The following is a 71835-nucleotide window of genomic DNA, read 5'->3' as shown; positions in this document are numbered from 1 at the left end:
ACAATATTCCAAATTTGGTCTCACCAAGGTCCTGTACAGTTGCAGCATAACCCCACGGCTCTTAAACTCCAACCCCCTGTTAATAAAAGCTAACACACTATCGGCCTTCACAGCTCTATCCACTTGAGTGGCAACCTTTAGAGATCTGTGGATATAGACCCCAAGATCTCTCTGTTCCTCCAGTCTTCAGAACCCTACCTTTGACCCTGTAATCCACATTTAAATTAGTCCTACCAAAATGAATCACCTCACATTTATCAGGGTTAAACTCCATTTGCCATTTTTCAGCCCAGCTTTGCATCCTATCTATGTCTCTTTGCAGCCTCCAACAGCCCTCCACCTCATCCACTACTCCACCAATCTTAGGGTTGTTGTAGGTAAAAAAACCTCTGACACTATTCGTGGTTCAAAATGCAGTGTTTACTTTTACAATTGTGGGAGAAGTGAGGTTCCTCACAGTGGACCCCCAGCCTTCTCTTCGAACACAAGTAAGAACAGAGTTTATATATGTCCTGGGCCCCGCCCTCATTACATTGTAATTCTCTAAGATGTCTGTCACTGTTCATGGTGAGGTTCTTGTTGTATTAGCAGTATCTTCCTCTGCGTAGTTTGTTGGATCTCCAAGGCCATGATTGTTCGTCATTTATATCCTTGAAACAACGTCACAGGTTTTGCACAAACAAGTTAACTAATCTACATACAGGTTTGAATAATACTTTAGATCAGGATAAGATGAATAACATATGATGAATATATATATATATGAATCTATGGTGATTCAAAGACAGAAGGCATACATGTCAACTCCATGATGTTAAACAAAGGTACATGAAAATGGAGGTTGTCTAGCTTAACTTGAGCTGGGTTAATCGCATTTCTTGATAACAAATGGAGACAGAGGAATAGCTGTTCCTTTTATCTGGTACAGACATGAAAAACACCGAACTCTGACAAAAACATGGACTCTGCCGTGTTCTAAACAAAATCAGAGTTCGGGTCTTACTGCTTAAGTGTGACAAGGGTCATTAACCCATTCCCGACTGCAGGGTCATCAGCAAATTTACTGATCCACCCTTCAGCCCCCTCCTCTAAGTCTTTAATAAAAATCACAAAGAGCAGAGGACCAAGCACTGATCCCTGTGGCACTCCGCTAGCAACCTGCCTCCAGTCCGAAAATTTTCCATCCACCACCACCCTCTGTTTTCGGTCAGATGGCCAGTTACCTATCCAATTGGCCGACTTTCCCTCTATCCCACACCTCACTTTCATCATAAGCCGACCATGGGGGACCTTATCAAACGCCTTACTAAAATCCATGTATTTGTTCTACTGATCAAGCTGGCTGAGTCCTATTGGACATATCTGCTGGACTGTCTGTGACATGTTGAGGGAGAAAGCGACCTGGCCACATTCTCCGCAATCTCCCTGCCACAGATACATCTGCCCATTACAGCTTTGGTTCAAGTGTCCATCCACAGTCCCTTCACACGGCCCATTGCTGTGTGACATTAGCACTGTGCTCAATGTGAGATTTACAAATCTAGCAATTCTTCTGGTGTGAGCACTGTCTGCATGCCTCACAGTGGAAGCAGCCTGCAGGACAACACTCAGCAATCTCCCAACCAGTGGATCAGGTCAACACCCTGTATCCTGACTATGGAATCAGACAGATATACAGCACAGAAACAGGCCCTTCAGCCCAACTTGCAAATGGGACTAGTTTGGTTTAGGAAATCTGGTTGTCCATGGACCAGTGTTTGTCCCATATCCCTCTAAACCTTTCCCATCCACGTACCTGTCACATGTCTTTGAAATGTTGTAATTGTACCCATCTCCCCTGGCAGCTCATTCCATACACACCACCCTCTGTGGGGAAAGGTTGCTCCGACCCTGGGGAAAATACCTTGTCTGCACACCTTGCCTATGCCCTTTGTGATTTTATAAACCTTTATGGTCACCCCTCAGCCCCCTAGGCACCCCATGTCTGTTTCACAAGGCTCCCACAGCCCTACCATGAAGTCAGCAAGGAGAGACAGCAACACTGGTGCCTTTCAAGGCTGTGTCGTCAGCCCCTTACTGCACTCAGGCAAAATGGTGGCCCAGTGGTAGCAATGTGCCTCATGGTGCCAGGGATCTAGATTCCATTCCAGCCTCAGGTGACAGTCTGACGTTTCCACAGCCCAAAGATGTGTGCTTAGGGTTGACTGGCCGTGCTAAATTGCCTCTTAGCCCCCTGACCCTAACAGGGTAAATATGCAAGGTTCTAGGGTCAGGGCCTGGATGGGATTGTTGTCACTACAAGCCTGATGGGCTGAATGGACTCCTTCTACATTGTAGGGATTCTATACTCCTTATACACCTACAGCTGTGACAAAATCTCTCTCTTCCACCCCCCAGCTGACTCCATTTTGAGATTTGCTAATGACGCTGCTGTAGGGGGTTAGAGCTCAACCCTGAGTGTAGGAAAGAGAATTGGTGACAGCAATCTCTCCATGTCAGTAAAACTGAGGAGAGAGTCATCGACTTCAGGAAGTGTAGTGGAGGACATTCCCCTGTCTACATCAACAGGAATCAAGTGTGAATGCTCGAGAGCTTCAAGTTTCTAGGTGTTCAGATCCAGTCTCCTCCCCCCACTTTGAGACAGAGAATTCCATTCTCTAAGAAGGAATTTCTACACTGTTTTACATGACCAGCCCTTTATCTTGAAGCTATGTCGCCTTGTTCGAGAGTCTTCCACTAGTGAAAACATCTCACTATCTACCCTGTCAAGCCCCCTCAGCATCTTGTATGTTTGAATAAGCTCACCCCTCACTCCTCCAAACTCCCAAGGAATACAGAACCAGACTATTTCATCTCTTTTAATAACACAACCCTCTGATCCCAAGAATTTAGCCTGGTGAATCTCCTTTGGACTGCCTCCAAATTTGTTCTCTCCTTTTTAGGAAAGGTGATCAGAATTGTATGCAGTATTCCAGGTGAGGCCTCACTAACACTGCACAATTGTAACAAAACCTCCTTATTTTTAAACTCCAACCCCTTTGCAATAATGGCCACAATGCCATTTGCCTTAACTACTTGTTGGACCTGCCTGCTAGATTTTCGATTCATGCACTACAACACCCAGATCCCTCTGTACTTCACTCGCCTGCAGTCTCTCTCCAATCTGCCTTTTCATTCCTCCTACTGAAGTGCATGACCTCACACTTTCCCACATTAAACGCCCTTTGCCAGGTTTTTGCCCAGTCACCCAATTGATCTCTATCCTGCTGCAGAATCACCATCTCCTCATCACAACCTGCCCTTCCACCTATCTTATCAGCAAATTTGGTCACCTCGCATTCTGTTCCTTCCTCCAGGTCATTAATGCAAATAGTGAACAATTGTGGGCCAAGAACTGATCCCTGTGGTACTCCACTGGTTATATCTTTCCTCTCTGACAAGGACCCATTTATTCCAACTCTGTTTTCTATGTGACAGCCAATCCATGCTAACACACTCTCTTCAATTCCATGGGCTTTTACTTTGTGCACCAGCATCTTGTGTGGCACCTTGCTGAATGCCTTTTGGAAATCTAAATACACTACATCTGCAGCTTCCCCTCGATCTATTCTCCCTGTTACATCCTCAATGAATTTCAGCAAATTTGTCAAGCATGATATACCTTTCATAAAACCATGTTGACTAAGTTTGATTCTATTCCGGTTTCCTAAATGATTCGCTCTTTCCTCTTTGATTATTGACTCCAGCGTCTTGCCAATAATGGATGTTAAACTAACTGGCCAAGAGCGCTCTGCCTTTCTCACATTTTGAACAAGGGAGTCACGTTGGTGATGTCCAATCTTCTGGTATCTTCCCAGAATTTAGTGAGTGATGCAAATTTTTAACCAATGGGTCCACTATCCCGGCAGCCACTTCCATTAAAATCCTAGTGTGCAGTTCACTGGGTCCTGGCAACTTGTCTGCCTTTAGCCCCTTGGGTTTCTCTAATACTCTATCCCTTGCGATTGGGATTTTTGTAAGGATCTTGGGGATATTTACAATGCCTTCCATGGTGAAGACTAATGCACAAAATTTATTTAGCATATCAGCCATTTCATTGTTTGCTGTTATCAATTCACCCGCCTCGTTCAGTCGAGGTCCCACATTTCCCTGAGCTGACCACTTCCTATTTCTAATTCAACAGAAACCCTGACTGTTTCTCATGCTGCAAGCAGCTTTCCTCCTTTTTCCTTTCTTCTAATGAGTTTGTTTTGGTCTTAGTTTCAAGTGTTCATCATGTTTAAATGTTGAGGTTTCCACTTCCACCACCCTTTCAGGCAGTGATTGCACATTTCCACCACCCTGTGGGTGAAAACGGTTTTGTCTAAATTCCCTGACCTTCAATGGAAAGGGCTTGTGGAAAAGCAAATTTGCCACAAAGCTTTAGAACAACCTTTATTTTATGATGTAATCCTGAGCTCTGCCTGTTGCTTTCATCGATCTCTATTAATTTGTTACTTTACTTGCTACTCACAGTAGAGGGAGCACTGTTCCAGAACTTTCCAGCAGAGCATGTGGCAAACGAGGCTTCCTTTGATGTTGGTTTCACTGTAATCTTTGTTTTAACTGGTGCTTTGGATGGTGGTGGTTGCTACTTTTCAGCACCGCTCCATGGCCAGCTTTGCTGTGCTGAAGGTTTGATCATCTTCAACCTTTTTGGGTGGCTGCAGTGTGGGTCGATGATTTTTGTCACTCCTCTAGATTTCTGCAGTTGTTCAGCTGTTTAAACCACCTCATCAGCTTCTTTGTGGTGTTTTCAAAATACAGGCTTTTAAACCAAAGGTATGAAACAAGCAGAGTGTTTATTAGGAAGGTATTTAGAAATAGACTACTCGATTAGACTGACTTAGTCTGTCCAAACTGCCAATGATGTCATCAATGCATCAGATGAGTAAACACTGACCCTGTTCCAACAAGATGAACACACAACATTGGCAGTGGCTGACTTGTCATTGAGGGAATGGCCCGGTACAGTGAGGCTGGGACACCAGAGTTGTCATCTCTGGCTGTCTGGGTGTGGGAATGTCTGGGTGAGGTGCAGGCTGGGATACTGGAGGAGTTAGTCAGTTGTACAGCACAGAAAAGACCCTTCATCCCATTGAGTCTGCACCAGAGATAACCACTAAACCCTCACTCATCCCAGCTCCTTGAATGTTATATTTCAAGTGTTCATCTTTTTTAAAGGTTGTAAGGTTTCCCTACCACCCTCGGCAGTGCATTCCAGATTACTACCACCCTGAGAAAAAATATTTCTCTGATTCCCTCTGAATCTTCTGCCCTTTAGCCTAAAACTATGGCCCTTCGTGATTGACCCCCTCGACCAAGGGGAACACTTCCTACTCCCTGTCCATTCCCCTCATCTTATACACCCTAATCATCCTTCCCCCACCCCCTCCCAGCCTTCTGCTCCAGAGAAACCAATCCCAGCCTATCCAGTCTCTCCTTGTAGCTCAAGTGCTCCATCCCAGGCAACATCCTAGTGAACGTCCTCTGGTGCAACCGCATCCTTCCTATAGTGAGGTGACCAGAACTGCACACAGTCCTCCAGCTGTGGCTTAACCAACATTCTGTACAGCTCTAACATAACCTCCTTGCTCTTGTACTCTTTACAACAACTGATAAAAGCAAGTGTCCCATGTCTTAATTATCGTCTTCACCTGCTCTGCCACCTTCAGGTATCTGAATAAGTATCCCAAGATCCATCTGTTCCTCTGAACTTCTTAGTGTCCTGCCATTCATTAAATACTCCCTTGTCTTGTTCCTACTTCCAAAGTGCATCACCTTGCATTCATCAAAGTTAAATAGCATTTGCCGCTGCTTTGCCCATCCAACCAATCCATCTATATCTTCCTGTAACCTACAACCACCTTCACTATTAACCACCCGACCAATCTTGGTGTCATTTGCAAACTTGCTTATCATTCCCCACATTATCATCTATATCATTTATGTATATCAGAAACAATAATGGGCCCAGCACTGAATGATCCTTGCAGTGTGCCACTGGATTCCGGCTTCCAGTTGCTCAAACAGCCTGGTTTGGAGGGTAGGTCTTATGAGGAAAGGTTGAGGGAGCTCGGGCTTTTCTCTTTAGAGCGGAGGAGGATGAGAGACTTGATGGAGGTTTATAAGATGATGAGGGGGATAGAGAGAGTGGACGTTCAGAGACTATTTCCTCGGGTGGATGTCGCTGTTACTAGGGGGCATAACTATAAGGTTCATGGTGGGAGATATAGGATGGATGTCTGAGGTAGGTTCTTTACTCCGAGTAGTTGGGGGTGGAATGGACTGCCTGCTGTGATAGTGGAGTCAGACACTTTAGGAACTTTCAAGCAGTTATTGGATCGGCACATAGAGCACACCAGAATGATAGGGAGTGGGATAGCTTGATCTTGGTTTCGGACAAAGCTCGGCACAACATCGAGGGCTGAAGGGCCTGTACTGTGCTGTACTGTTCTATGTCCTGTTTTTTTTCTATGACCATCTGTGTCCTATTGCTAAGCCAGTTTTGGATCCATCTCGCCAACTTGCCCTGAATTCCATGTGTTTCAATTTTCCATGTCAGACCTTGTCAAAGGCTTTGCTTAAATCATCGAGTCATTGAGACTTACAGCATGGAAACAGGCCCTTCAGCCCAACTCGTCCATGCTGCCCCTTTTTAAACCCCAAACTAGTCCTAATTGCCTGCATTTGGCCCATATCCTCCATACCCATCTGAAGGAGGAAATTTTCCAGAAAACCATATTTGTATCATCAAACATATTTTTATTGGACTAATTGGCACCACTCATAACGGGCCAACAATGCAGAGGGGCACCCCCGGATGGATATTCGATCGGGTCCCCCCCCTGCACAGCTGAGAGACTCACGAATTTCAGAAACTACGGAAGATCCCTAATCTGCCTAGCAACAGCACGTAGCTGCATTTTTAAACTGGCCAAGGCAGACATAAAAATCTGATAAACTAAGAGATAAGGATAAAAGGTTAAGAATGAAATACCCCAGACACCCAACAGGACAGGATGACATTAACACTCAATCTCACAAGCAGGAAACACAGACACGGAACAATAGGATCAATTTAAATAAGAGGACACATAGAGATGGTAATGGAAAACGCATTTAGACACCGGGGCAGGACCAAGTAATCCCATTAACACGAACACACACCATACAAATGCTAATCCATGAAACTTCCTAGGGACTTTTGAAACTGACAGACCACTTTATACATTGTGTAAAAAAAGGCATAATCAAATGTTCCCGCGCGAATTTTGGATCCCTATAAAGATCCAGAGCTGATGTGATTTAATGGAGATCAACGTGGCCAAGCCACTGTTTCTGAGCTGGCTACGGGGGTCTCCCTGGGATCCCAGTAATTGTACAATAAAGACACGCTTTGAACCTTGATTTGCGACTCAACTTCTATTCTGCACTGGTAAGGGATATTTCCCTACAACAAAATGGCGTAGTCACGGCAGGATTTGATATCTGACTTCTGACTGATGGCCACAGTTTGAAAGTCGGGATCAAATTTAAACGAATCTGATACAAATCCAGAGCAGTCAAAGGCGAATGCGGGTCTCCGTTCAAAGTGAGGTACCTTTAAGGGTTAGGGTTTGCCTGTTTTAAGTATTGTTGTCTTGTAGAACTATATAATCTTGCCTAAGTTTTTAAATTGAAACAGAAGTCCGCACTAAAGAGGTACAGGTCAGAACGACCGCGTGGAAGAAGGTAAGTAACTTTTAACTTTAATAGGAGTAAAGGACCAGAGGTAAAGATAACAGGTTTTGGGCTATTTGATAACAGGAATTAAGACTAATATAAAGATAAGTACCGCATGCAGAACTAATTGGTGTAACTAACCCAGGATTGTAAATGAAACCGCTGTCTGTGCCAAGGCAATAGGACAAGGGAGTGCTTGACTCAAGGTGCCCTACCCTAAACTGGACGTTAAGAGGAGAAATCTCCCACGCTAAGGTTGGGTTTTGAAGCGGGCGCTAAGAGGCACAGGCACTCAGGGTGCAAGGCACGGACAGTGTAAATCGGGTAACAACACTGACTCTGAAGGGACGAACAACCTCAGAGTCGATACAGTTACTAACTATAACAGGGGCTTTGATAACAGAATACATGTGTGTAAGTGTTGAGGAAAAGGGGACCCGATCCATCCTGACCAAGAGACACGACGACGGAGGATCCATTAGGGACCCGGGCGGAGTTTGATAACCTTGTTCGTCTGTAGGGAACACCACAGCCCATAGCAGGATACCCGGTTTTGGGGGGTAACGGATCAACCCTGCTAGTGGGGGTGGTGGCCGAGCGGGAGGCGTTGTACTTAGAGGGGCTGGGAACAGGGGCGGACAAACCCACTAAACAACCAGCACACATCCCAATAAGACAACACAAAATAGTCCAAGCGTGAGGTGTCAGGAATAGTTGGGGGAGCCCAGGGGAAAGAGACCCACTGGAACCTCACTACGAGGCCCTACAGCAATACAGACGGTGCTGGGGCAGTATCAGTGACAGGAGATAAGGGAGAGAGTTGAGGCACTTTTACTGTAGCAGCCAGCATACGGGGGTTGCAGGACTGCTAGACAGAAAAATGGCAGACCACGTTGTTAAGGGAGAAACTGCAGTAGCTCTCATTTTGAAGTATCTGTTAGCCAGAGAAGCGATTGTTGCAAAGATGAAACGGAACGGGTGGAACGCATCACAAACTTTAGAAGATCAAAGAAAGTGGGTAGACGGAGTTAAACGGGACAAAACAAAAGTAATGGGAGTAATATTAGTGACCCAGTTAGCTGGACTAATTGAGGAAGTAAATGCCTCAATGGAGGAGAGACACAAAGAGACAGAACAAATTAAAGTATTACAGGAGAGAGTGAGGGAATTAGAACACAGAAGACACACTGCGGAGATAACGCAGAGATCAGAGGAAACGGACCCTCGGCGCCCATACGAGTCAGTGCAGAAACATACAGCCACTCCAGCATCAGAAGAAAACGTAGAAAATTATAATCTAGCGCCAGTCACGAGAGGAGGGACGTTAGCACAACCAAAGGCCACCTATAAGCCTTTTACGCCAGGGGAAAGGCAGCAGATGGATAGGAGAGATCTTAGTTTTTGTATTTCAGTGTGTTTGTGAGATCTGGTAGCTTGTCGAATGTAGGTGGTTGTTGTTGTAATTAGATTGAGAGCAGGGAGCTCTTTGTTCCTGTGGAATGTTTGCTACAGGCAGTGGGTGCAGTACATTGCACCTTGGTTTAGCCTCAGGGGGCTGGGAGAGTGTTAAAACTGTTAAAGATTAAAGTGATAGGATTTCTTGAATTTACTTCTGTTTTGAGTTAATTACAGTTTGGAAGAAAGAAGAATAAAAGCGATTGTCTTAATCAATGTTCTGTATTCTCTTTGAATGTTTTACACTCATCCCAGTCTGAAATGATAAGTTTGAATGAAAAAGGATGTACTGTGGAATGACTTTTGGAAGCTTCCATGTGTGTGTGTTTAAACAAAGTGGTTGCGTGGATGCTTTGTTGTTGTTTTTAATGTTAAGAAAGGATTTAAACCTTGGAAGGAAGCATGTGCTCTTTCCTTTGTCTTGAAGTAGAAATTATAGGAGTTAGTTGAGGAGTTAAGAGAAGAAAATAAGTTATTTTGTGGAAAGGTAGAAAAGCAGGAACAAAAGACTGAGGTCTATGAATTAGTTTAAAGTATATCAAGTCAGTGAAATACAGTATTAATCGCAGAATATCGCGATTTGCGAACGTCAGATAGTTTAGTATTCTGAACTAGTTAAAATTATGTACTGCCGTCGGAATTTCATGAGCCATCAAGGTTCAAGGTTTGCCAAATATAAAAGCACTGCAAAGCTTAAAACCTAGCCAGTTAAGAAACCAAAATGTTCCTAATCAAATAACTGGTATGTATTGTACCTGCTTTGATTTTGATTCGGCGCCTGTTACTTTTCCTAGAGTGCGGGGGTTTCGATCTGGAGCTCAGTTTAAAAAAAAGAAACGGCTTAAATTAAAAGGGTTTGGATATCACGGGTACGATGTGTAAAGTGGTATGATACAACTGCCGCTTGATTATTTTTATTATACAGTATAGCACTGCCATATAGACACAAGAATAACATCAAATCCTGAAAAGCCTTAACCAACTTTGTATGATATATTCATATACTCTATTGGGCATTGATAAAGACATAATTATTTTGTGAAGTACTGTGGTGTAGCGCTTGCACGCAAACAGATGATCAAATTGGAGATAGTGTAAGAGTACTCATATAAAGATCGGAACTGTATGGCATGTGATTTTAATGGGGAAAGCGATGTCTTTTGATAAGACTACATACAAATGAATGGATGTATCCGACAATACATCCGAGACCTTAGCACCCAATTGAAGGGGATGCGCCGGTCCGTAATTTCTAATCAGGCACAGGTCGACGCAGAGGGGGACTCAGAAATATTACCAGAAGTCCCAAAAGCCGGGAGCCGGGTATTAACAAAAGTGCTTCCTGCAAAACCAGGATTTGCCCCAAGATGGCACGGACCTTACGAGGTCATTATTAGCGGAGATACCTGTGCCTGTATAGATATAAGGGGACAGGGGGTCTGGAAACACGGGACCCAATTAAAACTATATGAGGACAAATGAACTAAAAAAAATACCGTTTTGCTCATTCAACTTCCACAGGAACCAGGACCAGATCTACTATCAAGACGTCGGAACCAACTACCTTTAATTTGATTGCCTGTTTATTTTCTGTATATACTGTAATTGTAAAATACTGTTGAAAAAAAAGAGCGATATGGGAACAGGGACATATCTGATAATAACCCTGACCATTGTAAATACACTCCAACATATGGGGGTTAGGGGAGCAGAACCACCAATCATGGAAGGAAACCTATTCCTGAAAACACACATCCAGATCTATGGGAATAGGACCGCTTGTTACCCCTCAGCGCGATCAGTAAACTCCCTATTCATCGCAACACCAGGGTGGCTCCCACAAGAGTTATTCACTATTGACACATCGGGGGCACCCTGCAAAGAACATATTGGGTACTTTAAGCAAGGGATACAAGGAAGGTGTGTAGAGCTCACTGAGCCGGGAATTCTAAGGGGGACGGGACCCCAACCGGAGGAGACACATGGGAACTACCCACAATGTTTTAAGGGAGAGGGATGGGGGTGCGTGCATGCCTTTGTCCCTAAAAATGATTCGTGCGCTGAGGCACATTGTGCTCTCCAGGAGTGCCGGGTCTGGGAAGGACACTTCACTTGTGACTGCAAGCAACAAAAATGCATTGCAGTCACCGCGGGTAGGCAGCTTATGTGTGGCAAGTGCAACAGCACCCACGTAGGCTCAGCCTCAGGGACATATCCATTTGATTCTCACCAAGAGGTACAATCAAGTGGACAGTCCAGGGGGAGGGAAGGTTCCACAAGATGGGGCCATGCGGTCAAACGACCCCGGGGTAATGCATGTTATCGGGTTAAAGACGGGTACGTGTTTTTATTTAAAAATGTATATATGACGGCCACAGACAGGCCTCCAAGGTTCTTTTCCGTAGGGACAATCAGACCTCTCACGGTTCCATGCCCAAGCGAAGGGCATGTCCAGAAACGCATAGTGACCAGGGCCATCAGCGCAGAATTTTGCTCCGACTGGCAGGCCCCTGTCACACTAGGGTCTTCTTTAGGATATGGATTTCTGGGGACACTATCCCTGGGAGGCGCCGCAGGGGTGATCAGTGCCAGTAATAGGAACTTCTTCATATGTGGACTGACCATTTTAGGAAACAACACCCTACAAGCATTAGGCGCAATTGACCAAGAACTCGCAGAACTCAGACTATACACACAACAAACGAGATATGCGGTGGACTATCAGCTAGCCAGACAAGGGGGGGTATGCACCATCATCAAGGAAAAATGCATCACATACGTACACGACGAGACACTAAACATAACAGCAGCCATGTCCGGGATACAAAAGCAATTGGATAACTTTAAACAGGGGTTAACAGGGACTGATGGGTGGTTAGGATGGCTGTTTAACACAGTTTGGGGAGCATATATTATGAAGGGATTAATCCTAGTAGTAGCCATCCTGTTCACACTCTGCCTTGGCCTAACCTGTATTAAAGTGATATGTGCAAATATTACATCAAGAATGCTACCCACTGCCAGTATCCAGATGCAAGAACTTAACAACGACACAGAAGAGGAGGAACAACGGCAAGGACAACAGCTGTACAAATCACTGTTCCTCTGAAGGTCGTCCATGGGGGGTCAGCCATGAATGGCACCCCCTGGACGAGAGGAGGGACTGAAGGAGGAAATTTTCCAGAAAACCATATTTGTATCATCAAACATATTTTTATTGGACTAATTGGCACCACTCATAACGGGCCAACAATGCAGAGGGGCACCCCCGGATGGATATTCGATCGGGTCCCCCCCCTGCACAGCTGAGAGACTCACGAATTTCAGAAACTACGGAAGATCCCTAATCTGCCTAGCAACAGCACGTAGCTGCATTTTTAAACTGGCCAAGGCAGACATAAAAATCTGATAAACTAAGAGATAAGGATAAAAGGTTAAGAATGAAATACCCCAGACACCCAACAGGACAGGATGACATTAACACTCAATCTCACAAGCAGGAAACACAGACACGGAACAATGGGATCAATTTAAATAAGAGGACACATAGAGATGGTAATGGAAAACGCATTTAGACACCGGGGCAGGACCAAGTAATCCCATTAACACGAACACACACCATACAAATGCTAATCCATGAAACTTCCTAGGGACTTTTGAAACTGACAGACCACTTTATACATTGTGTAAAAAAAGGCATAATCAAATGTTCCCGCGCGAATTTTGGATCCCTATAAAGATCCAGAGCTGATGTGATTTAATGGAGATCAACGTGGCCAAGCCACTGTTTCTGAGCTGGCTACGGGGGTCTCCCTGGGATCCCAGTAATTGTACAATAAAGACACGCTTTGAACCTTGATTTGCGACTCAACTTCTATTCTGCACTGGTAAGGGATATTTCCCTACAACACCATCTTACCCATGTAACTGTCCAAATGCTACAAAATTGCACCCACCTCTAATGCTACCTGTGGCAGTTTGTTCCAGACACTCGCCACTGTTTGCGGGGAAAAAATTGCCCCTCTGGGCTCTTCTGTATTTCTCCCCTTCAACAGGACGTCCCAACTGGGCCTGATGAAATGTATCCTAGGATTCTGTGGGAGGCAAGGGATGAGATTGCAGAGCCTTTTGCGTTGATCTTTGGGTCCTCGCTGTCCACGGGGATGGTGCCAGACGACTGGAGAATGGCGAATGTTGTTCCTCTGTTTAAGAAAGGGAATAGAAATGACCCTGGTAATTATAGGCCGGTTAGTCTTACTTCGGTGGTTGGTAAATTGATGGAAAGGGTCCTTAGGGATGGGATTTACGACCATTTAGAAAGATGCGGATTAATCCGAGATAGTCAGCACGGATTCGTGAAGGGCAAGTCGTGCCTCACAAATTTGATAGAATTTTTTGAGGAGCTAACTAAGTGTGTTGATGAAGGTAGGGCAGTTGATGTCATATACATGGATTTTAGTAAGGCGTTTGATAAGGTCCCCCATGGTCGGCTTATGATGAAAGTGAGGAAGTGTGGGATAGAGGGAAAGTTGGCCGATTGGATAGGTAACTGGCTGTCTGACTGAAGACAGAGGGTGGTGGTCGATGGAAAATTTTCGGATTGGAGACAGGTTGCTAGCGGTGTGCCACAGGGATCAGTGCTTGGTCCTCTGCTCTTTGTGATTTTTATTAATGACTTGGAGGAGGGGGCTGAAGGGTGGATCAGTAAATTTGCTGATGACACCAAGATTGGTGGCAGAGTGGATGAGGTGGAGGGCTGTTGTAGGCTGCAAAGAGACATAGATAGGATGCAAAACTGGGCTGAAAAATGGCAAATGGAGTTTAACCCTGATAAATGTGAGGTGATTCATTTTGGTAGGACTAATTTAAATGTGGATTACAGGGTCAAAGGTAGGGTTCTGAAGACTGTGGAGGAACAGAGAGATCTTGGGGTCCATATCCACAGATCTCTAAAGGTTGCCAGTCAAGTGGATAGAGCTGTGAAGAAGGCCTATAGTGTGTTAGCTTTTATTAACAGGGGGTTGGAGTTTAAGAGCCGTGGGGTTATGCTGCAACTGTACAGGACCTTGGTGAGACCACATTTGGAATATTGTGTGCAGTTCTGGTCACCTCACTATAAGAAGGATGTGGAAGCGCTGGAAAGAGTGCAGAGGAGATTTACCAGGATGCTGCCTGGTTTGGAGGGTAGGTCATATGAGGAAAGGTTGAGGGAGCTAGGGCTGTTCTCTCTGGAGCGGAGGAGGCTGAGGGGAGACTTAATAGAGGTGTATAAAATGATGAAGGGGATAGATAGAGTGAACGTTCAAAGACTATTTCCTCGGGTGGATGGAGCTATTACAAGGGGGCATAACTATAGGGTTCGTGGTGGGAGATACAGGACGGATATCAGAGGTAGGTTCTTTACGCAGAGAGTGGTTGGGGTGTGGAATGGACTGCCTGCAGTGATAGTGGAGTCAGACACTTTTTAGAAACATTTAAGCGGTTATTGGATAGGCACATGGAGCACACCAGGATGATAGGGAGTGGGATAGCTTGATCTTGGTTTCAGATAAAGCTCGGCACAACATCGTGGGCCGAAGGGCCTGTTCTGTGCTGTACTGTTCTATGTCTATGTCTAACTCCTGGATTCAATGTTCTGACCAATGAAACCAAGCGTGCTGAATGCCTTCACCACTCTGTCCACCTGTGACTCCACTTTCAAGGAGCTATGAACCTGTATCCATAGATCTTTGTTCTATAACTCCCCCCAATGCCCTAACATTAACCAAGTACGTACTGCCCTGGTTCGATCAACCAAAATACACCACCTCACATTTATCTAAATTAAACTCCATCTGCCATTCGTCAGCCCATTGGCCCAATTGATCAAGATTCAGTTGCAATCCGAGATAATCTTCAGTGTCCACTATGCCACCAATCTTGGTATCATCTGCAAACCTAGTACACCTGCCTCAATTTCCATCCAAATCATCAATAGAAATGGGAAAGAAGTGGACCCAGTGTATGAATGACATCACCTGCACTTCCCTCATCCACACTCAATTTCAAAAAATTCTATCAAATTAGTTCAAAATGACCTCCCTGTGACAAAGCCATGCTGACAATCCCAAATTAACCTATCCTTTCCAATTAGATAGTAATTTTCTCCAGTAGTTTTCCTGGCACTGACGTGAGACTCTCAGGTCTGTAATTTCCTGGTTCATCTCTCCCACCCTTCTCAAAATGGACCCACATTAGCCATTCCCCAATCCTCTGGCACTTCCCCTGTCGAGCTGGTGTATGAGGTGGTTGGGAAGTGAGAGGTGTGACGGCAAAGTCTCTGTGTCGTTGGTGTTATAGGTCAACCTATAACACTTCCCCTGTGGACAGAGTGGAATTTAAACATTTGTGTCAGAGCCCCTGCAATTTCCTGCCTCGCCTCCCACAGCAGCCTGGGATGCAATTCATCCGGGCCTGGGGATTTGTCCAATTGTATACCAGTCAAAGCCTCCAATACTTCCTCACTTCCAATGTCAAACTGCTCAAGCTCCTCAGTCCCTTTTCCTGAGTGAAGATGAGAAGTATTCAGTTAACACTCTTCCAATGTCCTGAGGTTTCACACACACACATTGCCCCCTTGGTCCCTAATCAGCCCTGCACTTACCCTGGTTACCCTCTTCCCCTTAATATATTTATAGAATATCTTGGAATTCTCCATCTTGTTCACGTCCTCTTTCATGCCCCATTTTTGTTCATCTAATTACTTTCTTAAGGTCCCTCTTGCCTTTCTAAATGTTCTGTATTGTTAACCATTTGTCACCTGCCATCGATCCTGCCTCGCTCCCTATCACAGACCTTCCCTTCTGTTCCTTTTACCAAGTGACTCCTAACTTTACAATCTGAGAATGCTGGAAATACTCGGACATGATTGAGATAGAACCATAGAAAATTACAGCTCAGAAACAGGCCTTTTGGCCCTTCTTGTCTGTGCCGAACCATTTTATGCCTAGTCCCACTGACCTGCACTTGGACCATATCCCTCCACACCCCTCTCATCCATGAACCCGTCCAAGAAGGGGCTTGCAGCTCCGAAAGCTTGTGTGGCTTTTGCTACCAAATAAACCTGTTGGACTTTAACCTGGTGTTGTTAAACATCTTACTGTGTTTACCCCAGTCCAACGCCGGCATCTCCACATCAGTTCTTCCATTGAGCCAGTGTCTTATCCAATTTACTACCTCCCCATGTATACCTAGCGACTGAACCTTCCTAACTAACATCCCATGAGGGACCTTGTCAAAGGCCTTGCTGAAATCCAGGTAGACAACATCCACCGCCTTCCCTTCATCCACTTTCCTGGTAACCTCCTCGAAAAACTCTCATAGATTGGTCAAACATGACCTACCACGCACAAAGCCATGTTGACTCTCCCTAATAAGTCCCTGTCTCTCCAAATATTTGTAGATCCTATCCCTTATCACACCTTCCAATAACTTGCCAACCACCGACGTCAAACTTACTGGCCTATAATTTCCCGGAGTTCTTTTGGAACCTTTTTTAAACAACGGGACAACATGAGCCACCCTCCAATCATCTGGCACCTCCCCCGTGAATACTGACATTTTAAATATGTCTGCCAGGGCCCCTGCAAGTTCAACACTAGCTTCCCTCAAGGTCCGTGGGAATAACCTGTCCGGTCCTGGGGATTTATCCAATCTGATTTGCCTCAAGACAGCGAGCACCTCCTCCCCTTTAATCTGTAAAGGTTCCATGGCCTCCCTACCAGTTTGCCCTATTTCCGTAGACTCCATGCCCGTTTCCTCAGTAAATACGGATGCAAAAAAACCATTTAGTATCTCCCCATCTCTTTTGGTTCCATACACAGTCTACCACTCTGGTCTTCAAGAGGACCAATTTTATCCCTCACTATCCTTTTGCTCCTAACATACCTATAGAAGCTCTTTGGATTTTCCTTCACTCTGTCTGCCAAAGCAACCTCATGTCTTCTTTTAGCCCTCCTGATTTCCCTCTTAAGTAGCTTCTTGCACTTTTTATACTCCTCGAGCATCTGATCTGTTCCTTGCTGCCTGTACATTTCATACAACTCTCTCTTCCTCTTAATCAGTGTTACAATCTCCCTCGAGAACCAAGGTTCCTTATTCCTATTTACTTTGCCTTTAATCCTGACAGGAACATACAAACTCTGCACTCTCAAAAATTTCTCCTTTGAAGGCCTCCCACTTTCAATTAACATCCTTACCAGAGAACAGCCTGTGCCAATCCACACTTCCCAGATCCCTTCTCATTTCATCAAATTTGGTCTTTTTCCAGTTCAGAACTTCAACCCGAGGACCAGATCTATCCTTATCCACGATCAGGTTGAAACTAATGTAAAATGATGAGAGGCAGAGAGAGCAGACAGGAAGAAAGCTTTCCCCTTGGTGGAGGGATCAATGAGCAGGGGGCAGAGATTGAAGGGAAGGGGCAGGGGGTTTAGAGGGGATGTGAGGGAAAACTGTTTGACCCAGAGGGTGCTGGGAGTCTGGAACTCACTGCCTGAAAGGGTGGTGGAGGCAGAGACCCTCATAACATTTGAGAAGTATTTCGATGTGCCCTTATGGTGCCAAGGCAATGGGCCAAGTGCTGGGAAATGGGATTGGAGTAGTTAGGTGTCTTGACTTTGACTGGCACAGATGTGATGGGCCAAAGGGCCTTTTTCTGAACAGGAATTACTCATTGAAAGGAACCAGGTCTGGTCGGGTCTGTGGAGTGAGAAACAAAGAATCTTCCAGCTGGATGATCTTTGATCCGAGCTGGAAAAGTCAGAGATGTAACAGATGGGAAACAAGCGCAGAGGCGGAGGGAGGGGAGTGAGGGGACAAAGGGGAAGGACTGCGATAGGTTTGCTAATATACAGGCCTGTTTCAAAAACCGACAAGCCCTTAGCTACAGACCATTCGGGTTCTATTCAGTGGTGTGGAAGATTCTAGAAGTGATAATTTGTGACACAGACAGAGGTGGTGACCGACTCCTTCCCCCAGAGTTTGGGTAAAGTTTGGAAATCTCTCCCCACCCACCCGGGAGAGGCTGTGGGAGTTCACAGGCTGAAGGCTGTGAGAAGCTTTGTGAATGGACAGGGAGCCCAGGTGATGCGCGTTATCACACACGAGGCTTGAGATGCTCAGGAAATAAAGACTTTTATTTGCTGTAACAACGACGCTACTAATTATATACACGATCCCAGACTGAGGGGTCCCAGACAGAGCAGAGATCTTTATACCTCTCCCAGGAGGCGGAGCCCGACTGGGATGTACCACAATAACTATAATACAAGGTGTAACAGCCCAACCCTAACCCCAACAGCAACAAGTAGAACAACCCATCCCTAACCCCAACAGCAACATATATACATACTTGTAGTACTGGCCAGACCCTGGCTCAGTACTATCTAGTGGGAACCAACGATGGTTCACCACATTCACCCCTCCTTTGAAGACAAAGGCCGGCGGGGTACAAAAAAAACAGAATAATTTGTCATCAGTCTATAAGTTCAGACGGTCAGGGGGACCGCACCATCGTTGTGACCTCCTCAATACCGGCGGTGACACCGGAGTAGGCACTCGCGGTGGCGTTCTCCCCAAGGCGATGTCCAACTGTTCCTCCAAAGACTCACGGGCCGGTTGACCCTGAGGTGATGGTAATCCATGGAGTTCCGACACGCCCTGAAGTGGCGACCATCCTCTGGACTCAGGCAAGCTGTACATGGGAGTAAAAGGGTTAAGTAATGGTCCCGATGCTGCCCGCACCGTGTCCGGAGGGGAAACAAGAGTTATGGGGTTTGTAACAGGGGGTATGGGAGCGACAGGGGTTTCTACGTCCCCTGCTGGCGCCAGGTCTCGGATCGAGACCGTGTCCTCTCGCCCGTCAGGGGATGCCACATAGGCATATTGAGGGTTGGCGTGGAGGAGATGGACCTGTTCGACCAACGGGTCGGACTTGCGGGCCCTTACATGTCGCCGCAGGAGGACAGGTCCTGAGTACGTCAACCAAGACGGTAATGAGGTCCCAGAGGAAGACTTCTGAGGGAATGAAAACAGCCTCTCATGGGGAGTAGCGTTGGTTGCCGTACACAGGAGTGAGCGTATGGAATGGAGCGCATCAGGGAGCACCTCTTGCCAACAGGAGACTGGAAGGCTTTTTGACTTCAACGCCAGTAAGACAGCCTTCCAGACTGTAGCATTCTCACGTTCCACCTGTCCATTACCCCTAGGGTTGTAGCTCGTGGTTCTACTAGAGGCAATCCCGTATGAGAGCAGGTAGTGCCTCAAGTCATCGCTCATGAACGACGAGCCCCTGTCGCTGTGAATGTAGCTGGGGTACCCGAACAGGGTAAAAAGATCACGGAATGCCTTGATAACCGTGGCAGCGGATGTATCAGAGCAGGGAATAACAAAAGGGAATCTCGAGTACTCATCAATGATGTTGAGGAAGTACACATTCCGATCTGTTGAGGGAAGGGGGCCCTTAAAATCGACACTCGGTCTTTCGAAGGGACGAGTGGCCTTGACTAATTGTGCCCGGTCAGGTCGGTAAAAGTGCGGTTTGCATTCAGCGCAAAGCCGACAGCTTCTTGTTATGGACCTGACATCCTCCACCGAGTAGGGCAGATTGTGGGCTTTTATAAAGTGGTAGAGCCGAGTGACCCCAGGATGGCATAGGTCATTATGGAGAGCCTGTAAACGGTCCTCCTGTATACTGGCGCATGTTCCACGCGAGAGGGCATCCGAGTGCTCATTGAGTTTCCCTGGACGATACATGATGTCATAGTTATAGGTGGAGAGTTCAATTCTCCACCGCAAGATCTTGTCGTTCTTGATCTTGCCCCTCAGCGTGTTATTAAACATGAACGCCACGGACCGCTGGTCCGTGATCAGGGTGAACCGTTTTCCCGCCAAGTAATGGCGCCAGTGCCTGACGGCCTCCACAATGGCCTAGGCCTCCTTTTCCACCGCTGAATGCCTAATTTCGGGGCCTTGGAGGGTGCGGGAAAAAAAGGCGACGGGCCTGCCCACCTGGTTAAGTGTGGCGGCCAGGGCGAAATCAGATGCATCGCTCTCCACCTGAAAGGGGATGGACTCATCAACAGCATGCATCGTAGCTTTCACGATGTCGGCTTTTAGTTTATCAAAGGCAAATCGGGCCTCTGGTGTTAGGGGAAAAGAAGTGGACTTAATGAGCGGACGGGCTTTGTCCGCGTAATTGGGAACCCACTGTGCATAATAAGAGAAGAAGCCTAAGCATCTTCTCAGTGCTTTTGCACTAGTGGGCAGGGGAAGTTCAAATAGGGGACGCATACGGTCTGGATCAGGGCCAATGACCCCGTTTTCCACCACGTATCCGAGGATGGCTAAACGGCGCGTACGAAACACCCACTTCTCCCTGTTGTAGGTCAGGTTCAGGCGAGATGCAGTGCGTAGGAAATTCAGGAGATTTGTGTCGTGGTCCTGCTGGTCATGGCCGCAGATGGTGACGTTATCCAGGTACGGGAAGGTAGCCCGCAGCCCGTTCTGGTCCACCATTCGGTCCATAGCACGCTGGAAGACCGAGACCCCATTGGTGACACCAAAGGGAACCCTGAGAAAATGATACAAGCGACCATCCGCCTCAAAAGCCGTGTATTGTCGGTCCTCTGGGTGAATGGGGAGTTGGTGGTAGGCAGACTTGAGGTCTATGGTGGAGAACACCCGGTACTGTGCAATCTAATTGACCATGTCAGATATGCGCGGGAGGGGATACGCATCCAGCTGCGTGTATCTATTAATGGTCTGACTATAGTCAATGACCATCCGGGGTTTGTTCCCACTCTTGACCACCATGACCTGCGCTCTCCACGGACTAGCGCTAGGTTGTATGATCCTTTCCGTGAGAAGCCGCTGAACTTCAGATCGAATGAAGATCTGATCCTCAGCGCTGTAATGCCTACTCTTAGTCGCAATGGGCTTGCAGCCTGGCATAAGATTCTGGAACAGGGAGGGTGTGGTAATCTTCAGCGTCGAGAGGCTACAGGCCTCTCGCGCTGGGCAATTTGTGTTGGGCAATTTGGAGGCTGGTGTTCTCCCACTGAAAGCGAAGGGAGTGGCCCACCGTACTGTAGGGTTACACTCCTCAAGTGGACCATGAAGTTTAGTCCGAGAAGTATTGGCACGCAAAGGTGCGGCAACACCAGGAGCTTGAAACGCTCGTAAACTGTGCCTTGCACCGTTAAAGTTACCATGCAACTCCCTAGCACGGTGACAGACCGGGACCTTGATGCCATAGAAATTGTCTGTTTGACAGGTTGAATCCGGAGTCCACACCGCTTCACAGCGTCTGGGTGGATAAAACTCTCAGTGCTCCTGCTGTCAAACAGACAATAAATCAAGTGGTCATTTACCTGAATGTCCATCATAGACTTGTCAAGTCTATGAGGCTTGGCCTGGTCCAGGATGATCGACGCCACCGTTGGTTCAGGAGCGCCGCTGCAGGCGGCTGAGATTGACGAGGATGACCCCTGCTGGTCGTTCGCGGTCGGTGCCGACCAACATGGCCATTCCCATAGGTGGCACGTGGGTGATGGCGCCAAACTCAGTGACCCCTGGTGGTCACACCTCTCCGACTCCGTCGACCGTAATGGCGTCATCCTGGCCTCGCACGTGGACGAAACCCTCGACAATGCCGACGACAAAGAACCGGGCTCCGAGGAATCGCAGGCCGCACTGCTGTTCCGAGAAGCAGATTTAGATCGGCACACTTTCGAATAGTGCCCCTTCTTACCGCAGGCGGAGCACAACACAGCTTTAGCGGGACACCGTTGCCGAGTATGCTTCGCTCCCCCTCAGAAGTAACACCGCGGGCTGCCCGGAGCTGCTGCCGTCGTCTGGCCTGAGTGTGAGCACGCCATCACGCAGCATTTCCAACCAGAGGGACAAGGAGGGATCAGCGACTGCTCCTGCCACGTTGTCTCCACGTGGTCTTCAGGATACAATACTTGGCTTTTGGAGGCCGTCTCCAACATATCCGCTAGTTCTATTGCCAGGGTGAGGTCAAGATTACCTTTCTCCAGTAGTTTGAGTCGGATATAAGATGATCCGACTCCCGCCACAAACGCATCTCGAGCGAGGTCGTTCATATTCTGGTCTGCCGACACTGCTTTGCAGTTACAGCCCCTGGCTAGCTGTAGGAGCTCGTTCGCGTATTCCTCCGTCGTTTCGCCGGACTGCTGTCGTCGAGTGGCTAAGAGGTAACGAGCGTGTATTTCGTTGGGCGGTTTAATATAACGCTTCTTAAGAAGCTCGAGGGCCTTTGTGTAGTCGGTGGCCGCACAGATCGCGAGGTAGACAGTGTCGCTTATCCTCGCATGGAGGACCCGGAGTCTGTCATCATCTGTGGTGACCGCTGCGGAGGCTGCCAGGTAGTCCTCAAAACATTTCAACCAGTGGTTGAAGGTGTTAGAGGCGCCCACCGCACGTGTTCAGGCTTCAGTATCTGCTCCATACTCTCTATATCGTTTTTTTTTTTTCCGACGAGAGTTTATTTACAGCAAATAAAATTGATGCGCGTTATCACACACGAGGCTTGAGATGCTCAGGAAATAAAGGCTTTTATTTGCTGTAACAACGAAGCTACTAATTATATACACGATCCCAGACTGAGGCGTCCCAGACAGAGCAGAGACCATTATACCTCTCCCAGGAGGCGGAGCCCGACTGGGATGTACCACAATAACTATAATACAAGGTGTAACAGCCCAACCCTAACCCCAACAGCAACAAGTAGAACAACCCATCCCTAACCCTAACAGCAACATATATACATACTTGTAGTACTGGCCAGACCCTGGCTCAGTACTATCTAGTGGGAACCAACGATGGTTCACCACACCAGGTTCGTGTGGAGATGATTGAAAGTGGAGTTGGTGCAACATCAGATCTGGATTGGTCCTGTTGCCGGGGGAGCAGAATCGAGGGGCTGAATGGCCTCCTCCTGCTACTATTGTTCATGTTCTGATGGAGTAACATGAATCTTCACTTGTGCAAATGCATGTTTATTAAATGAATCCAGCTGATAAGAGAAGAACGCGCTGGACTGACTTGCTGCAGTTGTTGATGCTGTAACAGAAAGTATTGCTGAGAGGAATAGAGTTAACGTGGTTTCCCAAAAGGGAGTAAATAAAATCCTGCATCACTGAGACGGAGCAACATTAAAACTCCTGCACCAACCGGGAGAGGAACAATATTGATACCAAACTGGCAAACTCCCAACTAAGAGGGAGCCGGAATGAAAGGCTGTTTTCCAGGGTTGGAGTTGAGTTAATTTTAGAGGATTCCTGTGTTCGGTGTCAATACACAAACTCCTTCTGCTCCAATTAATGACAAAAGGTAATTAGCATTGGCACCAAACAAACCATAGCCATGCCTGGCCAGAGAGAATCTAACCAGCGCCCCTTGACTTTCAATGGCATAGCCATCACTGAACAGCCTAATGCTGGATTAAAATGGAGCAGAAACTGAACTGGATTAGCCATATAAATGCTGTGGCTACAAGAGCAGGTCCGAGGCTAGGAATGCTGCAGATAGTAACTCACTTCCTGACTCACAAAAGTTTGACCATCATCTGGAAAGCACAAGTCAGGAGTGTGATAGGAAGCTCTACACGTTCCTGGATGAGCGCAGCTCCGACAACACTCAAGATATTCGCCAGATTTCAGGACAAAGCAATCCGCTTGATTGGCACCCCATCCACAAACATCCACTCCCTCCACCACCCACACACAGTGGTAGCAGTGTGTACCATCGACAAGATGTACTCCTGCACTCCCTCAGACAGCACCTTCCAACACAGGACCACTGGACCACGATCATCGAGAGGGGAAAGGGCAGCAGGTGCTCGGAACCCCCACCACCTGGATATTTCCACCCCCCCGCTGTCTGCCCGCCTGCTGGCTGGCCCCCACTGCCCCTTGCCTGCTGCCCGCCCCGCCCTGCACCCCACCCCCATGCCCTGCCCCCTGCCCCCACCCCCGTCCCCCCTCCACCCCCCGCCCCCGCCTCCCAACGCAAACCACTCACCATCCTGACTGGGAAAGATATCCCGTTCCTCCGCTGTTGCTGGGTGACAATGTGGAACACCCACCTTAACAGCACAATGGGCGCACTAACAGCACATGGACTACAGTGGTTCCAGAACGCAGCTCACTGTCACCTTTACAACGATAATAAATCTTGGCCGAGTTAACAACACCCACGTTCCATGACAAAATTAAACCAAACACACCCACGCTTCGGTGTGCATGGCAAAATCTCAAATGTTGCGGAATTGACCAAACTCGGAAGCATTGTGACCTGTGGCGTATATTGTAGAATTTCAGCAGGACATCGGCAACTTGGTGGACTGGACGGACACCTGGCAGAAATAATTAAAATGCAAACAAGTGAGAAGTGATTTAGTGTGTGAAACTTCACTTCAGAAACCTCCTCACTGTCAGACAATTGCCCCAAAATATCCATTAGAACCCAGAATGAACAGTGAATCACAACTATTATCATATTGCATCAATCCTCAGGATTAGCAAAAAACAATTGATATTTATCAAAATATGGAAAATTGTACATTTAAAAAGCATAGGGACACACTGACACAGAGAGAGAGAGAGAGATGGACACCACAGCAATGTAGACTGATGTGATTTTAGATAGAGGAGCCATCTCTTGCTGATGTGACACTAAACATATCGATGTAAATTAGGAGTAACAAGAGAGAATCACAGAATCCTACAGTGCAGAAGGAGACCATTTGGCCCATCAAGCCTGCAACAACCACAATCCCTCACAGGCCCTATCCCCATAACCCCATGCATTTACCCGAGCTAGTCCCCCTGACACTAAGGGGAAATTTACCATGGCCAATCCACCTAACCTGCATATCTTTGGGCTGTGGGAGGAAACCCATGCAGTCACGGGGAGAATGTGCAAACTCCACACAGACAGTGACCCAAGGCTGGAATTGAACCCGAGTCCCTGGCACTGTAAGGCCGCAGTGCTAACCACTGTGCCACCGTGCCGACACTCATGTGGCCATTCAATCTCCCCACTTCCAGAGAACGGTGATGAAAGCTGATGAGTAGCGTGTGTGCATTCACATGTCCAAACATTCAAACAGTGGCCTGGCTTTAAGGAAATCTAATGGTCCTCTCATGTTTCAGAAATGAGCCAGACTCTCTCAGAGAAGCTGCTCTCACTTCATGTCCATGACCCCTGACCCCGGCTTTCAGCATTTCCACAGCTAACATCAGAATTATGGATAAGAATTCTGCTTTCCCTCCCTGCCCCGCTTCTCAAATTGAGGAATTCAGGATTTATACCTCAATGGTACGTACTGTTGGCAATGAATGCCGGGCGGCACGGTGGCACAGTGGTTAGCACTGCCGACTCCCAGCGACAGAGACCCAGGTTCGATTCCGGCCTTGGTGACTGACTGTGTAGAAATGTGAAATCTCCCCGTGTCTGTGTGGGTTTTCCCCGGGTCTCCAGGTTCCTCCCACACTGCAAAGATTTGGGGGTAAGGTGCATTGGCCATGCTAAATTACCTCTCAGTGTCAGGGGGACAAGCATGGTTGATACCTGGGGTTACAGAGATAGGATCTGGGTGGGATTGTTGTTGGAGCAGGCTGGATGGGCCGAATGGTCTGATTCTGCACTGTAGGGATTCTATGATTCAATAAATCTATCTGAAATTCCTACTCAACTTGCACACTGAGAGATCCTCCCAATAATTGTCTGTTTGATTTGTTGAATGCTTTCCCTTTCTGTCCAGGCAGTGTCTGCTGAGCTGCATTTTTGAAAATCTCAGCATGTTAGATGTGAAATATTGAAAGCATTGTGTTTGTTTATTCATTGTCAGTAATTTTAATCCCCAGAGAAACTCCTCCCTGTGGATTCCACTCCCACATAAATGTGAGGCTTCTTTCAACGCTCTCCCACACTGCCTCACTCGCCTCGAGTGCTGACTGGTTCACTCTCTGCTGCCAAAGTCGAAACATGCTTCGGGAATTCTCAATAACCATCCGTGTGCTATTCACAGTCTGGGAAGTGCAGAAGATATATTATCCCATCATCGCTGCTCTTGGCGTTCCCTGTAAGTGTCGCTGTTAACTCCATGCATCATGTTTCACTGTGGCATTTCTCCTCTGTACATCCAGATTCCTTTCACTCTCTCAGCTCATTGCTGGTCCTGGTAAGTAACACATGCTGAATTAGTGCTGTTGATGGTGAAGAAACATGAAGTATGAACTTATTGGAAAAGTTCCTGCTGGGCCGCATTTTAATCCAGATGCTCACAGACTCAGCTGATATTAGATAAACCCTCAATAAAATAACGAATGCTGTGTAAAAGTAATAATCATTGATCACTTAATCTCCAACAGTTATGTGCGCTCTTCCAGACAACCAGCAGTTATGGTAAACGTGTTGGATTGAGAGAGATTTTGTGAGTTAAATCGCAATTTGCCATGCTCAGTGTGTTCCATGTATCCGTCTCCAGGTGTCACACTGGAACACATCTGCCTAATTCTGTTTGTTACACAATCACCTCCTCACTTTGCCAGATGTCTCTTTCTGTTACTGAGTTGGCGTGGGCGTCTGTGTGTTCAGCATTTATTGTCCAATCGTTCTTGCTCTTGGGACGGTGCAGTAGAGGCACTTCTGCTGCTGTACTTTGTGATATAGGAACCCAAGCAATCCCAGACTCCACGGATTTTTACCCGGCAACCATGAAGGAACGGCAATATATTCCCAAGTCAGGACACGGAATAAAATTCTGATGCCTGCTTTACCAGAACACAGCAAGCTTTGATAGTTTAACACATCATTTGGACACAATGCCTGATGTAAAACTGCATGTTGCTATTAACTCAGATATGTTTTCAAGACTTTTTTTGCATTTCTAATTCTTTATTCTGCACACATTTTCAGATGTAGAGCAGCAATGTGACAGAATGGTGATAAATACGCAGACAAAGAGTTGAACATAGAATCCCGACAGTGCAGAAGGAGACCATCGAGTTTGCACCGACTCTCTGACAGAGCATCTTAGCCAGCCCCCTCCTTCTCCCCTTCACAACATTTAAGAAGCATTTAGAGGAACGCTGCAAACACCATTGCACACAACACGATGCAGGAAGTGCTGGAAAATGGGTCTGGAATTGTGCATGCATCATCACACAGGGCACTGCATCGAGAAGTAGCACATGTTTCACCTTACTGAGTTAGTGGAAAAGTGTAGCAAAATACTCTGTCATTTTTCACAGAGCAATTGGATAAGTTGTCCACGGATGTTGCCTCATGTGGAGGTTTCCATGTTCTTCTTCCAATAAGTAGAGACAACCCTGGTAATTATAGATCAGTGAGCCTCACTTCTGTTGTGGGCAAAGTTTTGGACAGGATTATAAGAGATAGGATTTATACTCATCTAGAAAGGAACAATTTGATTCGGGATAGTCAGCACGGTTTTGTGAAGGGTAGGTCGTGCCTCACAAACCTTCTTTGAGAAGGTGACCAAAGAGGTGGATGAGGGTAAAGCAGTTGATGTGGTGTATATGGATTTCAGTAAAGTGTTTGATAAGGTTCCCCATGGTAGGCTATTGCAGAAAATACAGAGGCATGGGATTGAGGGTGATTTTGCGGTTTGGATCAGGAATTGGCTAGCTGTAAGAAGACAGAGGGTGGTGGTTGATGGGAAATGTTCATCCTGGAGTTCAGTTACTAGTGGTGTACCGCAAGGATCTGTTTTGGGGCCACTACTGTTTGTCATTTTTGTAAATGACCTGGATAAGGGCGTAGAAGGATGGGTTAGTAAATAGCGGATGACACTAAAGTCGGTGGAGTTGCGGACAGTGCGGAAGGATGTTGCAGGTTACAGAGGGACATAGATAAGCTGCAGAGCTGGGCTGAGAGGTGGCAAATGGAACTTAATGCGGAAAAGCGTGAGGTGATTCAATTTGGAAGGAGTAACAAGAATACAGAGTACTGGGCTAATGGTAAGACACTTGGCAGTGTGGATGAGCAGAGAGATCTCGGTGTCCATGTGCATAGATCCCTGAAAGTTGGCACCCAGGTTGATAGGGTTGTTAAGAAGGCGTACGGTGTGTTAGCTTTTATTGGTAGAGGGATTGAGTTTCAGAGCCATGAGGTCATGTTGCAGCTGTACAAAACTCTGGTGCGGCCGCACTTGGAGTATTGCGTACAGTTCTGGTTGCTGCATTATAGGAAGGATGTGGAAGCATTGGAAAGGGTGCAGAGGAGATTTACCAGGAGGTTGCCTGGTATGGTGGGAAGGTCTTCTGAGGAAAGGCTGAGTGACTTGAGGTTGTTTCCGTTAGAGAGAAGAAGGTTAAGAAGTGACTTAATAGAGGCATACAAGATGATCAGAGGATTAGATAGGGTGGACAGTGAGAGCATTTTTCCTCAGATGGTGATGGCCAGCACGAGGGGACATAGCTTTAAATTGAGGGGTGATAGATATGGGACAGATGTCAGAGGTAGGCTCTTTACTCAGAGAGTAGTAAGAGCATGGAATGCCCTGCCTGCAACAGTCGTGGACTCGTCAATATTAAGGGCATTTAAAGGGTCATTGGATAAACATAAGGTTGATATTGGAATAGTGTAGGTTAGATGGGCTTTAGATTGGTTTCACAGGTCGGTGCAACATTGAGGGCCGAAGGGCCTGTAGTGCGCTGTAATGTTCCATGTTCTATGTTCTAATAATGCTAACTTTAATCTCCTCTGAACAATCCGCCTCGGCAAAGCTGTTCCCTGGACAAGCTCTGTCTCAATGGAGTGTGGTTGGGAAAGTTTGATGCCCCAGCGCTGAACTGGACTGTGAACCCGTATTGTTTCCACATTTGTGCACTTTCTTCTAACAATCGGTGAGCAGTGATCACACGAATATCCACGCCCCATATCTCCCTCCCAGGCAACCGCAGCCTGATATCTATTACAGTTAAAGCCCAATTCTGCACAGCTTTCAGTTCTTTCCAAGTTTGGGTGATTGTTGCTTTCACAAACAATAGCTTGTTATTTTCTACAAGATGGAGCAGCAATCCCCCATCTCAGGAATCACATTTCTCAAGGTTTGCAGCAGATTCTGAAAGACGTGCTGGTTAGGGTGCATTGGCCGTGCTAAATTCTCCCTCAGTGTACCCGAACAGGTGCCAAACTATGGCGACTAGGGGATTTTCACAGTAACTTCATTGCAGTGTAAATACAAGTGTATTTGTGACACTAATAAATACAATTTAACTTTAAAAACTTAGATTCTGTAACGATTAAAGACAGTTTGATCCTGTTCAGTTCTTCATTTCACAGTCCATTACTGCTTTTGCAAAGCCTGTCTCCAACAGGAGAAACTCTCTCAAAGAAAACACTCTAAATATATGGACTAATGAAAATTCTAATTTCAGACTGAACTCTCATTGAATACTGCTGCTTTTTCTTTTGCAAACTCCCTTACAGTGAACTTAGTGACGATTGTGATCCTATCTCAAGGACGATGTGGTCTCTCTAAATGTGTCGCTCGATACCTGGTGTCCATGGCAGCGGCAGATCTACTGGTTATTATAGTTGATGTGATACTCAGACAGATTCCCATTGCTTACGCCGCACACTTCCTTTTTGTATAGAACATTAAATTGTGTAATATACATGGCGTCCTGCTTTATGCAATAACTGACTGGTCAGTCTGGTACACAGTTGCTTTTACCTTTGATCGATTTGTGGCAATCTGTAGCCAGAAGCTGAAAGTAAAATATTGCACAGAGAGAACGGTGACTCCAGTTGTGGGAAGTGTGACGGTGCTGTTCTTATTGAAAAATACTTTCTGCTACTTGATTTTAACCAGTGAATATATACTGTTTAACGCGCCTTGGTTTTCTAACGTGTTAGACAGCTTTCTTCTTTCAAGGATATGGGGAGCAGTAGAAACAGTACATTATATTTTAACTCCATTTGTCCCTTTCTTGCTGATCCTGCTGCTCAATGCGCTGACTGTTAGACACATTCTGGTGTCGAGCGGGGCCCGGAGGAGACTCCGGCTCCACAGCAGTGGGAAGAATCCCAGTGATCCTGAAATCGAGAAGCGAAGAAAATCCATCATTTTACTCTTTGTCATCTCAGGAAATTTTATCTTGCTCTGGGTGATGTTTCTGGTGAATTCTATTTGCTTGCGAATGGCCATGATGCAAGATAATGCATCAATTAGCATTTCGGATGTCCTACAAGAAATCGGTTTCATGCTTCAGCTTTTGAGTTCTTGCACAAATACCTGCATTTATGCAGCAACTCAGAATAAATTCCGTAACGAATTGAAGTCTGTGCTGAAATATCCCATCACTCTCATCTTGAAATGTTGCTGGGGAAGCAAATAGAAATTAAAACATGTCCAGAGCAAAACATCCCGCCACCGATTGCTATTTCATTGTTAGCTTCAACAAATATGCAGCAATTTGACTTCATGCAAACAACTGGATAAATCATTCCAACCTTTAACATGTTAACAAAATAAGATAAACAAACAACTTTCCACCTGGATCAAATAATCTGCTTGTTCTTTCCATATTGTTATATTTTTTATTCATTTATGGGATGTGGGAGTTGCCGGCTGGACCCAGCGTTTATTGTCCATCCCTCACTGCCCCCCATTTCAGAGGGCATTTGAGAGTCACCCACACACAAAGAACAAACAAAGAACAAAGAACAGTACAGCACAGGAAACAGGCCCTTCGGCCCTCCAAGCCTGTGCCGCTCCTTGGTCCAACGAGACCAATCGTTTGTATCCCTCCATTCCCAGGCTGCTCATGTGACTATCCAGGTAAGTCTTAAACGATGTCAGCGTGCCTGCCTCCACCACCCTACTTGGCAGCGCATTCCAGGCCCCCACCACCCTCTGTGTAAAAAACGTCCCTCTGATGTCTGAGTTATACTTCGCCCCTCTCAGCTTGAGCCCGTGACCCCTCGTGATCGTCACCTCCGACCTGGGAAAAAGCTTCCCACTGTTCACCCTATCTATACCCCTCATAATCTTGTATACCTCTATTAGATCTCCCCTCATTCTCCGTCTTTCCAAGGAGAACAACCCCAGTCTACCCAATCTCTCCTCATAGCTAAGACCCTCCATACCAGGCAACATCCTGGTAAACCTTCTCTGCACTCTCTCCAATGCCTCCACGTCCTTCTGGTAGTGCGGCGACCAGAACTGGACGCAGTACTCCAAATGTGGCCTAACCAGCGTTCTATACAGCTGCATCATCAGACTCCAGCTTTTATACTCTATACCCCGTCCTATAAAGGCAAGCATACCATATGCCTTCTTCACCACCTTCTCCACCTGTGTTGCCACCTTCAAGGATTTGTGGACTTGCACACCTAGGTCCCTCTGTGTTTCTATACTCCTGATGACTCTGCCATTTATTGTATAACTCCTCCCTACATTATTTCTTCCAAAATGCATCACTTCGCATTTATCCGGATTAAATTCCATCTGCCACCTCTCCGCCCAATTTTCCAGCCTATCTATATCCTGCTGTATTGCCCGACAATGCTCTTCGCTATCCGCAATTCCAGCCATCTTCGTGTCATCCGCAAACTTGCTGATTACACCAGTTACACCTTCTTCCAAATCATTTATATATATCACAAATAGCAGAGGTCCTAGTACAGAGCCCTGCAGAACACCACTGGTCACAGACCTCCAGCCGGAAAAAGACCCTTCGACCACTACCCTCTGTCTCCTATGGCCAAGCCAGTTCGCCACCCATCTAGCCACTTCTCCTTGTATCCCATGAGCCTTAACCTTCTTAACCAACCTGCCATGTGGGACTTTGTCAAATGCCTTACTGAAATCCATATAGACGACATCCACGGCCCTTCCTTCATCAACCGTTTTTGTCACTTCCTCAAAAAACTCCACCAAATTTGTAAGGCACGACCTCCCTCTTACAAAACCATGCTGTCTGTCACACCTGTGGGTCTGGAGTCTCACGTAGGCCAGACCGGGTAAGGATGGCAGATTTCCTTCCCTAAAGGTCATTAGTGAACCAGATGGGTTTTTCCAACAATTGGCAATCATTTCATGGTCATTGTTAGACTTTTAATTCCAGATTTTTATTGAATTCAAATTTCACCAGCGGCCGTGGTGGGATTTGAACCTGGGTCTCTGGATTATAAATCTAGTGACGATACCATTGTGCCACCGCCTACCTCGGCATGTCCTTGTCGTAACATACCATGGAATAGACCCAGAGGTCTCAGCTAAAAACCATCCATGTGATAACTGAGCCACATTGAGGATTGGTGATTGTTGCATTGTGTCGATGCCATTTGTTCTCCAGATGGACAACTCCTCCAATGAATAGAGGGCAATCATTTCTTTTTGAATCAAGATTGACTTCACGGTATTGGCGATTGAAAAGTAACTTTATAATTTCACGCACACCCTGGGTGGGATTCTCCCAAACAGATTCTAAGAGCTGAATTTGTGTAAAAACTGGAGTAAATCCTGCTGCTTTTTTCAGGGGGAGTTTCAAAATGAATCTCCCGCACTCTGTGCATCACCAAGAGCCATAGCGCCAATCCCACTGAAAATCAGTGGACGGGGCCTATTCCCGCTGGAGAGGCCGGCAGCGTAGCACTGAGCGGGACACTGTGCCTGCTCCCATCATTCAGCGCCGAGATTGGCACATGTGCAATAGGCCCGCACTGCCGGCCTCCCGATCGCTGGCCAGCACGGCAACGCCACCCGCAATTGCTGGCCATGTGACCCCCCCTCCCCACCCCCCCCAACCCACCCGATTTCTGGCCTTCTGGACCCAGCCCTCCGGCCCAACCTACTCAATCGCTGGCCTTCCGGATGTGTCTGGGCCGGCCATGACCCAGACCCCACCACCCTCTCCCGCCCACCACACTCTCCTGGCCACCTCAATACTTCGATCTCCCCCCCTCCCCCCGACCCTCTGCAGTCTCGATCCCCCCACACTACCTGTTATCACGCTCCCAGCCCGGTCTTCCGATCGCATCCCTCCTCCGCAGCACCGAACCTCCCCAGCAGGACGACCCCTTCCCACTCCGATGGCCAGCCCCGTTCAGCCCTTCTCTCCCTCTGCTCGCGATCCCCATGCAGAGTGGCAGCGGAACCTCTCCATTTATCTGCCCCCCCCCACCCCCATGTGCCCTCTCCGTATGCGCCACCTCCCTCGGCCCCATACCCTTGGCACTGATCAATGTCCGGTGGGTTGTGCCAAGGTGAATCCTTGGCACATTGGGGGCGGTGTGTGGTGGATGGATGGTGGGTGGGTGGGGGGTTCAGGGGGTTGGGATGGGGGTGCGGATCATTGGATGGTGGCAGAGAGAGAGAAACGTTTTGTCCGATTATTCATCCCAGCTCCCCGGTGGAGGCCGTCCTCATGTGTGCGGAACTTGGCTATCAGTCTCTGCTCAGCGACTCTGCGTTGTCCTGTGTCGTGAAGGAGACCGCTTTCCCGAAGATCAGAGGCTGAATGACCGTGACTGCTGAAGTGCTCCCCCACAGGAAGCGAACAGTCTTGCCTGGTGGATTGTTGAGCGGTGTTCATTCATCCGTTGTCGTAGCGTCTGCATGGTCTCCCCAATGTACCATGCCTTGGGACATCCTTTCTTGCAGCGTATCAGGTAGACAATGTTGGCCGAGTTGCAAGAGTAGGTACCGTGTACCTGGTGGATCGTTTTCTCAAGTGAGATGATGGCATTCGTGTCGATGATCCGGCACGTCTTGCAGAGGTTACTGTGGCAGGGTTGTGTGGTGTCATGGTCACTGTTCTCCTGAAGGCTGGGTAGTTTGCTGCGGACAATGGTCTGTTTGAGGTTGTGCGATTGTTTGAAAGCAAGAAGTGGCCTTGGCGAGATGTTCGTCTTCATCAATGACATGTTGAAGGCTCCGGAGAAGATGTCGTAGCTTCTCCACTCCGGGGAAGTACTGGACGACTAAGGATACTCTGTCCACCGTGTCCCGTGTTTGTTTACTGAGGAGGTCGGTGCAGTTTTTCGCTGTGACGTGACACACGACAACGCAGAGTCACTGAGCAGAAACTGAGAGCCAAGTTCCGCACACTTGAGGACGGCCTCAACCGGGATCTTGGGTTCATGTCACATTATCTGTAACCCCCACAACTTGCCTTGGCTTGCAAAATCTCACTAACTGTCCTGTCTGGAGACAATACACATTGGGACTAGCTTAGTAGTAACAACTGGGCGGCATGGACAAGTTGTGCCAAAGGGCCTGTTTCCATGCTGTAAACCTCTATGACTCTATCTCTTTAACCTGTGTTTAACGCTCTCTCCACTCACATTGTCTGTACCTTTAAGACTTGATTACCTGTAAAGACTCACATTCCAACCATTATTTTGTAAATTGAGTTTGTGTCTGTATATGCCCTGTTTGTGAACAGAATTCCCACTTACCTGACAAAGGGGCAGCGCTCCGAAAGCGAGTAGGTTTTGCTACCAAATAAACCTGTTGGACTTTAACCTGGTGTTGTGAGACTTCTTACAGTGTTTACCCCAGTCCAACGCCGGCATCTCCACATCATCAAATGATAAAGGCAAGTGTCCCATATGCCTTTTTCACCACCCTACTAACATGCCCTTCCGCTTTCAGAGATCATTCCGATGGACAGTGGCAACCCGACACCATCCTTGGTGCCAAGCGTCACTTCAATGGGTTGCCACTGTCCATCAGTCAGAACATTGAATACAGGAGTTGGGACGTCTTGTTGAAGTTGTACAAGACATTGGTAAGGCCATACTTGGAACATTGTGTACAGTTCTGGTCACCCTATTATAGAAAGGATATTATTAAACTAGAAGGTGTGCAGAAAAGATTTACTAGGATGCTACCAGGACTTGATGGTTTGGGTGATAAGGAGAGGCTGGACAGACTGGAACATTTTTCTCTGGAGCGTAGGAGGCTGAGGGGGTGATCTTATAGAGGTCTATAAAATAATGAGAGGCACAGATCAGCGAGATAGTCAATATCTTTTCCACACTGTCTGTGTGGAGTTTGCACATTCTCCTCGTGTCTGCGTGGGTTTCCTCCGGGTGCTCCGGTTTCCTCCCACAGTCCAAAGATGTGCGGGTTAGGTTGATTGGCCAGGTTAAAAAAAAAAAAAATTGCCCCTTAGAGTCCTGGGATGCGTAGGTTAGGGGGGTTAGTGGGTAAAATATGTGGGGGTAGGGCCTGGGTGGGATTGTGGTCGGTGCAGACTCGATGGGCCGAATGGCCTCCTTCTGCACTGTAGGGTTTCTATGATTTCTATGAAAGGTAGGGGAGTCTAAAACTAGAGGGCATAGGTTTAAAGTGAGAGGGGAGAGATGAAAAAGTGTCCAGAGGGGCAATGTTTTCACACAGAGGGCGGTGAGTGTCTGGAACAAGCTGCCAGAGGTCGTAGTTGAGGCGGGTACAATTTTGTTTTTTAAAAAGCATTTAGATAGCTACATGGGTAAAATGGGTATAGAGGGATCTGGGCCAAATGCGGGCAATTGGGACTAGCTTAGGGGTTTAAAAAAAAAGGGCGGCATGGACAAGTTGGGCCGAACGGCCTGTTCCCATGCTGCAAACCTCTATGACTCTATGACCTGCACTGGCGGGGTGGGAAACCTTTGCAAAGCCGGGTGATTGGGTCCTGGGCTCGCTAAATAGATACTGAGCAGCTTCTGCATATTGTAATCAGCCTCACGTCCCGGTTGTTGGAATTATGTCACATTATCAGTAACCCCCACAGCATGCCTCCTGGACTTGCGGGTTATCCTGTCTGGAGACAATACACATCTCTTTAACCTGTGCTTAATGCTCCCTCCACCCACATTGTCTATATCTTTAAGATCTGGTTGGCTGTAGGGATTCGCATTCTAGCGTTCCGCTGTTCGGACGGAATTCCACACCGTCCCAAAGCCTATGCCCCCCCTCCCGGGTCAGGTGCCCCACAGCATGAGCCGCGTCACGGAAATATCCTCCGTGCCTTTTTCCACGTCACCGAGGCGTTTCCTGTACGGGCTGCTGCTGCACACCTTCCACTATCGCATCCTCACCTGTCGCCCGGATACACCTTGGCGGCCTTGTTGCCGCCGGGCGGTGGAGGTCCCCAGTACAGGTCCCTCTACGGAGGGATCTCCCCCAATTACATGGGGGACCTGGAGTGGAGGGTGATGCATGCAGCAGTTCCGCACAACCGTAGGATTCACTGGTTCACGGGCTCCAAAGACTGCCCCTTCTGTGGCCTTGTGCAGTCCATGGACCATGTCGACATTTTGTGTCTCAGGTTGCACTTCCATTTTGTTTTCCTGAAGAACCTTTTATTGATGTTTTGTTTGCACTTCAGTCCCACGCTCCTGGTCTCCGGGCACCTGGTGCGGAGAGGGGCGGGTCAGGGTGGCGACCTCCTCGTGAACCTGCTCCTGGGCCTGGCGAAATGCGCCATTTACAGGTCCAGGCAGCGGGCGATCGAGGGGGCCGTCCATCCTGACTGTCTGCCCCTCTACCGCGGCTATGTTCACGGCCAGGTGTCCACGAGCGCAGTTGACACCTTCCGCACCCATTGGTCACCGCAGGAGTTGGGGTGCTTTATCGATCCGAGTAATCACATTATGATTTGATGTTTTAAGTTTCCTTTGTATTTTGATTTTGTTCGGGCTGTTCCCCCTCCTTTTGGGGAGCTGCCCCTTTTACATTATCCCTGAGTTAATTTGAGTTGGTTTATTTGTTTGGCCCTAAAAGAGGCTCACTGTTTGGAACACGGTCGCCTCGCGACGCAGCTCTCCCTCGTCAGAGTAGCGCCTCTCATGCGAGAGCCGCTGCTCAGGAATCCGCTCCTGCAGCCGGATAACTTCAGGTGGCTGGCGGAGAGGGGGGCTGTGGACGCCGGGGTGACCAGGATTGGGGACGTGCTGGATGGCGGAGGAGCGGGCTGGATGAGCCCCCGTGTGCTGGCTGAGCGCGCGGAGGTGGCCGTCCGGCGCACGGCCAAAGCCATCCAACACCTTAAGACGGTTGTTCTCAGCCCCGAGTGCACACGCGGTCTCGAGGTGGCGCAGATGTGCGGTGGGATCCCACCTGAGCGTTCCCCTGCTCGGACGGAATTCCACATTGGCCCAAAGCCTATGCCGCCCCTCCCGGGTCAGGTGCCCCACAGCATGAGCCGCGTCACGGAAATGTCCTCCGTGCCTTTTTCTACCGCGCGGAGGTGTTTCCTGTACGGGCTGTTGCTGCACACCTTCCACTACCGCATCCTCGCCTTTCGCCCGGATACACCTTGGTGGGACTTGTTGCCGCCGGGCGGCGGAGGTCCCCAGTGGAGGTCCCTCTACAGAGGGATCTCCCCCAATTACGTCGGGGACCTGGGGTGGAGGGTGATGCATGCAGCAGTTCCGCACAACCGTAGGATTCACTGGTTCACGGGCTCCCAAGACTGCCCTTTCCGTGGCCTCGTGGAGTCCGTGGACCATGTCTACGTTCTGTGTTTTAGGCTGCACACCCTTTTTGGTTTCCTCAAACACCTTTTACTGATGTTTTGTTTGCACTTCAGTCCCACGCTCCTGATCTACGGGCACCTGGTGCGGAGAGGGGCGGGTCGGGATGCCGACCTCCTCGTGAACCTGCTCCTGGGCCTGGCGAGACGCGCCATCAATAGGTCCAGGCAGCGGGCGATCGACGGGGCCGTCCATCCCGACTGTCTGCCCCTCTACCGCGGCTACATTCGCGGCCAGGTGTCCCTGGAGAGGGAGCATGCGGTGTCCACGGGCGCGGTTGACGCCTTCCGCGACCGCTGGGCGCCGCAGGGGCTGGGGTGTATTATCGACCCCGATAATCACCTTTTGGTTTGACGTTTTAAGTTTCCTTTCGACTTTGATTTTGGTTCGGGCTGTTCCCCCCTTCCTTTTGGGGAGCCGCCCCTTTTACTTTGTCCCTAAGTTAATTTGAGTTCGTTTACTTGATTGGTGCCGAAAAAGCTACTTGATTGGTATCGAAACAAAAAAAAGAAATGCCTGAAAGAGGGAGGAGGGGGTGGGGGGGGGGGTGGGGTTGTGGGTGCTGGGTAATTGGTTCAATTGTTGTTATTGATTCTGGAATAATTGCTGTCAGCTGAGTGTGGGCTGTGTGTATAAAAGGTGTCGCTTGGTGCCTGAAGGGATGGTTCAGTTGTTTGGGATGATGGGGGATTTTGGAGTGAGGAGTTTCTTCCCAGTGCTGGTGTTAGTTGGAGCTGTTTGTTGCTCTGATACTTGGCAACAGTTTCCAGGCCACAGGTTTCCATGGATAATAGTCAAAGCCACCCCTAGGCCTCAGACATTCCCTCCTCCTGGGCCTCCCTTTGATTCCCATTTCTGAGGGTCAAGGTGTGTCTCCAGTGCAGAGTGTGAGGGTGCAGTGTGGAGAGGACAAGCTGCTGCTCAGGGTCCAGCTGGATTTATTTGGAACCAGGCACCTGGTTAAAGCTGCTGATCTGACCCTGGGGACAGCAGGTTGTCGGCCAACCAGGATCTACTCTCAGAACCACACTGTCCTCTTTGACTATGGACTCCATGAGTGTGGCAGCAGATTGCAGGTAATGTGAATCCTCAAACTCTGCCTCTGAGCTGGGGCTGTAGGTTGTTCCCCACTCTTCACTCCAACACTGGGTGAGATGTCATTGATATTGAGGAGATAGCTGTCTCCTGCTTTATAAACCCCAAACTAGCTTTCTATTCAGGATTGTACTTCACTTTCACTGGTCTGAGTCTCCAACCCCATTGTCTGGAAGCTTCTCTTTGCTTCCTCCAAGCTTTTCCTCTTGAGGATTTTCAGTTTGATTTCCCCTCATTCAGATCAACTCCACTGAGGGTTGGGTTTCAGTCCTGTTTAATCCAATTTTGGGATGAGTCTGAATGTAATGGGAATTGAGATGGATTGGACTAAAGAGGGACTCCACACTTCCCACTTTCCCAGTCATTGGAATAAATGGGGCCCTGATTACAAACTGTTTCCCGGCTCCAAATTACTGACAACTTGTGGCTCCTTTTCCTGTTAACTGAAGCTTTTATTGAATCACTTCCCTGTTAATTGATTCTGGTCTTGTGCTAAAGATCTCTCCTTGCAGCAAGGGCTGAGGTTGCATAGCAACACTGCTAACCAGATGAGGCCCTTCTGCCTGTTCCCCAGTCATTATGATCAGGACTGAGCTTCCCACAGCCTCCATGTTCCTGTCCTCACAACATGATTCCCTCAATGGCCAGAAATATATCCCTCTGTCCTGAATATCCTCAGTGAGTGACCATTTCCCAGCTCTCTGGGGCTGGAGAGAATTCCAAAGATTCATCAGCTGCTGAATGAAGAAATTCCTCATCACATAAATCCTAAATGACTGACCCCCTGCCCTGAGATGACCTCCCCGCTTACAGAATCTCCAGCTTGGGGGAAGCAGCCTCTTCACACTGACCCTGTCAATCCCCCTGAAGAATTGTTTTAATGGGATGAGTTCATTGTTAACCCCAGTGTAGAACATTCTCATTTCAGATCAGTTCTTCATTCCTTGAGCTGCTGTCTTTCAGATGACTGGAGATTTCCTGATCTACAGCACCCACCTGAGCCACAGCCCAGAGTATCATGGATCTGTTATTGTGAGAACCAATGGAGCGATCGTTCCCATTGAGTGTCATTATTTTAGGTGAGAATCTTTACTCGATTGTCAAGATCTCCAGCTGCTAGTGACCTCTGACCTTGTCCTAAAATGCCTGCACTCTTTCCAGGAAGGGCAATGTGAGCAGTAACCCCATCAAGCCCACCTGGATCCCATTCAGCTCCACCAGGTCTGGAGAAGGGCATCTGTCATTCTCACTGCGCCTAATGAATGGTATGTGATGGGTGGATGGGGAGTGATTTCCTGTCCTCATTCACTGGGAGTTACACCCACTGTCTCCAACCCTTGTCCTCTCGTCCTTCAGGTGACTGGCTTACAGAGCGCACTTCGACTGTCTACTACCTGGGTGAGCTCATTCACATTGAGGCCTCTGTTTCAATGAGCAACCACATGGCCCTGAAGCTCTACATTGACCGCTGTGTAGCTACATTGAGGCCAGACAAGGACTCCAGCCCGAGATACAGCATCATTGACTACAATGGGTAAGGAGCTCTCTGCTTTCTCCAGCTGCTCCCATCTCAATGGCTTCTCTGGATTCACTTCATGTCCTTTTTTCCATCTTTCTTCAGCTGCCTCCTGGACAGCAAAGCTGAGGACTCCTTTTCAACCTTTGTGTTGCCAGGAGACGAGCAGGAGCCGGACAAGCTCCGCTTTGACCTGGATGCCTTCCGTTTCTTTGGAGATGAGCGTTCCTTGGTAAGAGGAAGCTGATCATTGGGGTCTCCATGTTGGGAGGGAGTCACTAAATAACCACTTGTGTTGAATGTGTCCCTCAGATTTTCATCACCTGTCACCTGAAAGTTGTTCCAGTGGATCAGAGATTCCAGGAACAAAGCTTGTACTTTGCAGAAGTTGCAGAATGTGTAAGTTCCCCCTCTCTCCCTCAGGGATGTGTTTGTGTGGAGAAGTGATGCACAACCTGGTTGACTGATTTCTCTTGTTTAGCTGGGCCCCATTGGAGGAATCGAGCTTTGACATTTGTGCCTGTTGCCATGTGGGGAAATGTGGGGCCACAAGGGATTTGGGATTTGGATCCAGAGGAAGGAGAGATCTTGTAGCTGAAGCTGGTAGGACATTGATCCTCTAGATGTGGGAGCTTCCCCCTTTCCCCTCTCTAACTGGAATGGTTGATATTGCAGAGAGTGAAGCTGGATTGAAGTGGGAGGCTGAGGCCTCACTTGGACCCCTGCTCATTCTGGATACTGATGGGACCAACCTGGCAACAGCCTCCCTGAATGAGGCTGAGGGAAGGATACAGGAGAGGTCTCCAGGGGGTGAGTTGGCTGGCTGCTGGTTTCCATTTCCCCCTCAGTGTTAGCTTCAGTAACCATTGGTTTCTCATTGCTTTGTAGGTGTGGAGTCTGAGGTGGTCCTGATTGTGACCCTGACTGTGACAGCTGTCTCTCTGATCTCTGCTTCATTGATCACCTTGTTCCTGTACAGGAAACACAAACAAACTCTGTTCAACCAGTCATCAAATGATCAATAAAGACCTGTGCTTGTTTCCAGTGTCTGGGAGCTGATTGGTCAATGCATCCTCCATGTTAGTTCGATGGCTTCATTGAACTAATGGCTGGGGTGAGCCAATCCCAGCCCAGAACTGGGCCTGCTGAATGATTGGTTTACTGACGGTTGAGAGAGAAACACTAACTCTCTGGATTTGATGGGGCTGCTGCTGGTTTTCTGTCTGTTTCAGAGCCCAGTGTGGGGGAGGGGGTGTGATCAGGTCTGGGGATGTCCTTGTGGGGCTGAGCCTGGCTGCTGTGGCTGTTTCCTGGGGCTGCCTCCTTCTCTCCCATGGTGATGTTCACCCCCTGGAGAGGGTCAGTTCACTAAAGCAGCTGTCCTCCCTGGCTGCCTAACTCTGCATCACTTTCACTGAGTGAACAGAGATGAGGAATTGACCTGGGAGAATGTTCTACTGGTCAAGCTGGCTGAGTCCTATTGTGTAGCTGCCGGCATTGGACTGGGGTGAACACAATAAGAGTTTAACAACACCAGCTTAAAGTCCAACAGGTTTATTTGGTAGCAAATACCTCTGCTCTTTGTGATTTTTAATGACTTGGAGGAGGGGGCTGAAGGGTGGATCAGTAAATTTGCTGATGACACCAAGATTGGTGGCAGAGTGGATGAGGTGGAGGGCTGTTGTAGGCTGCAAAGAGACATAGATAGGATGCAAAGCTGGGCTGAAAAATGGCAAATGGAGTTTAACCCTGATAAATGTGAGTTGATTCATTTTGGTAGGACTAATTTAAATGTGGAATACAGGGTCAAAGGTAGGGTTCTGAAGACTGTGGAGGAACAGAGATCTTGGGGTCTATATCCACAGATCTCTAAAGGTTGCCACTCGGGTGGATAGAGCTGTGAAGAAGGCCTATAGTGTGTTAGCTTTTATTAACAGGGGGTTGGAGTTTAAGAGCTGTGGGGTTATGCTGCAACTGTACAGGACCTTGGTGAGACCACATTTGGGATATTGTGTGCAGTTCTGGTCACCTCGCTACAAGAAGGATGTGAAAATGCTGGAAAGAGTGCAGAGGAGATTTACCAGGATGCTGCTTGGTTTGGAGGGTAGGTCTTATGAGGAAAGGTTGAGGGGGCTCGGGCTGTTCTCTCTGGAGTGGAGGAGGCTGAGGGGAGACTTAATAGTGGTTTATAAAATGATGAAGGGGATAGATAGAGTGAACGTTCAAAGACTATTTCCTCGGTGGATGGAGCTATTACAAGGGGGCATAACTATAGGGTTCATGGTGGGAGATATAGGAAGGATATCAGAGGTAGGTTCTTTACACAGTGGTTGGGGTGTGGAATGGACTGCCTGCAGTGATAGTGGAGTCAGACACTTTAGGAACATTTAAGCGGTTATTGGATAGGCACATGGAGCACACCAGGATGATGGGGAGTGGGATAGCTTGATCTTGGTTTCAGATAATGCTTGGCACAGCATCGTGGGCCGAAGGGCCTGTTCTGTGCTGTACTGTTCTATAAGCTTTTGGAGTGCTGCTCCTTCGTTAGATGGAGTGGAAATGTGCTCTCAAACAGTGCACAGAGACACAAAATTAAGTTACAGAATACTGATTAGAATGTGAATCCCTACAACCAGCCAGGTCTTAAAGATACAGACAATGTGGGTGGAGGGAGCATTAAGCACAGGTTAAAGACATGAGTATTGTCTCCAGACAGGACAGCCTGCAAGTCCAGGAGGCAAGCTGTGGGGGTTACTGATAATGTGACATAAATCCAACATCCTGGTTTGGGCTGTCCTCATGTGTGCAGAACTTGGCTATCAGTTTCTGCTCAGTGACTCTGCACTGTCGTGTGTCGTGAAGGCTGCCTTGGAGAATGCTTACCTGAAGATCTGAGGCTGGATGCCCATGACTGCTGAAGTGCTCCCCCACAGGAAGAGAACAGTCTTGCCTGGTGATTGTTGAGTGGTGTTCATTCATCTGTTGTCTCAGCGTCTGCATGGTTTTCCCAATATACCATGCCTTGGGACATCCTTTCCTGCAGCGTATCAGGTAGACAACGGTGGCTGAGTTGCAAGAGTAGGTACTGTGTGCCTGGTAGATGGTGTTCTCACGTGAGATGATGGCATCTGTGTCGATGATCTGGCATGTTTTGCAGAGGTTGCTGTGGCAGGGTTGTGTGGTGGCAGGGTTGTGTGGTGTTGTGGTCACTGTTAGCCTGCAGGATGGGTAGTTTGCTGTGGACAATGGTCTGTTTGAGGTTGTGCGGTTGTTTGAAGGAAAGGTGTGGGGACGGCCTCGGCGAGATGTTCGTCTTCATCAATGACATGTTGAAGGCTCCGGAGGAGATGCCGTAGCTTCTCCATTCCGGGGAAGTACTGGACGATGAAGGGTACTCTGTCCACCATGTCCCGTGTTTGTCTTCTGAGGAGGTCGGTGTGGTTTTTCACTGGCGTGTCGCAACTGTCGATCGAGGAGTCGAGCGCCATATCCTGTTCTTATGACGGCATCTTTCAGCGTCTGGAGGTGTCTGTTGCGATCCTCCTCATCCGAGCAGATCCTGTGTATTCGGAGGGCTTGTCTGTCGGGGATGGCTTCTTTAACGTGTTTAGGGTGGAAGCTGGAGAAGTGGAGCATCGTGAGGTTATCCGTGGGCTTGCGGTACAGTGAGGTGCTGAGGTGACTCTCCTTAATGGAGATGCGTGTGTCCAAGAATGCAACAGATTCCGGAGACTAGTCCATGGTGAGTCTGATGGTGGGATGGAGCTTGTTGATGTCGTCATATAGTTGTTTCAGTGATTGCTCACCATGACTCCAAAGGAAGAAAATGTCGTCCATGTATTTGGTGTATAGCATCGGTTGAAGGTCCTGTGCGGTGAAGTCTTGTTCGAACCTGTGCATGAAGATGTTGGCATATTGAGGTGCGAATTTGGTCCCCATGGCTGTTCCGTGTGTCTGGATGAAGAACTGGTTGTTGAAGGTGAAGATCTTGTGGTCCAGGATGAAGCGGATGAGTTGTAAAATTGCATCTGGAAACTGGCAGTTGACAGCATTGAGTACTGAGGCAGTTGCAGCAATGCCATCATCGTGGGGGATGATGGTGTAGAGTGCCGAGACATCCATTGTGACGAGGAGTGCTCCTGGTTCAACTGCTCCTACACAAACAACGCACATCCAAGTCCGTAGTGTTGCAACAAAAGCTGGGGGTTCTTTGTATGAATGGGTTTCAAGATGCCTTCGACATAGCCGGAGAGGTTCTCGCACAGGGTTCCATTGCCTGAAACTATGGGACGGCCAGGTGTGTTTGCCTTGTGTATCTTTGGGAGGCAGTAGAGATCTCCAACGTGTCGAGAGCACGGAGGGTGCTTCGAAGGTCCGGCTCAAAGGTTTTGATCAGAGTGTTGAGTTGACAGGTGTGTTCTTTGGTCGGATCTGTGGGTAACTGTCTGTAGTGTTCCTCGTTCAGTTGTCGGTACACTCCTTTGCAGTCATCCTTTCTGTTCAGTATGACGATGGCCCCTCCTTTGTCCGCTGGTTTGATGTTGCGGTCGGTCTTGAGAGCGTGGATGGCGTTGCGTTGTGCTTGGGTGATGTTCGGTGCTGTCTTGTGAGTGCGGCTGATGAATTTGGTGTTGATGCACCTCCTGATGGCTTGGACATGCATGTCAAGTCGAGGGCAGCGGCCTTCCGGAGGAGTCCAATTTGACTCTTTCCTCTTTGATTGCACTGCGGATCTCTCTGTCTGCTGTTCCAGTTCATTGGCTGTCTCATTGTGTTTGCTGTTGGCCTCTTGGGGTTTGTGGAAGAACTCCTGCAGCCTCATTCGCCTGATGAATTCCTCAGTGTCCGCAGTGAGACTGGGGTCTATTTTGATAGTGGGGCAAAAGTTGAGCCCTCGGCTGAGAACTTCGATTTCATCTGGCTGAAGTGAGTTGTCAACTTGTCAGACTATAGACTTCCCTGCAGTGGTACTGTTTTCTACTGTGGTACCGGGGGAGGCTTGGTTGCTGCTGGTGGTGATGCCGAGTTTCTCAAGTTTCCTGTTCTCGGTGTGCATGTAGATGGTGTAGTTCCTTTGTCTCGTCTGCTTGGCAGTGTTCCGCAGCTGGTTTGCGTCCTGAGCGCAAGTTGACAATATGGACTCTATCTTGGTTTCCAGGCTGTGGCGTTTGCTGTAGAGCTGGTGTTTGAGGTGTTTGAGGAGGGTGAGAGAGGTGCGACTGCCAAGTCTCTCAGCGTAGTCTGTGTTATAGGTTGACCTGAGTGGGTTGTTGATCCGTAGTCCTTTCGGTATCTTGTCTGCTTTCTTGCATGTTTGTAGAAACTAGATGTCTGTCGATATGCGCAATCTTCTTGGAGATCCTCTCCACTTAGACGTGCCGGATCATCGACACAGATGCCATCATCTCACGTGAGAACACCATCTACCAGGTACACGGTACCTACTCTTACAACTCAGCCAACGTTGTCTACCCTATACGCTGCAGGAAAGGATGTCCCGAGGCATGGTACATTGGGGAAACCATGCAGACACTACGACAACGGTTGAATGAACACCACTCAACAATCACCAGGCAAGACTGTTCTCTTCCTGTGGGGGAGCACTTCAGCAGTCACGGGCATTCGGCCTCTGATCTTCGGGTAAGCGTTCTCCAAGGTGGCCTTCATGACACACGACAGCGCAGAGTGGCTGAGCAGAAACTGATACCCAAGTTCCGCACACATGAGGACGGCCAAAACCAGGATGTTGGATTTACGTCACATTATCAGTAACCCCCACAGCTTGCCTCCTGGACTTGCAGGCTGTCCTGTCTGGAGATGATACACATCTCTTTTTAACCTGTGCTTAATGCTCTCTCCACTCACATTGTCTGTCTGTATCTTTAAGACCTGGCTGGCTGTAGGGATTCGCATTCTAATCAGTATTCTGTAACTTGATTTTGTGTCTGTGCCCTGTTTGAGAGCATGTTTCCACTCCATCTGACGAAGGAGCAGCGCTCTGAAAGCTGATGGCATTTGCTACCAAATAAACCTGAACTTTTAAGCTGGTGTTGTTAAAACTCTTACTGAGTCCTATTGGACATATCTGCTGGACTGTCTGTGACATGTTGAGGGAGAAAACTACCTGGCCTCATCCTCCCCAATCTCCCTGCCACAGATACATCTGCCCATTACAGCTTTGGTTCAAGTGTCCATCCACAGTCCCTTCACACGGCCCATTGCTGTGTGACATTAGCACTGTGCTCAATGTGAGATTTACAAATCTAGCAATTCTTCTGGTGTGAGCACTGTCTGCATGCCTCAGTGGAAGCAGCGTGCAGGACAACACTAAGCAATCTCCCAACCAATGGATCAGATCAACGCCCTATAGGCTGACTCTGGTATCAGACAGATATACAACAAACAGGCTCTTCAGCCCAACTTGCAAATGGGACTAGTTCAGTTTAGGAAACCTGGTTGTCGATGGACCAGTGTTTGTCCCATATCCCTCTAAACCTTTCCCATCCACGTACCTGTCACATGTCTTTGAAATGTTGTAATTGTACCCATCTCCCGTGGTAGCTCATTCCATACACACCACTCTCTGTGGGGAAAGGTTGCTCCTACTCTGGGGGAAAAGACCTTGCCTATTTTCCCCCTTGTGATTTTTTTTTTAATGAACTTTCAATGTCACACCTAATCCTCCCAGGCACCCCTGTCTGTTTCACAAGGCTCCCACAGCCCTACCATTAAGCCAACAAGGAGAGACTGCAACACTGGTGCCTTAGAAAGCTGTGTCCTCAGCCCCTTACTTTACTCAGGCAGCATGGTGGCACAGTGGTTAGCAATGTGCCTCATGGTGCCAGATTCAATTCTGGCCTCAGGTGAGAGTGTGTGTGGAGTTTGCATATTCTCCCACAGTCCAATGGCGTGTGGTTTTGGTTGACTGGCCATGCTAAATTGCCTCTTGGCCCCCCTGACTGTAACAGGGTAAATATGCAAGGTTCTGGGGTTAGGGCCTGGGTGGGATTGTTGTCAGTGCAAGCCTGATGGGCTGAATGTGAGGTAATGCATTTTGGAAGATCTAATACAGATAGGAAATATACAGTAAATGGCAGAAACATTGATGGGCAAAGGGATCTGGGTGTACAGGTACTCTGGTCACAAAGTGGCAATGCAGGTGGAGAAAGTCAAGAAGGCATACGGCATGCTTGCCTTCATAGGCCAGGGCATTGAGTTTAAAAATTGGCAAGTCATGTTGCAGCTTTATAGAACCTTAGTGTGGTGAACCATCGTTGGTTCCCACTGGATAGTACTGAGCCAGGTCTGGCCAGTACTACAAGGATGTCCATATGTTACTGTTGGGTTGTGCTATTGTAGCTGTTGGGGTTAGGGTGGGGTTGTTACACCTTTGTACTGTAGTGTTGTGGCACATCCCAGTCGGCCTCCGCCTCCTGGGAGAGGTATAAGAGTCCCTGCTCTGGCCGGGACCCCTTCAGTCTGGGATAGTGTATATAATTACTGGCTGCTTCATTACAGTAAATAAAAGCCTTTCATTTACCGAGCTTCAGGCTTCGTGTTTGAGTAGCGCATCAATTTTATTTGCTGTCGTTAAACTCTCGTCGAAGAATAAAAGAGAGAGTATGGAGCAAATCCTGAAGCCGGAACGCCTTACACTAGATCCACGTGCGGTGGGCGCTTCTAACACCTTCGACCACTGGCTGAAGTGTTTCGAAGACTACCTGGCAGCCTCCGCAGCGGTCACCACAGATGATGACAGACTCCGGGTCCTCCATGCGAGGGTAAGCGACACTGTCTAACTCGCGATCCGTGTGGCCACCGATTTATACTGAGGCCCTCGAGCTTGTGAAGAAGCGTTATATCAAACCACCCAATGAAATACACGCTCGTTACCTCCTAGCCACTCGACGACGGCAGTCTGGCGAAACGATGGAGGATTATGCGAACTAGCTCCTACAGCTAGCCAGGGGCTGTAACTGCAAAGCTGCGTCGGCTGAGCAGAGCATGAACGATTTCGCCCGAGATGCGTTTGTGGCGGGGGTCGGATCGTCGTACATTCGACTTGAACTGTTGGAGAAGGGTAACCTTAATCTTACCCAGGCCATCGCGCTGGCGGAGATGCTCGAGACGGCCTCCAAAAGCTTAGTTTTATATCCGGAGGACCATATGGAGACAACGTGGCAGGAGCAGTCGCCAATCCCTCCTCGTCCCTCGGGTTCAAAATGCTGCATCATGGCGTGCGCTCACTCGGGCCAGACGGCGGCAGCAGCCCCGGGCGGCCCGCGGTGCTATTTCTGTGGGGGAGCGAAGCATACTCGGCAACGGTGTCCCGCTAAAGCTGTGTTGTGCACCGCATGCGGTAAAAAAGGGCATTATTCAAAAGTGTGCCGATCTAAACCCAGGAACGGCAGTGCGGCCTGCGATTCTTCAGAGCTCGGGTCTTCGTCGTCGAAGTCATCGAGGAGTTCGTCCACGTGCGAGGCCAGGACGACACCATTACGGTCGACGGAGTCGGAGGAGTATGACCACCAGGGGTTGCTGAGTTTGGCGCCCTCACCCACGTGCGACTCATGGGAGCGGCCATGTTGGTCAACACTGACCACGAACGACCAGCTGGGGTCCTCCTCATCGATTTCAGCTGCCTGCAGTGGTGCTCATGAAACAACGGTGGCGTCGATCATCCTGGACCAGGCCAAGCCTCATAGACTTGACAAATCTATGATGAATATCCAGGTAAATGACCACGTGATTTATTGTCTGTTTGATAGCGGGGGCACAGAGCTTTATCCACCCAGACACTGTGAAGCGGTGTGGACTCCAGATTCAACCTGCCAAACAGACAATCTCTATGGCATCAAGGTCCCGGTCTGTTACCGTGTTAGGGAGTTGCGTGGTAACCTTGAAGGTGCAAGGCGCAGTTTACCGTTGTTTCAAGCTCCTCGTGTTGCCGTATCTTTGCGCGCCAATACTTCTCGGACTAAACTTCATGGTCCACTTGAGGAGTGTAATCCTACAGGTACGGTGGGCCACTCCCTTCACTGGCAGTGGGAAAACAGCAGCAGCCTGCAAATTGCCCAACGCGCCCTGCCTGCAGCCTCTCGACACTGGAGATCACCACACCCTCCTTGTTCCAGAATCTTGTGCCAGGCTGCAAGCCCATCGCGACTAAAAGTTACAGCGCTGATCTTCATTAGATCTGAGGTTCAGCGGCTCCTCAAAGAAAGGATCATACAACCCAGCGCTAGTCCGTGGAGGGCGCAGGTCGTGGTGGTCAAGAGCGGGAACAAACACCGGATGGTCATTGACTAGTCAGACCATAAACCGATATACGCAGCTGGATGCGTATCCTCTCCCGCGCATATCTGATATGGTCAATCAGATTGCGCAGTACTGGGTGTTCTCCACCATAGACCTCAAGTCTGCCTACCACCAACTCCCCATTCGCCCAGAGGACCGACAATACACGGCTTTTGAGGCGGATGGTCGCTTGTATCACTTTCTCAGGGTTCCCTTTGGTGTCACCAATGGGGTCTCGGTCTTCCAGCGTGCTATGGACCGAATGGTGGGCCAGAACGGGCTGCGGGCTACCTTCCCGTACCTGGATAATGTCACCATCTGCGGCCATGACCAGCAGGACCACGACACGAATCTCCTGAACTTCCTACGCACTGCATCTCGCCTGAACTTGACCTACAACAGGGAGAAGTGTGTGTTTCGTACGTGCCGTTTAGCCATCCTAGGATACGTGGTGGAAAACGGGGTCATTGGCCCTGATCCAGACAGTATGTGCCCCCTTTCTGAACTTCCCTTGCCTGCTCGTGCAAAAGCACTGAAGATGCTTGGGCTTCTTCTCTTATTATGCGCAGTGGGTTCCCAACTACGCGGACAAAGCCCGTCCGCTCATTAAGTCCACGACTTTTCCCCTAACGCCAGAGGCCCGATTGGCCTTCGATAAATTGAAAGCCGACATCGCGAAAGCTAAGATGCACGCTGTTGACGAGTCCATCCCCTTTCAGGTGTAGAGCGATGCTGTGGTGAACCATTGTTGGTTACCACTGTGGGGTTATTCCAATGTTACTGTTGGGTTAGGGTGTTGCCACTGTTGGGGTTGTTATAATGTTGTTGTTGGGTTAGGGTGTTTACACTGTGGGATTAATATACCTGTGGTGGATGCTGTTATGGCACATCCCGGTCGGGCCCCGCCTCCTGGGGAGAGGTATAAGACCCTCTGCTCAGGCGGGACCCCTCCAGTCTGGATTGGTGTACTCGTGTTAGATAGTTCCATTGTTTGTCAATAAAAGCCTTCAATCGCTGAAGCCTTGTACCTCGTGCTTGATTGTCGCGCATCAATTTTATTGACAAACATAAAACTCTCGACAGTAAAGAGAGTATGGAGCAAATGCTGAAACCAGAGCGTCTGATGCTGGACCCACCGTGCGGTCGGTGCCTCTAACACCTTCGACCACTGGCTGAAGTGTTTCGAGGACTGCCTGGCGGCCTCTGCAGCAGTTACTACGGACAACGACAGACTCCAGGTCCTCCACGCGAGGGTAAGCGACACGGTCTACCTCGCAATTCGTGCGGCCACCACTTACCCGAGGGCCATCGAGCTCTTGAAGAAACGATACACGAGACCACCCAACGAGATTCACGCTCGTTACCTCCTCGCTACACGACGTCGGCAGTCGGGCGAAACCATGGAGGACTACGCCAATGAGCTCTTGCAGCTTGCCAGGGGCTGCGACTGCAAAGCTGTGTCGGCTGAGCAGTATATGTACGACCTCGCCCGAGATGCGTTTGTAGCAGGGGTAGGGTCCTCGTACACCCGGCTTAAGCTATTGGAGAAAGGGAACCTCAACTTGACCCAAGCGATGGAGATGGCTGAGATGCTGGAGGCAGCGTTGAAAAGCTTGGCTCTGTACCCCGAAGACCACGTGGAGACAACGTGGCAGGAGCAAGCACAAATCCCTCCTCGCCCCACGGGCTCGCGCTCCCATATCGACCCGACGACGGCGGCAGCTCCAGGCGGCCAGCGATGCTATTTTTGCGGAGGAGCCAAGCATCCACGGCAACAGTGTCCAGCAAAAACGGCGATCTGCAGTCAGTGCGGTAAAAAGGGGCACTATGCTAAAGTCTGCAGGTCGAAGCCCAAGAATGGCAGTGCAGCCTGTGACCCTCCAGAGCGGAGACAATCTCCTTCGGCGTTGCAGTACCCGCGAGGCCCGACCACGTGCGAATCCAGGATGGCGCCATCGTGGCTGACGGAGGAGGAGGATGACCACCAGGAGTCGCTACGCTCGGCGCCCTCACCCACGAGCGATTCATGGGGGCGGCCATCATGGTCGACGACGACCAGGAGCGACCAGCAGGGGTCCTCGGTATCAACCTCGGCTGCATGAAGTGACGCCCTAGGGCCAACGGTGGCGTCGATCTCTCTGGACCAGACAAAGCATCACAGGCTTGACTGTTCGATGATGAACATCAAGGTAAATGGTCGTACTGTGTATTGTCTGTTTGACAGTGGGAGCACCGAGAGTTTTATTCACCCTGACACTGCAAAAAGGTGTGGACTCCGGGTTCTACCTGCCAAACAGACAATTTCTATGGCATCACGGTCCCGGTCTGTACCGATCCAAGGACGTTGTATGGTAACCCTAGAGGTGCAGGGCACAATTTACGAGCGATACAGGCTCCTTGTGTTGCCGCACCTTTGCGCGCCAATTCTCCTCGGACTAAACTTTATGGTCCACATGAAGAGTGTGATCCTACAGTACGGTGGGCCACTCCCTTCGCTGGCAGTAGGGAATCAGCCGCAGCCTCCAAATTGCCCAAAGCGCCCCGCATGCAATCTTTCCACACTAAAGATCACCACACCTTCTTTATTTAAGAATCTGGTACCATCGCTACTAAAAGTAGGCGTTACAGCGCTGAAGACCGGATCTTTATCAGATCTGAGGTTCAGCGGCTCCTCAAAGAAGGGATCATACAGCACAGTGCTAGTCAGTGGAGAGCGCAGGTCGTGGTGGTTAAAAGCGGGAACAAACCCCGGATGGTCATCGACTACAGTCAGACCATTAACCGTTATACGCAGCTGGATGCGTATCCTCTCCCGCGCATATCTGATATGGTCAATCAGATTGCGCAGTACCGGGTGTTCTCCACCATAGACCTTAGGTCCACCTACCACCAACTCCCCATCCGCCCAGAGGACCGATAATACACGGCTTTTGAGGCGGATGGTCGTCTATATCAGTTTCTTAGGGTTCCATTTGGTGTCACCAATGGGGTCTCGGTCTTCCAGCGTGCTATGGACCGAATGGTGGACCAGAACGTGTTGCGGGCTACCTTCCCGTACCTGGATAACGTCACCATCTGCGGCCATGACCAGCAGGACCATGACACGAATCTCCAAAACTTTCTGCGCACTGCATCTCGCCTGAATCTGACCTATAACAGGGAGAAGTGTGTATTCCGTACGCGCACGTTAGCTATCCTTGGATACGTGGTGGAAAACGGGGTCATCGGCCCTGATCCAGACCGTATGCGCCCCCTTACTGAACTTCCCTTGCCCGCTAGCGCAAAAGCACTGAGGAGATGCCTCGGCTTCTTTTCTTATTATGCGCAGTGGGTCCCCAACTACGCGGACAAAGCCCGTCCGCTCATCAAGTCCACGACCTTCCCACTCACGCCGGAGGCCCAATTGGCCTTCAAGGCTTTGAAAAGCGACGTTGCGAAAGCCACGATGCACGCGGTGGATGAATCCATCCCTTTTCAGGTGGAAAGTGATGCATCGGATTTCGCCCTGGCCGCCACACTAAACCAGGCAGGCAGGCCCGTCGCGTTCTTTTCCCGCACCCTTCAAGGTCCCGAAATTCGGCATTCAGCGGTGGAGAAGGAGGCTCAGGCCATTGTGGAGGCCATCAGACACTGGCGCCATTACCTGGCGGGGAAGCGGTTCACCCTGATCACGGATCAACGATCCGTGGCGTTTATGTTCAGTAATACGCAGAGGGGCAAGATCAAGAATGATAAGATCTTGCGGTGGAGAATTGAGCTCTCCACCTATAATTACGATATTATGTATCGTCCAGGGAAGCTCAATGAGCCCTCGGATGCCCTCTCGTGCGGAACATGCGCTATCATGCAGGAGGACCGCTTGAAGGCCCTCCACAATGACCTGTGCCATCCTGGAGTCACTCGACTCTACCACTTCATAAAAGCCCGCAACCTGCCCTACTCGGTGGAGGATGTCAGGTCAGTAACGAGAAGCTGTCGGATTTGCGCGGAATGCAAACCGCACTTTTATCGACCGGACCGGGCGCAATTGGTCAAGGCCACTCGCCCCTTCGAGAGGTTGAGTGTGGATTTTAAGGGCCCCCTTCCCTCAACGGACCGGAATGTCTATTTTCTCAATATCATAGATGAATACTCCCGGTTCCCGTTTGTTGTCCCCTGTGCGGACACGTCGACTGCCACAGTGATTAAGGCATTCAGTGATCTTTTTACCCTGTTCGGGTACCCCTGCTACATACATAGCGACGGGCTCGTCGTTCATGAGTAACGACTTGAGGCAATTCCTGCTCTCATACGGGATTGCCTCTAGTAGAACCACGAGCTACAACCCTAGGGGTAACGGACAGGTGGAGAGGGAGAATGCTACAGTCTGGAAGGCTGTCCTATTGGCGCTGAAGTCCAGGGGCCTTCCAGTCTCCCGTTGGCAGGAGGTCCTTCCAAATGCGCTTCATTCCATTCGCTCCCTCCTGTGTATGGCAACCAATGCTACTCCCCACGAGAGGATGTTCTCATTCCCTCGGAAGTCGTCCTCGGGGATCTCCTTACCAGCCTGGTTGACATACCCAGGACCCGTCCTTCTGCGGCGACATGTGAGGGCCCGCAAGTCCGACCCCTTGGTCGAACCGGTCCAACTCCTCCACGCCAACCCTCAGTATGCCTATGTGGCATATCCTGACGGGCGAGAGGACACGGTCTCGATTCGAGACCTGGCGCCCGCAGGGGACGTAGCAACTTCTGTCGCTCCCATACCCCCTGTCACGAACCCCCTTTCACTTCTTTCTTCCCCAGACGTGGCGCGGTCATCACCGGGACCAGTTATACTCCCATGTACAGCTTGCCTGAGACTCGGAGATCGGCGCCACCACAGAAGGTACCAGGATCCCCTGCATCACCGCCTCACCAGGGTCAACCGGCCCGGGAGTCCTCGAGGGGACAGCCGGACGCTGTTTTGGAGAGAACGCCACCGCAAGCACCTGCTCCGGTGTCGCAACCGGTGTTGAGGAGATCACAGCGACGGTGCGGTCCTCCAGACCATCTGGACTTGTGAATTTTGTATATATGTGATCTGTTTTCGCACCCCGCCGGCCTTTGTTTTTAAAGGAGGGGTGAATGTGGTGAACCATCGTTGGTTACCACTGTGGGGTTATTCCAATGTTACTGTTGGGTTAGGGTGTTGCCACTGTTGGGGTTGTTATAATGTTGTTGTTGGGTTAGGGTGTTTACACTGTGGGATTAATATACCTGTGGTGGATGCTGTTATGGCACATCCCAGTCGGGCCCCGCCTCCTGGGGAGAGGTATAAGACCCTCTGCTCAGGCGGGACCCCTCCAGTCTGTATTGGTGTACTCGTGTTAGATAGTTCCATTGTTTGTCAATAAAAGCCTTCAATCGCTGAAGCCTTGTACCTCGTGCTTGATTGTCGCGCATCAGATGCATCTGATTTCGCCCTGGCCGCCACACTTAACCAGGCGGGCAGGCCCGTCACATTTTTTTCCCGCACCCTCCAAGGCCCCGAAATTCGGCATTCAGCGGTGGAAAAGGAGGCCTAGGCCATTGTGGAGGCCGTCAGGCACTGGCGCCATTACTTGGCGGGAAAACGGTTCACCCTGATCACAGACCAGCGGTCCGTGGCGTTCATGTTTAACAACACGCAGAGGGGCAAGATCAAGAATGACAAGATCTTGCGGTGGAGAATTGAACTCTCCACCTATAACTACGACATCATGTACTGTCCAGGGAAACTCAATGAGCCCTCGGATGCCCTCTCGCGTGGAACATGCGCTAGTATACAGGAGGACCGTTTGCAGGCCCTCCATAATGACCTATGCCATCCTGGGGTCACTCGGCTCTACCACTTTATAAAAGCCCGCAACCTGCCTTACTCGGTGGAGGACGTCAGGTCAGTAACAAGGAGCTGTCGGGTTTGCGCGGAATGCAAACCGCACTTTTACCGACCTGACCGGGCACATTTAGTCAAGGCCACTCGTCCCTTCGAGAGACTGAGTGTCGATTTTAAGGGACCCCTTCCCTCAACAGATCGGAATGTGTACTTCCTCAATATCATTGACGAGTACTCTCGGTTCCCTTTTGTTGTTCCCTGCTCTGATACATCCGCTGCCACGGTTATCAAGGCATTCCGTGATCTCTTTACCCTGTTCGGGTACCCCGGCTACATCCATAGCGACAGGGGCTCGTCGTTCATGAGCGATGACTTGAGGCAATGCCTGCTCTCATACGGGATTGCCTCTAGTAGGACCACGAGCTACAACCCTCGGGGTAACGGACAGGTGGAACGTGAGAATGCTATAGTCTGGAAGGCTGTCTTACTGGCGTTGAAGTCAAAAAGCCTTCCAGTCTCCTGTTGGCAAGAGGTGCTCCCTGATGCGCTCCATTCTATTCGATCCCTCCTGTGTACGGCAACCAATGCTACTCCCCACGAGAGGATGTTTTCATTCCCTCAGAAGTCTTCCTCGGGGACCTCATTACCGTCTTGGTTGACGGACTCAGGACCCGTCCTCCTGCGGCGACATGTAAGGGCCCGCAAGTCCGACCCATTGGTCGAACAGGTCCATCTCCTCCACGCCAACCCTCAGTATGCCTATGTGGCATACCCTGACGGGCGAGAGGATACGGTCTCGATCCGAGACCTGGCGCCAGCAGGGGACGTAGCAACCCCTGTCACTCCCATACCCCCTGTAACAAACCCTTTATCTCTTGTTTCTTCCCCGGACACGGCGCGGGCAGCATCGGGACCATTGCTTAACCATTTTACTCCCATTTACAGCTTGCCTGAGCCCAGAAGATGGTCGCCACTGCAGGGCGTGTCAGGATCCCATGGACTACCTTCACCTCAGGGTCAACCGGCCTGTGAGTCCGTGGAAGAACAGCTGGACGCCGCCTTGGGGAGAACGCCACCGCAAGTGCCTACAAGGTGCCACCGCCGGTATTGAGGAGGTCACAATGACGGTGCGGTCCCCCTGACCATCTGAACTTATAGACTACTGACACTTTATTCTGTTTTTGTACCCCGCCGGCCTTTGTTCTCAAAGGAGGGGTGAATGTGGTGAACCATCGTTGGTTCCCACTGGATAGTACTGAGCCAGGGTCTGGCCAGTACTACAAGGATGTACATATCTTACTGTTGGGTTGTGCTATTGTTGCTGTTGGGGTTAGGGTGGGGTTGTTACACCATTGTACTGTAGTGTTGTGGCACATCCCAGTCGGGCTCCGCCTCCTGGGAGAGGTATAAGAGTCCCCGCTCTGGCCGGGACCCCTTCAGTCTGGGATAGTGTATATAATTACTGGCTGCTTCATTACAGTAAATAAAAGCCTTTCATTTACCGAGCTTCGGGCCTCGTGTTTGAGTAGCGCATCACTTAGTTCGGCCGCACTTGGAATATAATGTTAAATTTTGGTTGCCACACTACTAGAAGGATGTGGAGGCTTTGGAGAGGGTACAGAAAAGATTTACCAGGATTCTGCCTGTTATGGAGGGCGTTAGCTATGAGGAGAAGTTGGAGAAACTTGGTTTGTTCTCACTGGAACGACAGAGGTTCAGGGGCGACCTGATAGAAGTCTACAAGATTGAGAAGCCTGGATAGTGTGGATAGTCAGAAGCTTTTTCCCAGGGTGGAAGAGTCAGTTATTCGGGGACACAGGTTTAAGGTGTGAGGGGCAAGGTTAAAGGACATGTATGAGGCAGATTTTTTACAGAGTAGTGAGGGCCTGGAACTCACTGCCGGGGGAAGTAGTGGAAGCGGATACGGGAGTGACTTCTAAGGGGGGTCTTGACAAATACATGACTAGGATGGGAATAAAGGGATATGGTCCCCGGAAGGGTAGGGGGTTTTAGTTCACTCGGGCAGCATAGTCGGTGCAGGCTTGGAGGGCCGAAGGGCCTGTTCCTGTGCTTTAATGTTCTTTGAATGGACTCCTTCTGCATTGTCGGAATTCTATACTCCTTATACCTACAGCTGTGACAAAATTTCTCTCTCCCACCCCCCAACTGACTCCATTTTGACATTTGCTAATGACGCTGCTGTAGGGGGTTAGAGCTCAAACCATGAGAGCGCAGGGAAGAGAATTGGTGACAGCAATCTCTCCATGTCAGTAAAACTGAGGAGAGAGTCATCGACTTCAGGAAGTGTAGTGGAGGACATGCCCCTGTCTACATCAACAGGAGTCAAGTGGGAATGCTTGAGAGCTTCAAGTTTCTAGGTGTTCAAATCCAGTCTCCTCCCCCCACTTTGGGGCAGAGAATTCCATTCTCTCAGAAGGAATTTCTACACTGTTTTAAATGGCCAGCCCTTTATCTTGGAGCTATGTCACCTTGCTCCAGATTCTCCTACGAGTGAAAACATCTCACTATCTCCCCTGTGAAGCCCCCTCAGCATCTTGTATATTTGAATAAGGGTCACCCTCACTCTTCCAAACTCCCAAGGAATAGAGGCCCAGAATACTTAATCTCGCTTGATAAGACAAACTTCTGATCCCAAGAATTTAGCCTGGTGAATCTCCTTTTGGACTGCCTTTTAAGGTTACTCTCTCTCCTTTTTTAGGAAAGGTGACCAGAATTGTATGCAGTATTCCAGGTGAGGCCTCCCCAACACCCTGTACAATTGTAACACATCCTCCCTATTTTTAAACTCCAACCCCTTTGCAATAATGGCCAAAATGCCATTTGCCTTAACTACGTGTTGCGCCTGCCTGCTAGCTTTTTGATTCATGCACTACAACACCCAGATCCCTCTGTACTTCTCTCGCCTGCAGTCTCTCTCCAATCTGCCTTTTCATTCCTCCTACTGAAGTGCATGACCTCACACTTCCCCACATGAAACGCCCTTTGCCCAGTCACCCAATCTATCTCTATCCTGCTGCAGAATCACCATCTCCTCATCACAACCTGCCCTTCCACCTATCTTATCAGCTAATTTAGACACCTCCCATTCTGTTCCTTCCTCCAGGTCATTAATGCAAATAGTGAACAATTGTGGGCCAAGAACTGATCCCTGTGGTACTCCACTGGTTATATCTTTCCTCTCTGACAAGGACCCATTTATTCCAACTCTGTTTTCTATGTGACAGCCAGTTTTCAACCCATGCGAACACACTCCCTTCAATTCCATGGGGTTTATAAATTCTGATGCCTGCTTTACCAGAACACAGCAAGCTTTGATAGTTTAACACATCGTTTGGACACAATGCCTGATGTAAAACTGCATGTTGCTATTCGCTCAGATATGTTTTCAAGACTTTTTTTTGCATTTCCAATTCTTTATTCTGCACACATTTTCAGATGTAGAGCAGCAATGTGACAGAATGGTGATAAATACGCAGACAAAGAGTTGAACATAGAATCCCGACAGTGCAGAAGGAGACCATCGAGTTTGCACCGACTCTCTGACAGAGCATCTTAGCCAGCCCCCTCCCTCTCCCCTTCACAACATTTAAGAAGCATTTAGAGGAACGCTGCAAACACCATTGCAAACAACACGATGCAGGAAGTGCTGGAAAATGGGTCTGGAATTGTGCATGCATCATCACACAGGGCACCGCATCGAGAAGTAGCTCATGTTTCACCTTACTGAGTTAGTGGAAAAGTGTAGCAAAATACTCTGTCATTTTTCACAGATCAATTGGATAAGTTGTCCACGGATGTTGCCTCATGTGGCACAGTTGGCAAGAATGCCGAGATTTCTATGTTCTTCTTCCAATAATGCCAACTTTAATCTCCCCCGAACAATCCGCCTCCGCAAAGCTGTTCCCTGGAAAAGCTCTGTCTCAATGGAGTGTGGGTAGGAGAGTTTGATGCCCCAGCGCTGAACTGGACTGTGAACCCGTATTGTTTCCACATTTGTGCACTTTCTTCCAACAATCGGTGAGCAGTGATCACAGGAATATCCACGCCCCATATCGCCCTCCCAGGCAACAGCAGCCTGATATCTATTACAGTTAAAGCCCAATTCTGCACAGCTTTCAGTTCTTTCCAAGTTTGGGTGATTGTTGCTTTCACAAACAATAGCTTGTTATTTTCTACAAGATGGAGCAGCAATCCTCCATCTCAGGAATCACATTTCTTAAGGTTTGCAGCAGATTCTGAAAGACACGCTGGTTAGGGTGCATTGGCCGTGCTAAATTCTCCCTCAGTGTACCCGAACAGGTGCCGAACTATGGCGACGACGGGATTTTTCACAGTAACTTCATTGCAGTGTTAATGTAAGCCTACTTGTGTCACTAATAAATACACTTTAACTTTAAAAACTTAGATTCTGTATCTATTAAAGATAGTTTGATCCTGTTCAGTTCTTTATTTCACAGTCCATTGCTGCTTTTGCAAAGCCTGTCTCCAACAGGAGAAACTCTCTCAAAGAAAACACTCTAAATATATGCAGTAATGAAAATTCTAATTTCAGACTGAACTCTCATTGAATACTGCTGCTTTTTCTTTTGCAAACTCCCTTACAGTGAACTTAGTGACGATTGTGATCCTATCTCAAGGACGATGTGGTCTCTCTAAATGTGTCGCTCGATACCTGGTGTCCATGGCAGCGGCAGATCTACTGGTTATTATAGTTGATGTGATACTCGGACAGATTCCCATTGCTTACGCCGCACACTTCCTTTTTGTACAGAACATTAAATTGTGTAATATACATGGCGTCCTGCTTTATGCAATAACTGACTGTTCAGTCTGGGACACAGTTGCTTTTACCTTTGATCGATTTGTGACAATCTGTTGCCAGAAGCTGAAAGTAAAATATTGCACAGAGAGAACGGCGACTACAGTTGTGGGAAGCGTGACGGTGCTGTTCTTATTGAAAAATACTTTCTGGTACTTTATTTTAACCAGTGAATATATGCTGTTTAACACGCCTTGGTTTTGTAACGTGTTAGACAGCTTTCTTCTTTCAAGGATATGGGGAGCAGTAGAAACAGTACATTATATTTTAACTCCATTTGTCCCTTTCTTGCTGATCCTGCTGCTCAATGCGCTGACTGTTAGACACATTCTGGTGTCGAGCGGGGCCCGGAGGAGACTCCGGCTCCACAGCAGTGGGAAGAATCCCAGTGATCCCGAAATCGAGAAGCGAAGAAAATCCATCATTTTACTCTTTGTCATCTCAGGAAATTTTATCTTGCTCTGGGTGATGTTTCTGGTGAATTCTATTTGCTTGCGAATGGCCATGATGCAAGATAATGCATCAATTAGCATTTCGGATGTCCTACAAGAAATCGGTTTCATGCTTCAGCTTTTGAGTTCTTGCACAAATACCTGCATTTATGCAGCAACTCAGAATAAATTCCGTAACGAATTGAAGTCTGTGCTGAAATATCCCATCACTCTCATCTTGAAATGTTGCTGGGGAAACAAATAGAAATTAAAACATGCCCAGAGCAAAACATCCCGCCACCGATTGCTGTTTCATTGTTAGCTTCAACAAATATGCAGCAATTTGACTTCATGCAAACAACTGGATAAATCATTCCAACCTTTAACATGTTAATAAAATAAGATAAACAAACAACTTTCCACCTGGATCAAATAATCTGCTTGTTCTTTCCATATTGTGATATTTTTATTCATTTATGGGATGTGGGAGTTGCCGGCTGGACCCAGCGTTTATTGTCCATCCCTCACTGCCCCCCATTTCAGAGGGCATTTGAGAGTCACCCACACACCTGTGGGTCTGGAGTCTCACGTAGGCCAGACCGGGTAAGGATGGCAGATTTCCTTCCCTAAAGGTCATTAGTGAACCAGATGGGTTTTTCCAACAATTGACAATCATTTCATGGTCATTGTTCGACGTTTAATTCCAGATTTTTATTGAATTCAAATTTCACCAGCGGCCGTGGTGGGATTTGAACCTGGGTCTCTGGATTACAAATCTAGTGACGATACCATTGTGCCACCGCCTTCCTCGGCATGTCCTTGTCGTAACGTGCAATGGATAAGACCCAGAGGTCTCAGCTAAAAACCATCCACGTGATAACTGAGCCACGATGAGGATTGGTGATTGTTGCATTGTGTCGATGCCATTTGTTCTCCAGATGGACAACTCCTCCAATGAATAGAGGGCAATCATTTATTTTTGAATCAAGATTGACTTCACGGTATTGGCGATTGAAAAGTAACTTTATAATTTCACGCACACCCTGGGTGGGATTCTCCCAAACAGATTCTAAGAGCTGAATTTGTGTAAAAAGTAGAGTAAATCCCGTTGCTTTTTTCAGCGGGAGTTTCAAAATGAATCTCCCACACTCTGTGCATCACCAAGAGCCGGAGCGTCAATCGTGCTGAAAATCAGTGGACGGGGCCCATTCCCGCTGGAGAGGCCGGCAGCGTAGCACTGAGCGGGACACTGTGCCTGCTCCCATCATTCAGCGCCGAGATTGGCACATGCACAATAGGCCCGCACCGCCGGCCTCCCGATCACTGGCCAGCACAGCAACACCGCCCGCAATTGCTGGCCATGTGACCCTCCCCTCCCCACCCCCCGATCGCTGGCCTTCCGGACCCAGCTCCACCACCCCCCTCCCCCCTCCCAACCCACCCAATCGCTGGCCTTCCGGATGTGTCTGGGCCAGCCATGACCTCGATCCCACCATCCTCTCCCACCCACCATCCTCTCCCGCCCACCTTGATACCTCGATCCCCCCAACCCCTGCAGTCTCGATCCTCCCACACTACTTGTTTCCACTCTCCCAGCCCGGTCTTCCGATCGCACCCCTCCCCCACAGCACCGAACCTCCCCAGCAGGACGACCCCTTCCCACGCTGATGGCCAGCCCCATTCAGCCCTTCTCTCCCTCTGCTCACGATCCCTATGCAGAGTGGCAGCAGAACCCCCCCACTGATCTGCCACCCCCTCATGTGCCCTCTCAGTAGGTGCCACCTCCCTCTGTCCCCATCCCCGTGGCACTGCTCAATGTCCGGTGGGTTATGCCAAGGTGCATCCTTGGCACATTGGGGGCGGTGTGTGGTGGATGGTGGGTGGGGGGGTCAGGGGATTGGGATGGGGGTGCGGATCATTGGATGGTGGCAGAGAGGGAGAAACGCTTTGTCCGATTATTCATCCCAGCTCCCCACCCCCTCCCAATAACCAGTGTCCCCATGAGTCTGGATGGTGGCAACCCAACACCATCCCCGGTGCCACGCATGTCACCTCAATGGGTTGCCTACTGTGGTGGACCTCAGTTGTGCCTTTGTCCTATATGGACCACCGTTGTGTGTGCTTGTCATACCTGGACACATCCCCTTCCAGTTTGGGTCCTCCCCTCAGCACCTAGTATAAAGGTGGCTGTCTCCTCCCCCTTGTTCAGTCCAGGTCGGTTATTTGTTGGGATCTGCTCCTGATTCTGTTGTGAATAAAAGCCTACACTTATATTGGCATATCGGTAGTCTTTCGCCTTATTGATAGCGCATCACCTACCGTTAACAAACTGGCCACGGCAGGCAGGGGGAGCATACGGGTGGGAGCGCGGGGGTGCCCATTGTGGACCCTTGAGGCATAGACGTCGATGCTCCTTCTGCACTGCCTTCCAGGTATGTGTTTGAGTTCAGCCGCATGGACAGGGGCAGCCTCCTGACTATCACCAGCTGGGTTCCACGAGGTGGTGACCTTCCTATAATGTGGCGACCGGAACTGCACACAGTATTCTAGCTGTGGCCTCACCAAATCAAGACTTCCCAGCTTTTGTAATCTATCCCTGGAATGATAAAGGCAAGTGTCCCATATGCCTTTTTCACCACCCTACTAACATGCCCTTCCGCTTTCAGAGATCATTCCGATGGACGGTGGCAACCCGACACCATCCTCGGTGCCAAGTGTCACTTCAATGGGTTGTCCATCAGTCAGAACATTGAATACAGGAGTTGGGACGTCTTATTGAAGTTGTACAAGACATTGGTAAGGCCATACTTGGAATACTGTGTGCAGTTCTGGTCACCCTATTATAGAAAGGATATTATTAAACTAGAAGGAGTGCAGAAAAGATTTACTAGGATGCTACCAGGACTTGATGGTTTGGGTTATAAGGAGAAGCTGGATAGACTGGGACATTTTTCTCTGGAGAGTAGGAGGCTGAGGGGGTGATCTTGTAGAGGTCTATAAAATAATGAGGGGCACAGATCAGCTCGATAGTCAATATATTTTCCCAAAGGTAGGGGAGTCTAAAACTAGAGGGCATAGGTTTAAGGTGAGAGAGGAGAGATACAAAAGTGTCCAGAGGGGCAATGGAGTGGTAACTAGGGGGCATAATTATAGGGTTCATGGTGGGAGATATAGGAAGGATGTCCGAGGTAGGTTTTTTACTCAGAGAGTGGTTGGGGTGTGGAATGGACTGCCTGCAGTGATAGTGGAGTCAGAAACTTCAGGAACATTTAAGAAGCTATTGGATAGGCACATAGAGTACTTCGGGATGATAGGGAGGAAATAGCTTGATCTGGGTTTCAGACAAAGCTCGGCACAACAACGTGGGCCGAAGGGCCTGTTCTGTGCTGTACTGTTCTATGTTCTATGTTCTAAACTCCATTTGCCATTTTTCAGCCCAGCTTTGCATCCTATCTATGTCTCTTTGCAGCCTACAACAGCCCTCCACCTCATCCACTACTCCACCAATTTGGTGTCATCAGCAAATTTACTGATCCACCCTTCAGCCCCCTCCTCTAAGTCATTAATAAAAATCACAAAGAGCAGAGGACCAAGCACTGATCCCTGTGGCACTCCGCTAGCAACCTGCCTCCAGTCCGAAAATTTCCCATCCACCACCACCCTCTGTCTTCGATCAGATAGCCAGTTACCTATCCAATCGGCCAACTTTCCCTTTATCCCACACCTCCTTACTTTCATCATAAGCCGACCATGGGGGACCTTATCAAACGCCTTACTAAAATCCATGTATATGACATCAACTGCCCTACCTTCATCAAATCACTTAGTTATCGCCTCAAAAAATTCAATCAAATTTGTGAGGCACGACTTGCCCTTCATGAATACGTGCTGACTATCCCGGATTAATCCGCATCTTTCTAAATGGTCGTAAATCCCATCCCTAAGGACCTTTTCCATCAATTTACCAACCACCGAAGTAAGACTAACCGGTCTATAATTAGCAGGGTCATTTCTATTCCCTTTCTTAAACAGAGGAACAACATTCGCCACTCTCTTTGTGTAACTAACGCAGTGAGTTACACAAAGTGCGACAAGTGTCAGGTGAAGGTCCAACACTGTGCTATTGAACACTTCAGGATATTGAATGTGATGATCAGCCATGATCAAAATGAATGGTGGAACAGCCTCAAGGGGCCGAATGGCCTACTCCTGCTTCCAGTTTCAATGTTTCCACATCAAGGATTTCATCAAAACAGAAAAACTCAGAAAAGATAAAGAATTGATATGAAATGGTGTTAAAGAGTGGAGGAGATAGGGATTGAGGATTGATCCAGTATCATAGAGAATGGGATTGGAAAGGTACAACAGGAGTAGATGGGATAACTAGAGATAAGGAAGGAATATGGACAAAGAGAGGAAAAGACTTTGGACACTGGCTTGAACTTTCTATTGAGTACACTGTATTCAATGCTCACAATGTGCTCTGCTCTACATTGGGGAGTTCAGATACAGACTGGGTTTCCGCTTTGAGGAACACATCCATTCCTTCCACAGACATGACCCTGAGCTTCCTGTGGTTTGTCATGTCAATCCTCCACCTTGCTGGCACTCTGACCTTTCTGTCCTTGTCCTGCGACAGGGTTGGAATGAAGCTCAACGCAAACTGGAGGAACAGCAGCTCCTCTTTCGAATGGACTCTCGGCAGCATTCTGGACTCAGCTCTGAGTTCAACAATTTCACATCAGACTCTCCACCTTCATTCCGGCTTTTCTGCTGCTTTCATTTGGTCTCATTTCTTTCTTTAGAACATAGAACATAGAACATAGAACATTACAGCGCAGAACAGGCCCTTCGGCCCACGATGTTGCACCGACCAGTTAAAAAAAAAACTGTGACCCTCCAACCTAAACCAATTTCTTTTCGTCCATGAACCTATCTACGGATCTCTTAAACGCCCCCAAACTAGGCGCATTTACTACTGATGCTGGCAGGGCATTCCAATCCCTCACCACCCTCTGGGTAAAGAACCTACCCCTGACATCGGTTCTATAACTACCCCCCCTCAATTTAAAGCCATGCCCCCTCGTGCTGGATTTCTCCATCAGAGGAAAAAGGCTATCACTATCCACCCTATCTAAACCTCTAATCATCTTATATGTTTCAATAAGATCCCCTCTTAGCCGCCGCCTTTCCAGCGAAAACAATCCCAAATCCCTCAGCCTCTCCTCATAGGATCTCCCCTCCATACCAGGCAACATCCTGGTAAACCTCCTCTGCACCCTCTCCAAAGCCTCCACATCCTTCCTGTAATGTGGGGACCAGAACTGCACACAGTACTCCAAGTGCGGCCGCACCAGAGTTGTGTACAGTTGCAACATAACGCTACGACTCCTAAATTCAATCCCCCTACCAATAAACGCCAAGACACCATATGCCTTCTTAACAACCTTATCTACTTGATTCCCAACTTTCAGGGATCTATGCACACATACACCTAGATCCCTCTGCTCCTCCACACTATTCAAAGTCCTCCCGTTAGCCCTATACTCAACACATCTGTTATTCCTACCAAAGTGAATTACCTCACACTTCTCCGCATTAAACTCCATCCGCCACCTCTCGGCCCAACTTTGCAACCTGTCTAAGTCTTCCTGCAAACTACGACACCCTTCCTCACTGTCTACCACACCACCGACTTTGGTGTCATCAGCAAATTTGCTAATCCACCCAACTATACCCTCATCCAGATCATTAATAAATATTACAAACAGCAGTGGCCCCAAAACAGATCCCTGAGGTACACCACTTGTAACCGCACTCCATGATGAATATTTACTATCAACCACCACCCTCTGTTTCCTATCCGCTAGCCAATTCCTGATCCAATTTCCTAGATCACCCCCAATCCCATACATCTGCATTTTCTGCAGAAGCCTACCATGGTGAACCTTATCAAACGCCTTACTAAAATCCATATATACCACGTCCACTGCCTTGCCCCCATCCACCTCCTTGGTCACTTTCTCAAAAAACTCAATAAGGTTAGTAAGGCACGACCTACCTGCCACAAAACCATGCTGACTATCACCTATCAATTCATTACTCTCCAAATAACTATAAATCCTATCCCTTATAATTTTTTCCAACATCTTGCCGACAACAGAAGTGAGACTCACCGGTCTATAATTCCCGGGGAAGTCTCTGTTCCCCTTCTTAAACAATGGGACAACATTCGCTAACCTCCAATCTTCTGGTACTATACCAGAGGCCAACGACGACCTGAAGATCAGAGCCAGAGGCTCTGCAATCACTTCTCTTGCCTCCCAGAGAATCCTTGGATAAATCCCATCCGGACCAGGGGATTTATCTATTTTCAGACCCTCCAGAATATCCTGCACATCCTCCTTATCAACTGTAATACTGTCTATTCTACTCCCTTGCAACCCAGTGTCCTCCTCAGCTATATTCCTGTCCCCTTGCGTGAACACCGAAGAGAAATATTGGTTCAATGCTTCACCAATCTCCTCCGGTTCCACACATAACTTCCCTCTGCCATCTATAACTGGCCCTAAACTTGCCCTAACCAACCTTCTGTTCTTGACATACCTATAGAACGCCTTAGGATTCTCTTTAACCCTATCCGCCAAAGTCTTCTCATGTCCCCTTTTAGCCCTTCTAAGCTCGCTCTTCAACTCCCTCTTAGCCAATCTAAAGCTTTCTAGTGCACTACCCGAGTGCTCACGTCTCATCCGAACATAAGCCTCCTTTTTCTTTTTAACCAACAAAGAAACTTTTTTGGTGCACCACGGTTCCCTAGCCCTACCAATTCCTCCTTGCCTGACAGGGACATACCTATCACAGACTCGCAGTAGCTGCTCCTTGAAAAAACTCCACATGTCGGACGTTCCCAGTCCTTCCTGTTACATTCTGACAGTTACTAGGCAACCAGTCACACCTGGAGACATCTGGGGCACAATTGTCCCCCCAAAAAAGTTGAAGTTGATTTATTAGTGTCACAAGTAGGCTGACATTAACACTGCAATGAAGTTACTGTGAAAATCCGCTAGTTGCCACACTCTGGCGCCTGTTCGGGTACACTGAGGGAGAATTTAGCATGGCCAAAGCACCCTAACCAGCATGTCTTTCAGGCAGTGAGAGGAAACCTCAGCACCCGGAGGAAACCCACGCAGATACGGGGAGAACGTGCAGACTCTGCACAGACACTGACCCAAGCTGGAAATTGAACCTCGGCCCCTGGCACTGTGAGGTAGCAGTGCTAACGACTGTGCCAGCGTGCCAGTGCCCAATGGTCAGGAATATGGGCGGAATATATCCTCATGAACCTGCTCCTGGGCCTGGCGAGACGCGCCATCAATAGGTCCAGGCAGCGGGCGATCGACGGGGCCGTCCATCTCGACTGTCTGCCCCTCTACCGCGGCTACATTCGCGGCCAGGTGTCTCTGGAGAGGGAGCATGCGGTGTCCACGGGCGCGGTTGACGCCTTCCGCGACTGCTGGGCGCCGCAGGGGCTGGGGTGTATTATCGACCCCGATAATCACCTTTTGGTTTGACGTTTTAAGTTTTCTTTCGACTTTGTTTTTGGTTCGGGCTGTTCCCCCCTTCCTTTTGGGGAGCCGTCCCTTTTACTTTGTCCCTAAGTTAATTTGAGTTCGTTTACTTGATTGGTGTCGAAAGAAATGAGTAATTGGTTCAATTGTTGTTATTGATTCTGGAATAATTGCTGTCAGCTGAGTGTGGGCTGTGTGTATAAAAGGTGTCGCTTGGTGCCTGACGGGATGGTTCAGTTGTTTGGGATGATGGGGGATTTTGGAGTGAGGGGTTTCTTCCCAGTGCTGGTGTTAGTTGGAGCTGTTTGTTGCTCTGATACTTGGCAACAGTTTCCAGGCCACAGGTTTCCATGGATAATAGTCAAAGCCACCCCTCGGCCTCAGACATTCCCTCCTCCTGGGCCTCCCTTTGATTCCCATTTCCGTGTGTCTGAGGGTCAAGGTGTGTCTCCAGTGCAGAGTGTGAGGGTGCAGTGTGGAGAGGACAAGCTGCTGGTCAGGGTCCAGCTGGATTTATTTGGAACCAGGCACCTGGTTAAAGCTGCTGATCTGACCCTGGGGACAGCAGGTTGTCGGCCAACCAGGATCTACTCTCAGAATCACACCGTCCTCTTTGACTATGGACTCCATGAGTGTGGCAGCAGATTGCAGGTAATGTGAATCCTCAAACTTTGCCTCTGAGCTGGGGCTGTAGGTTGTTCCCCACTCTTCACTCCAGCACTTGGTGAGATGTCATTGATATTGAGGAGATAGCTGTCTCCTGCTTTATAAACCCCAAATTAGCTTTCTATTCAGGATTGTGCTTTACTTTCACTGGTCTGAGTCTCTCCAACCCCATTGTTCTGGAAGCATCTCTTTGCTTCCTCCAAGCTTTCCCTATTTTGAGAATTTTTCAGTTTGATTTCCCCTCATTCACATCAACTCAACTGAGGGTTGAGTTTCAGTCCACTTTTTAATCCAATTGGGTTAAATCTGAATGAAATAGGAATTGAGATCGATTGGACTAAAGAGGAACTCTACACTTCCCACTTTCCCAGTCATTGGAATAAATGGGGCTCTGATTACAAACTGTTCTATTGCCATGTTCCAAATTGCTGACAACTTGTGGCTCCTTTTCCTGTTAACTGAAGCTTTTATTGAATCACTTCCCTGTTAATTGATTCTGGTCTTGTGCTCATGATCTCTCCTTGCAGGAAGGGCTGAGGTTGCATAGCAACACTGCTAACCAGATGAGGCCCTTCAGCCTGTTCCCCAGTCATTATGATCAGGACTGAGCTTCCCACAGCCTCCATGTTCCTGTCCTCACAACATGATTCCCTCAATGGCCAAAAATAAATGCCTCTGTCCTGAATATCCTCAGTGAGTGGCCATTCCCAGCTCTCTGGGGCTGGAGAGAATTCCAAAGATTCATCAGCTGCTGAATGAAGAAATTCCTCATCACATTAAATCCTAAATGACTGACCCCTGACTTGAGAAGACTCCCTGCTAACAGAATCTCCAGCTTGGGGGAAGCAGCCTCTTCACACTGACCCTGTCAATCCTCCTGAAGAATTGTTTTAATGGGATGAGTTCATTGTTAACCCCAGTGTAGAACATTCTCATTTCAGATCAGTTCTTCATTCCTTAAGCTGCTGTCTTTCAGATGACTGGAGATTTCCTGATCTACAGCACCCACCTGAGCCACAGCCCAGAGTATCATGGATCTGTTATTGTGAGAACCAATGGAGCGGTCGTTCCCATTGAGTGTCGTTATTTTAGGTGAGAATCTTTACTCGATTGTCAATAAGATCTCCAGCTGCTAGTGACCTCTGACCTTGTCCTAAAATGCCTGCATTGTCTTTCCAGGAAGGGCAATGTGAGCAGTAACCCCATCAAGCCCACCTGGATCCCATTCAGCTCCACCAGGTCTGGAGAAGGGCATCTGTCATTCTCACTGCGCCTAATGAATGGTATGTGATGGGTGGATGGGGAGTGATTTCCTGTCCTCATTCACTGGGAGTTACACCCACTGTCTCCAACCCTTGTCCTCTTGTCCTTCAGGTGACTGGCTTACAGAGCGCACTTCGACTGTCTACTACCTGGGTGAGCTCATTCACATTGAGGCCTCTGTTTCAATGAGCAACCACATGGTCCTGAAGCTCTACATTGACCGCTGTGTAGCTACATTGAGGCCAGACAAGGACTCCAGCCCGAGATACAGCATCATTGACTACAATGGGTAAGGAGCTCTCTGCTTTCTCCAGCTGCTCCCATCTCAATGGCTTCTCTGGATTCACTTCTTGTCCCTTTTTCCATCTTTCTTCAGCTGCCTCCTGGACAGCAAAGCTGAGGACTCCTTTTCAACCTTTGTGTTGCCAGGAGACGAGCGGGAGTCGGACAAACTCCGCTTTGACCTGGATGCCTTCCGTTTCTTTGGAGATGAGCGTTCCTTGGTAAGGGGAAGCTGATCATTGGGGTCTCCATGTTGGGAGGGAGTCACTAAATAACCACTTGTGTTGAATGTGTCCCTCAGATTTTCATCACCTGTCACCTGAAAGTTGTTCCAGTGGATCGGAGAGATTCCAGGAACAAAGCTTGTACTTTGCAGAAGATGCAGAATGTGTAAGTTCCCCCTCTCTCCCTCAGGGATGTGTTTGTGTGGAGAAGTGATGCACAACCTGGTTGACTGTTTTCTCTTGTTTAGCTGGACCCCATTGGAGGAATCGAGCTTTGACATTTGTGCCTGTTGCCATGTGGGGAACTGTGGGGCCACAAGGGATTTGGGATTTGGATCCAGAGGAAGGAGAGATCTTGCAGCTGAAGCTGGTAGGACATTGATCCTCTAGATGTGGGAGCTTCCCCCTTTCCCCTCTCTAACTGGAATGGTTGATATTGCAGAGAGTGAAGCTGGATTGAAGTGGGAGGCTGAGGCCTCACTTGGACCCCTGCTCATTCTGGATACTGATGGAACCAACCTGGCAACAGCCTCCCTGAATGAGGCTGAGGGAAGGATACAGGAGAGGTCTCCAGGGGGTGAGTTGGCTGACTGCTGGTTTCCATTTCCCCCTCAGTGGTAGCTTCAGTAACCATTGGTTTCTCATTGCTTTGTAGGTGTGGAGTCTGAGGTGGTCCTGATTGTGACCCTGACTGTGACAGCTGTCTCTCTGATCTTTGCTTCATTGATCACCTTGTTCCTGTACAGGAAACACAAACAAACTCTGTTCAACCAGTCATCAAATGATCAATAAAGCACTCAGTCCTTGTTTCTAGTGTCTGGGAGCTGATTGGTCAATGCATCCTCCACATGTTAGCCAATAGCTCCATGAGACTGGTGGCTGGGGTGAGCCAATCCCAGCAGAACTGGGCCTGCTGAATGATTGGTTTACTGAGGGTTGAGAGAGAAACACTAACTCTGGATTTGATGGGGCTGCTGCTGGTTTTCTGTCTGTTTCGGAGCCCAGAGTGGGGGAGGCGGTGTGATCAGGTCTGGG

The 71835-nt window shown here is 48.7% G+C and overlaps 2 protein-coding genes across 2 annotated transcripts; both read left to right on the top strand.

Annotated features, from left to right (window-relative positions):
• The first annotated feature begins 26339 nt into the window (after positions 1-26339).
• LOC144487152 (zona pellucida sperm-binding protein 3-like) lies at positions 26340-41418 on the top strand. Its single transcript, XM_078205212.1, has 8 exons — positions 26340-26368; positions 39841-39956; positions 40039-40142; positions 40234-40411; positions 40499-40625; positions 40706-40767; positions 40875-40996; positions 41282-41418. The coding sequence occupies exons 2-8, from the start codon at positions 39841-39843 to the stop codon at positions 41416-41418; spliced, it is 846 nt and encodes a 281-aa protein (XP_078061338.1). The 5' UTR covers positions 26340-26368.
• Positions 41419-68593: 27175 nt separating this feature from the next.
• On the top strand, positions 68594-71592 carry LOC144487151 (zona pellucida sperm-binding protein 3-like). The gene is made up of 8 exons (XM_078205211.1): positions 68594-69016; positions 70008-70123; positions 70211-70314; positions 70406-70583; positions 70671-70797; positions 70878-70966; positions 71049-71170; positions 71456-71592. Exons 1-8 carry the CDS (start codon positions 68594-68596, stop codon positions 71590-71592), a joined length of 1296 nt encoding a protein of 431 aa, XP_078061337.1.
• Positions 71593-71835: the final 243 nt, after the last annotated feature.

Source organism: Mustelus asterias, unplaced genomic scaffold (assembly GCF_964213995.1).
Source record: "Mustelus asterias unplaced genomic scaffold, sMusAst1.hap1.1 HAP1_SCAFFOLD_623, whole genome shotgun sequence".
Taxonomy (NCBI): Eukaryota; Metazoa; Chordata; class Chondrichthyes; order Carcharhiniformes; family Triakidae; genus Mustelus; species Mustelus asterias.
This window is presented reverse-complemented; position numbering and strand designations above follow the sequence as displayed.

Bases quoted from the DNA above. Each gene is read 5' to 3' on its own strand.
- LOC144487152 (XM_078205212.1), top strand. From the start codon at position 39,841: ATGACTGGAGATTTCCTGATCTACAGCACCCACCTGAGCCACAGCCCA. The intron at 39,957-40,038 runs GTGAGAATCTTT...CACTCTTTCCAG, and splicing joins ATTGAGTGTCATTATTTTAG to GAAGGGCAATGTGAGCAGTA. The intron at 40,143-40,233 runs GTATGTGATGGG...CTCGTCCTTCAG, and splicing joins CTCACTGCGCCTAATGAATG to GTGACTGGCTTACAGAGCGC.
- LOC144487151 (XM_078205211.1), top strand. From the start codon at position 68,594: ATGGTTCAGTTGTTTGGGATGATGGGGGATTTTGGAGTGAGGGGTTTC. The intron at 70,798-70,877 runs GTAAGGGGAAGC...TGTGTCCCTCAG, and splicing joins TTGGAGATGAGCGTTCCTTG to ATTTTCATCACCTGTCACCT. The intron at 70,967-71,048 runs GTAAGTTCCCCC...TCTCTTGTTTAG, and splicing joins TTGCAGAAGATGCAGAATGT to CTGGACCCCATTGGAGGAAT.